General features: G+C 39.0%; 1 protein-coding gene, 1 long non-coding RNA gene and 1 other non-coding gene across 3 annotated transcripts; 1 reads left to right on the top strand and 2 right to left on the bottom strand.

The window, feature by feature from the left end:
- Positions 1–393: 393 nt before the first annotated feature.
- On the bottom strand, positions 394–465 carry TRNAC-GCA. The gene has a single exon. It is a non-coding gene; the product is annotated as a tRNA-Cys (tRNA).
- Positions 466–18,174: 17,709 nt separating this feature from the next.
- Positions 18,175–21,168, bottom strand: LOC122690189. Its single transcript, XR_006340006.1, has 3 exons — positions 21,090–21,168; positions 20,806–20,998; positions 18,175–18,301 (listed from the first exon to the last, which is right to left on the bottom strand). It is a non-coding gene; the product is annotated as an uncharacterized LOC122690189 (long non-coding RNA).
- Positions 21,169–56,667: 35,499 nt separating this feature from the next.
- Positions 56,668–57,556, top strand: DUSP21 (dual specificity phosphatase 21). Its single transcript, XM_043897219.1, has one exon. The coding sequence runs from the start codon at positions 56,789–56,791 to the stop codon at positions 57,377–57,379; it is 591 nt and encodes a 196-aa protein (XP_043753154.1). The 5' UTR covers positions 56,668–56,788; the 3' UTR covers positions 57,380–57,556.
- Positions 57,557–72,089: the final 14,533 nt, after the last annotated feature.

Here is a 72,089-nt window from a genome sequence, read left to right as displayed (position 1 = left end):
TGACTTTTGGGCTTGCCTATCATTTTGGTTTATGCTTTCTGTCTCTTTTTGGCACCCAGAGATTTTTCTTTACTTTCTAGGGAGCTTGTATCTAAGATTTCTAGATGCTTTATTACAGAAAAGTTTATCAGACTATTCCGTCTTTCGTGTTATCTGAAGTAGAAAACCCAGGCTCCTTTAATCTTTACAACAACCTTACAAATTAAGCATTATTATTCTCATTTTATTATTGTGGAAATTGAGGCTCAGAATTGATATGTGACCATGTGAAGCCGCTCAGTCGTGTCTGACTCTTTGCGACCCCATGGACTGTAACCTACCAGGCTCCTCTGTCCATGGGATTTTACAGGCAAGAGTACTGGAATGGTTTGCCATTTCCTTCTCCAGGGTATCTTCCCAACCCAGGGATCGAACCGGGGTCTTCTGCGTTGCAGGCAGAAGCTTTACCATCTGAGCCAGCAGGGAAGCCCAGATTGGGTATAGATTCTATCAAGTAGCAGAGTCTAGATTTGAACCCAGTACTGGCACCAAAGTTCATGGTTGTTTAAATACTAAGGTATATTGCCTCTTACTATACTCTGCTTTTCTGTGTACTTTCTCTTCTTTTAGAAAATGTTAATTTTGTCTATCTTCAGAAAAAATAAAACTTTTAAAGGTACTATAAATTGGAAAAAAAAAAAGATCCCTTGCTTATAACATGTATTTATTTGTTAAACCTGATAAGTTGGGCTATCAAAGCCCTAGAGCTAGGCCTAGGTCATCCATTGTATCTGTCAAGTACGATATGGAGAGAACTGAGTGTTTTCTTCTGCATAAATGATAAATGATACCTGAGCCAGAGTATTATCATACCTTCCCTTCCCTTGATTTTGTTGTGCTTACCTTTTCCCTATGAGCCCATCGTTTTCTCCACCACGCTCTCCCCAGGCTGCTACTAGCTCTAAAGAGTAGTAATAAATAAGATTGCGTCCCTGCTACATTTTTGGCAGGCAGGAAAATCTTCTTGGACACAGTAGATATAGACCTTATCCGTCTAGGTTGTTGATTAGAAAAGCATGCTGAAGGACATGTAAGCCTTAATGAAGTCTGAATAGATTACATCTACTTCTTCCCCAGGATCAGCATGACATGGCATTCCGAGCAGAAAACAGAATCATTCTGGCACACAGGCTCACCATGAGATGATAATGCTCGCCGCACACTGAGGTTTGCTTTCCTAAGTGCTGGAAAATTGATTGGTTTATAATTCATTCTGGTATTTTCCCAAGTATCTAAGTGTCTACAATTACCTGCCTTATACTTTTTTTCCCCCATTTTAAAGCATACATGCACACACACACACACACACACACACACACACACACAGCAGCTATACTGTGTGAACTTTAAGCTGAACTTTAAGTTCCCTGAGATGAATATTATCAAACTTTGATAATTTTATTTATGCTGGTCCTCACTCTAAGTTAACCTATTTACAAGGAAATTGGGAAAGGGTGGGCTCATCTAAGAGGCTGTCCAAATAAATCTAGTCCAGAAAGTACTCATTCATTCATTCATGTGTGCATGCAGGCACTCACTCATTCCACACGTATTTGTTGAATACCTATTGTGTGCCAGGCCCTGATTTAGTTACTGAGGTTGCAGTGGTAACCCTTTTAGACAAGTCTCTGCTCTCATGGAGTAAATGATCTAATGTGGCAATTAAATAAACAAATACACAATTTCAGATGACTATAAATGTTACAAAGAATTTAAAACAGATGATAAACACAGAGGGAATGGATTGAGGGTAGAGTGCCACTTTAGGGTTTTTTAGAGATGTTGGCTAAGAAAGACTTCAGAATCTGCTGTGTCACTTTTTTTTTTTTTTTTTTGGTTGTGCTGGGTCTTTACTGCTGCATGGGTTTTTCTCTAGTTGTGGTTGGTGAGGACTACTCTTTAGTTGCGGTATGTGGGTTTCTTATTGCAGTGGCTTCTCTTTTTGTGGAGCACAGGCTCTAGGGTGCATGGGCTGTCCCCAGTAGTTGTAGTGGACGGGCTTAGTTGCCCTGCGGCATGTGGGATCTTCCCAGACCAGGGATCAAACTCGTGTCTCCTGCGTTGGCAGGCAAATTCTTAACCATTAAGCCACCAGGGAAGCCCTTTCTGCTCCCTTCCGACCTCACTAGCTGCTTTTTCTCACTCTTCTACAAAGATTTCCCTTCATCTTTCCAACCTCCAAATATTGGAATATCCCAGGGATTATTCTTGAGCTTCTTTTTGATCTGCATTCACTCCCTAGATCTCATTCAGTCCCTGGATTTTAAAAATATTCTATATTTTACCCTAAAACAAGCAAAGTTATGTACAGAAGATTAACATTTGTCTAAGAAACGGGTAGGGTAGAATACAAAAATGTAAGTGCTTTCAAGAACTGTGAAAGTCTGAGACTTACCCAACTTGCAAGCTAACAAGTTAAATTACCACAGTTTTGTGTCTGGCAGAAGACACAATATTCATGGATCTTGTAATTCCATCTATTTCTTTCAATAATTTAATTAATTTGACTTTTAACTAATGTCACTCTATTCCTTGGGGGAGGGGATTGAATGACTGTTGAATAAGATTGGAAAGAAGACTTTTCAATGCATTTCTTTTGATATCAGACCTATTGATTAAATTGATAAAATTAAACTTAAAATAATTTTTAAAATACATTAATTTTGTAGTTTGAATTTGGTACATCTAATATCTGAAATTCAGGAGTCTCAAATGCATCCAGAATCAGTCCTCTTGTCATTACCTTCTTGTCCCATCCTTGTTTCCTTTGAACTAGTTTTTCAACAGTCTCCTATTTCCATCCTTGCATACCTGTCATGAGACCATCTACACCACAGCCAGAATGATCCTTTTAAAGTGTGTACGATTATGTACCTATAAGATCAAGGCACTTCTTTGCTCAAAATTCTCTGATCACAAGGGAGAAACAAAAGAGCAATAGCATTTTACTCACAGAAATAGCACTAATCAGAGTGTCAGCATTTGAGCCGGTTCTCCAAACTTCAATTCCAAGACCTGAAAAGGATCATGTGATGCCTGCACATGCAGTGGGTTACATTACAGGAAAGGAACTCTCAGCTTTGGGAACCTGAATATTTTATAATAGGAGTAAACCTGCCAGTCCCATACTCCCAAGGGAGACACTGTTCCTATCTTCCCAAGTCATTAGTGATACAAACATCTTTGAAAAGATAGTCTGGAACAAAAGCTATCAGTGAGTTCACAAGATGTACAGAAACATGAGAATCATGCAGAATTATCTCCCAACATGTTTTTGCTTGCACTTTTTGTAAACAGAAGGATAAACAAAAACCTTTTTTTAATTGAAATATAGTTGATTTACAATATTGTCTTGGTTTCAGGTGTACAACCAAGTGATTCAGTTATCCTTTTTTTTTTTTCAGAATATTTTCCATTATAAGTTATTGCAATGTATTGATAGTTTCCTGTGCTGAATAGTAAATCTTTGTGGCTTATCTGTTTTTTATATAGTGGTTTGTATCTGTTAATCCCATACTCCTAATTTAGGCCTCCCCTCCTTTCCCTTTTGGTAACCATGAGTTTGTTTTATTTAATGTCTGTGTGTTTCTGTTTTGTATATAGATTCATTGTATTTTTTTAGATTCCACATATGATATCGTATAACATTTATTTGTCTTTCTCTGTCTGGCTTACTTCACTTAGTAGAATATTCTCTAAGGCCATCCATGTTCCTGCAAACAGCAATATTTTGTTCTTTATTATACTGAGTAATATTCCACTGTGTATGTGCATATACACAAGATATACATATATATATTTATATTTATACATATATCTCACATCTTCTTTATCCAATCATCTGTTGATGAGCATCTGGGTTGTTTCCATGTCTTGGCCACTGTGAATAGTGTTCCTATGAACATCAGGGTGCTTGTATCTTTTTGAATTAGTGTTTTCAACTTTTCTGGATATATGCCCAGGAGTGGGATTCCCGGATTATAGGGTAGCTCTATTTTTAGTTTTTTGTTTTTTGTTTTTTTTTTTTGAGAAATCTCCATATTGTTCTCCATAGTGGCTGTACCAATTTACATTCCCACCAACAGTGTAGCAGGGTTCCTTTTTCTCCACTCCCACTCCAACATTTATTGTTTCTAGACTTTTTGATGATAGCCATTCTGACTGGTGTGAGGTAATACCAAATTGTAGATTTGATTTGCATTTCTCTGATAATTAGACCATTGAACATCTTTTCCTGTGCCTGTTGGCCATCTGCATGTATTCTTTGGAGAAATGTCTATTTAAGTCTTCTGCCCATTTTTTTGATTTAGCTGTTTGTTTTCTCAATATTGAGTTGTATGTGTTATTTGTATAGCTTGGATATTAACCCCTTGTTGATTGCATTGTTTGCAAATATTTTCTCCCAGTCTGTAGGTTGTCTTTTCATTTTTCTTTTCCTATACAAAAGTTTTAATTTTGATTAGATCCCATTTGTTTATTTTTGCTTTCATTTCTTTTGCCTTGGGAAACTGATCTCAGAAAATATTGGAAAAAAAAGAAAAGAAAATATTGCTACAACTGATGTCTGAGAATGAAAAACATTTTTTAAAGTTACTAAGAAGGAGACAGAGGGAACAGGGTGGGAGGGAAAAGAATGGAAGCTAGACTTCTCTGAATATATCTTGTTTTGTATATTTGATTTTGAAATAATCTCTTTTAACTAGAAAATGAAATCAAATTTTTAAAAAGCAATCCCTAAAAACCAAAAACTGCATGAAACAAATGAACCAAATTGTCTATCAAATAGGTAGAAAAACCACACAGAGAATAATTACTTCAAGTTACTATTTTTAAGTACAGTAATTTGTCTATATCTCTCCAGGGATATTCTCCTAAGGTGAATCCAAAAACACCTTAACTCTTTTCAGCAATTGTATTAGTGGTAGTGTTGGTGTTAGTATTCTGGAGGCTGTTTCATGTAATATGTTGATGAAATTGGGAACCAAAATTTTTAGTATGAGAGTACAGAGATACAGATTGAATATCAAGAGGTTAAATAAAACCCTGTAGCTCTGAATTTGAATTAGAAGTGCTATGTATGAATTCATGATGTATTTTATCTTTATAGAAAAAAAAAATATCTATCCAAGCTCTGTCATTGAAAAGGTCTAGAAACAATGACCTTTATTGGACCCCATGGCAGCTGGACTTTTCCTCTGCCAATGCCTCCCTACTCTCCTTGCCTCCCATGGGTGTTGATCCCAAGGGCACTCCCTAATGAACAGCTTGCATTCTAATAACCAGCCATAGAAAATGCTCAGTCCTTAATATCAAATAGACCTTCCTTTTTTGAAATGTTCCCAAACAGATCCAACCAAAGACTCCCAAATGTAGGTACATATCAGTTAGAAAGCCTCCCTTTTCTTCCAAAACTCCCCTTCTTCCAAAGGAGGTCTTCCAAAACTCCCTCCATAATAGAACATTTACCAATCAGAGACGGTTTCAGAATTTCCTCTTTTTATGTCTCTAATACCCTTGAACCCAGGCTGAAATGAAAGTGGTGGTAGATGGGGTCCCTTGTCCCAGGTTTATGAATGAAGAGCTTGTGTTAATTTTTTCTTGAAGTTAGTTTTTGTCTTTGACACATCTCGGAGTCAGCTTCCCAGGGAAGCCAACAAGTGATAATTTATCTATTTATTTGCTTGTTGTCTGTCTCCCCCGACATTCCCTGGGAGTAGTAGGGCATTGTGGAGTCTCCTAGTTCTCCAACCAGCTAAAACAGTGCCTCACACTGGAAGCTGCTCAATACCAATTATGCTGGATTCAAAAGTGAAATGACATTTAAACTGAGACCTGAAAGACAAAGAGATAGCCAGGCAAAGATCTGTGAAAGAGCATCTGGGGTGTTGGGAACAGCAAGCAAAATTCCAGAGCTCTTTCCTTCCTGTTTTGGTCCCAGCTCTTTACAACTACTATTAAATATTTGGGGGAGTTAAAACATTTTTGTTTGTTTTTCGTGTTGATTTTGTTTCCAATTTCTTCCTCATTCCTGTTTCAGGATTACTAGATTTTTACAAATTTAGCTCCAGGAACATACAGACCAATGTATAACTAATCAATCTTAGATTTCTGTTCATTAGCCCATACCAGACCCAAGGTAATTTCACTCCATTATTTATACAAAACATTTGTTTGTGGGAGGATATGGTAGTTGTTATGAACTTGACTTTGGGGAGTTTAGTATCTATCAGGAATCTCTTATGATTACCCCAAGGAATAGACCAGTGTCAGAGTCCATGAGTCCATGAGTCCATGGCCCCAAGGGCGGAGGGGAGACTCCAGATGAGAACGGTCTGGGAAGAATTTTTTGCTTAAGTGTGTGACAGGCTCCTCCACTCTCCCCTCCAGTCATGCTCATTCTCTGTAGAGCCTGACCACATGTTTTGCTTTCTGCTTTAAAAACAAAATACTTCTAAATTCCATATATATGTGTTAGTATGCTGTAATGTTCTTTATCTTTCTGGCTTACTTCACTCTGTATAATGGCTGATTCATATCAATGTACGACAAAACCCACTGAAATGTTGTGAAGTAATTAGCCTCCAACTAATAAAAAATGAAAAAATAATAATAAAAAAATTAAAAAAATACTTTTTAAATGTCTTTTATTAAAGTAAAATTTGCACATGGTTAAAATATCAAATACTCTAGAAGGGTTTCTCTTACCCTTCCCCCTTATGAAGATAACCCTTTACCTTCTCAGACTTATCACTGTATCTCTAAGTAATCTGCTTCTACCCCTCTTTACTGGCAAATTGGATTAAAGATACTGAGCATGGCCCCACCCATCAGAATAAGACCCAGTTTCCCCCTCAGTCAGTCTCTCCCATCAGGAAGTTTCCATAAGCCTCTTATTCTTCTCCATCAGAGGACAGACAGACTGAAAACCACAATCACATAAAATTAACCAATCTTATCACATGGACCACAGCCTTGTCTAACTCAAAGAAACTATGAGTCATACCCTGTAGTGCCACCCAAGACAGACAGGTCATGGTGGAGAGTTCTGACAAAACGTGGTCCGCTGGAGAAAGGAATGGCAAAGCACTTCAGTATTCTTGCCTTGAGGACCCCATGAACAGTATGATAAGGCAAAAAGATAGGACACTGAAAAATGAACTCCCCAGGTCGGTAGGTACCCAATATGCTACTGGAGATCAGTGGAGAAATAACTCCAGAAAGAATGAGGAGACGGAGCTAAAACAAAAACAACACCCAGTTGTGGATGTGCCGGGTGATGGAAATAAAGTACGATGTAACAAGAAACAATATTGTATAGGAACCTGGAATGTTAGGTTCATGAATCAAGGCAAATTGGAAGTGGTCAAATAGGAGATGGCAAGAGTGAATGTTGACATTCTAGGAATTAGCAAACTAAAATGGACTGGAATGGGTGAATTTAATTCAGATGACCATTATATCTACTACTGTGGGCAGGAATCCCTTAGAGGAAATGGAGTAGCCCTCAGAGTCAACAAAAGAGTCTGAAATGCAGTACTTGGGTGCAATCTCAAAAACGACAGAATGATCTCTGTTCATTTCCAAGGCAAAACATTCAATATCACAGTAATCCAAGTCTGTGCCCCTACCAGTAATGCTGAAGAAGCTGAAGTTGAATGGTTCTATAAAGACCTACAAGACTTTCTAGAACTAACACCCCAAAAGATGTCCTTGTCATTATGGGGGACTGGAATGCAAAAGTGGGAAGTCAAGAAATACCTGGAGTAACAGGCAAATTTGGCCTTGGAGTACAGAATGAAGCAGGGCAAAGGCTAATAGAGTTTTGCCAAGAGAATGCACTGGTCATAGCAAACACCCTCTTCCAACAACACAAGAGAAGACTCTATACATGGACATCACCAGATGGTCAACACCAAAATCAGATTAATTATATTCTTTGCAGCCAAAGATGGAGAAGCTCTATACAGTCAGCAAAAACAAGACTGGGAGCTGACTATGGCTCAGATCAGGAACTCCTTATTGCCAAATTCAGACTTAAATTGAAGAAAGTAGGGAAACCCGTTAGACCATTCAAGTATGACCTAAATCAAATCCCTTACAATTATACAGTACAAGTGAGAAATAGATTCAAGGAACTAGATCTGATAGACAGAATGCCTGATGAACTATGGACGGAAGTTCATAATATTGTACAGGAGGCAGTGATCAAAATCATCCCCAAGAAAAAGAAATGCAAAAAGGCAAAATGGTTGTCTGAGGAGGCCTTACAAAGAGCTATGAAAAGAAGAGAAGTGAAAGGCAAAGGAGAAAAGGAAAGATATACCCATCTGAATGCAGAGTTCCAAAGAATAGCAAGGAGAGATAAGAAAGACTTCCTCAGTGATCAGTGCAAAGAAATAGAGGAAAACAACAGAATGGGAAAGACTAGAGATCTCTTCAAGAAAATTAGAGATACCAAGGGAAAATTTCATGCAAAGATGGGCACAATAAAGCACAGAAACAGTATGCACATAGTAGAAGCAGAAGATATTAAGAAGAGGTGGCAAGAATACACAGAAGAACTGTACAAAAAAGATCTTCACGACCCAGATAACGACAATGGTGTGATCACTCACTTAGAGCCAGGCATCCTGGAATGTGAAGTCAAGTGGACCTGAGGAAGCATCACTTCAAACAAAGTTAGTGGAGGTGATGGAATTCCAGTTGAGCAATTCCAAATCCTAAAAGATGGTGCTATGAAAGTGCTGTGCTCAATATGCCAGTAAATTTGGAAAACTCAGCAGTGGCCTCAGGACTGAAAAGGTCAGTTTTCATTCCAATCACAAAGAAAGGCAATGCCAAAAAATGCTCAAACTACTGCACAATTGCACTCATCTCACACGCTAGTTAAGTAATGCTCAAAATTCTCCAAGCCAGGCTTCAGCAGTATGTGGACTGTGAACTTCCAGATGTTGAAGCTGGTTTTAGAAAAGGCAGAGGAACCAGAGATCAAATAGCCAGCATCCATTGGATCGTTGAAAAAGCAAGAGAGTTTCAGAAAAAACATCTACTTCTACCTTATTGACTATGCCAAAGCCTTTGACTGTGTGGATCACAACAAACTCTGGAAAATTCTGAAAGAGATGGGAATCGCAGACCACCTGACCTGCCTCCTGAGAAATCTGTATGCAGGTTAAGAAGCAATAGTTAGACTGGACATGGAACAACAGACTGGTTCCAAATTGGCAAAGGAGTACGTCAAGGCTGTATGTTGTCACCCTGCTTATTTAATTTATATGCAGAGTACATCATGAGAAACGCTGGGCTGGAGGAAGCACAAGCCGGAATCAAGATTGCCGGGAGAAATATCAATAACCTCAGATATGCAGATGACACCACACTATGGCAGAAAGTGAAGAAGAACTAAAGAGCCTCTTGATGAAGTTGAAAGAGGAGAGTGGATAAACTGGCTTAAAGCTCAACATTCAGAAAACTAAGATCATGGCATCCGGTCCCATCACTTCATGGCAAATAGATGGGGAAACAACGGAAACTGTGACAGACTTTATTTTGGGTGGCTCCAAAATCCCTGCAGATGGTGACTGCAGCCATGAAATTAAAAGACACTTGCTCCTTGGAAAAAAAGCTATGACCAAACTAGACAGCATATTAAAAAGCAGAGAAAGAGAAAGACCAATACAATATACTAACACATATATATGAAATTTAAAAAGATGGTAATGATAACCTTATATGCAAAACAGAAAAAGAGACACAGATGTACAGAACAGACTTTTAGACTCTGTGGGAGAAGGCAAGGGTGGGATGTTCTGAGAGAACAGCATTGGAACAAGTATACTATCAAGGGTGAAACAGATCACCAGCCCAGGTTCAATGCATGAGACAAGTGCTCAGGGCTGGTGCACTGGGAAGACCCAGAGGGATGGGATGGGGAGGGAGGCGGGAGGGGGGATCGGGATGGGGAACACATGTAAATCCATGGCTGATTCATGTCAATGTATGGCAAAAACCACTACAATATTGTAAAGTAATTAGCCTCCAACTAATAAAAATAAATGGAAAAAAAAAAAAGGCAGAGACATTACTTGCCAACAAAGGTCTGTCTAGTCAAATCTATGGTTTTTCCAACAGTCATGTATGCATGTGAGAGTTGGACTGTAAAGAAAGCTGAGCACTGAAGAACTGATGCTTTTGAACTGTGGTGTTGGAGAAGACTCTTGAGAGTCCTTGGACTGGAAATCAGTCCTGAATATTCATTGGAAGGACTGATGTTGAAGCTGAAACTCCAACACTTTGGCCACCTGATGCAAAGAACCGACTCATTAGAAAAGACCCTGAGCTGGGAAAGATTGAAGACGGGAGGAGAAGGGGAAGACAGAGAATGAGATGGTTGGATGGCACCACCGACTCAACGGACATGAGTTAGAATAAATTCCGGGAGTTCGTGATGGACAGGGAGACCTGGTGTGCTGCAGTCCATGGGTCGCAAAGAGTCAGACATGACTGAGCAACTGAATTGAATTGAACTGAACTGAACTGAACCACTCTTTATTTGTCATTTTTAGATAATGTCTGTTCATTTACTGGTAGGACAGTTGAGAATTCAGCTCGGTTACACACACATTCCCCCCAACAACTCTTTCCCTTCATATATGATTAGAGTGTATTTTAAGGTCTTTCATAGATTTTCTTTGTATTTCTTTCCTTTAAATGTTGTAAGCTTTTATGAAAAGACTGATAATCCTTTATTATCATATGTAAGAATGAGGAAAGAAAAACAGATTAAGGACTATGTATACTTGGATAGTTCTATTGACTGGCTGAATTTCATCCACTTTAGGGTGAATAGGTTATTGTCTTAGGGACTCTAAAATGCTAGCAGTCATACCTTTGCACTTTGGAATTAAAGCTTCTCTTGCCCTCACCTGATCGTTTATTACTGACAGAGTGGCTTGTCATTTTTTAATGTTTTGGTGTCTTTCTTATCACTACTGATTACTTTTATTTAAACTTATTATGGACATACTAGCTAATGTAGTTAGGCAAAAGGAACAAAGTAAATGAACAAAATTGGAAATGAGAAGGTAAAATTATTACTTACATTTGCTACAATTATATACCTAGAAAATCAAAATGATCAATTTAAAATCACTATAAAAATAATTCAATAAAATTTATAGATACAAAATTAATAAATAGAAATATATTCAAAGTTAACATATAGCCTTCGTAGACACAAACAGGGCTTCCCTGGAGGCTCGGGTGGTAAAGAATCTGCCTGTAATGAGGGAGACCTGGGTTCGATCCCTGAGTTAGGAAGATCCCCTAGAGAAGGAAATGGCAACCCACTCCAGTATTCTTGCCCGGGAAATTCCATGGACAGAGGAGCCTGGCGGGCGACAGTCCATGGGGTCACAAAGAATCGGACATGACTGAGTGACTAACACTTCCACTTCCACATACACAAACTGAAGAGCTTGGAAGAATACATCTCATTTACAAAAGCCACTAAAAGAAAATAGATAAAATACCTGGGAATATCTTAAGATACTTGCATGATCTATATGAAGAAATCTTTTAAAAATAAAAATACTATGCAAACAGCTCATACAACTCAACATAAAAAAAAACAAATAAAAAAATAAGCAGAAGAGCTAAACAGACATTTATTCAAAGAAGATATATAGATAGCCAATAGGCACATGAAAAGATGCTCAACACTCTAATTATTAGAGAAGTACAAATCAAAACTTGCAATGAAGCATCACCTCACAGTGGTCAGAATGGCTAACATCAAAAACTCTAAAAATAATGAATGCTGGGGAGGATGTGAAGAAAAGGGAACCCTCCTATGCTATAGGTGGGAATGTAAATTGGTGCAGCCACTATGGAGAACAGTATGGAGGTCCCTCAAAAATCTAACAATAGAGCTCCCATATAATCCACCAATCTCACTCCTGGGCTTATATCCAAAATAGTTAAAAACTTTAATTTGAAAACATACACGCACCCCACTGTTCATAGCAACACTATTTACAATAGCCAAGACATGGGAACAAGCTAAATGTCTAGCAACAGAGGATTAAATAAAGAAGATGTGTTACACACACACATACACACACATATAAAACAATCAGATATTATTCAGCCTTAAAAAAGAATGAAATATTGCCATTTGTAGCAACATGGATGGACCTAAAGATATTATATAATATTAAGTGAAGTAAGTCAGACAGAGAAAGACAAATAAATGTTGTATGATATCACTTGTATGTGAAATCTGAATAATAATACAAATGAAGCTTTATAAAAAACAGAAACAGATTCACAGATATAGAAAACAAACTTATGGCTATCAAAGGAGGAGTGCGTGCATTCTAGGTCACTTCAGTCTGTCTGACTCTTTGTGATCCCATGAACCCACCAGGCTGCTCTGTCCATGGGATTCTCCAGGCAAGAATACTGGAGTGGGTTGCCATGCCCTTCTCCAGGGATCTTCCTGACCCAGGGATTGAAACCACACTTCCTGCATCTCTTGCACTGCGGGCTGATTCTTTACTGCTGAGCCACCAGGGAAGCCCCAAGGCGAAGGCCGGGAGGGGGACGGGTTATAAATTAGGAGTGAGGGATTAACAGATGCAAACTGTTATACATAAAATAGATAAGCAACAAAGATTTACTGTAAACGCAGGGAATTATATTCAATATCTTGTAAAAACCTATAATGGAAAAAATCTGAAAAATATATATATATATATATGTGAATCATTTTGCTATACACCTGAAAGTAATTGATTCACTAATATTGTTAATCAACTATACATCAATAAAAAAGTGTAGAATGGCCTAAGTTGATTCAGGACACAGAACTGTAAAAGAAATGATTAATGTCAATGATTAAAAATTAAATATTTCTGTATGGCAAATAGCACCATAAGCAAAGTCAAAAGACAAATAACAGAATAGAACAGATGACTGCAATTCAAATGACATATATATAGGGCTTCTACAAATGAAAAATAAAATACCATCAGCCAGAAAGAAAAATTGTTGGAGTCTATGAGCAAGCAGTTCACAGAGAAAGAAATGCAAATGGCTTCTAACTGTGGGGAAAATGTTCAACCTTGCTCATAATAAAAGAAATAAATAATTAAAACTACCCTGAGAAATTCTTCATTTATCAGATTCACAAGCTCCAAAAATTTGATAATCCAGTAACTGGCAAAGATGTCAGGGAAAGACTCAAACATTGCTGGTTGGGACTGCAAATCAGTAAGACCTCTGGGGAGGGTGAATGACAATGTCTGTCAAAACTACAATAGCACCCAGAAATTCTACTTCAAGGAATTTATCCTACAGATATACTCACATGTGCACAAATAGGCATATGCAGCATTGCTTGTAACAGCAAAAGTTTGGAAGCAACCAAAATGTCCATCACTAGGTCACTAGTGTGTGTATGTTATTCACTCAGTCATGTCTGATTCTTTGCAACCACATGGACTGCAGCAAGCCAGGTTCCTCTGTCCATGGAGTTTTCCAGGCAAGAATACTGGAGTGGGTTGCCATTCTCTCCTTCATGGGATCTTGTCAACCCAGGGATCAAATCCGAGTCTCCCACATTGCAGACAGCAGATTCTTTACCATCTGAGCCACCAAAGAAGCCCTAGATCACTAGTTCAGTTCAGTGCAGTTGCTCAGTCATGTCCAACTCTTTGCAACCCCATGGACTGCAGCACACCACGCTTCCCTGTCCAACACCAACTCCTGGAGTTTACTCTAACCCATGTCCATCGAGTTGGTGATGCCATCCAACCATCTCATCCTCTGTCGTCCCCTTCTCCTCCTACCTTCAATCTTTCCCAGCATCAGGGTCTTATCCAATGAGTAAGTTGTTCACATAAGGTGGCCAAAGTATTGGAGTTTCAGCTGCAGCTTCAGTCCTTCCAATGGACACCCAGGACTGATCTCCTTTAGGATGCACTGGTTGGATCTCCTTGCAGTTCAAGGGACTCTCAAGAGTCTTCTCCAACACCACAGTTCAAAAGCATCAATTCTTCGGCGCTCAGCTTTCTTTATAGTCCAACTCTCACATCCATACGTGACCACTGGAAAAACCACAGCCTTGACTAGATGGACCTTTGCTGACAAAGTAATGTCTCTGCTTTTTAATATGCTGTCTAGGTTGGTCACAGTTTTTCTTCAAGGAGCAAGCGTCTTTTAATTTCATTGACTGCAGTCACCATCTCCAGTGATTTTGGAGACCAAAAAAATGAAGTCTGTCAGTGTTTCCATTGTTTCCCCATCTATTTGCCATGAAGTGATGGAACTGGATGCCATGATCTTAGTTTTCTGAATGTTGAAAAGGCAAAAGAAAATCCAAAAAGCAAGAGAGTTCCAGAAAAAAATCTATTTCTGCTTTATTGACCATGCCAAAGCCTTTGACTATGTGGATCACAAAAAACTGTAAAAAATTCTTAAAGTGATAAGAATACCAGACCACCCGACCTGCCTCCAGAGAAATCTGTATGCAGGTCAAGAAGCAACAGTTAGAACTGGACATGGAACAACAGACTGGTTCCAAATTGGGAAAGGAGTACGTCAAGGCTATATATTGTCACCCTGCTTATTTAACTCATATGCAGAGTACGTCATGTGAAACACTGGGCTGGATGAAGCACAAGCTGGAATCAAGATTGCCAGGAGAAATATCAATAACCTCAGATATGCAGATGACACCACCTTTATGGCAGAAAGCAAAGAAAAACTAAAAAGCCTCTTGATGAAAGTGAAGGAGGAGAGTGAAAAAGTTGGCTTAAAACTCGACATTCACAAAACTAAGACCACTAGAGAAGAGGTCAAATAAATTATGGTACACTCAATAGAATACAATGCAGTCATCAAAATTAGTGTGGGATCTGTTTAGATACTAATATGGAGCTTCAAGATACATTAAGGAAAAAAAACAAGGTACAGAACTCTACATAAAATACAAAATTGTTTGTGGAAATGTATTTGCTTGCATATTAAAAAAAAATCTCTGGAGGAATATGTAAGCAATGGATACAGTTTGTTACTTCCAGGGAGAAGAACTAGGTCATTGGTTAGAAAGGAAATTTTCACTCTATTTACTTTCATACCTTTTGAATTTTGAATCACGTCCTATGTTCTGTCTATCCAAAAAAAAATTGTTTAGACAGATTTTAATAAAATAGATGTGTCTCCAATCTGTCTATTCCTCCCCATCTCCATTGCCACTTCTGTTTTTGTAATGACTTAGTGGCCTAAATGGATTCTCCTACAAAGATTTTCCCCTAACTATTCTTAGGAGTTTCAGGTCTCTCCACTACCGTTCTTTCCCATTGCTATACTCAGTGATAAAGCTATGAAGGTAATGAATACTTTGTAATTACATGCTTCGTTTTGTTTCATTCACTCATCACTGACCACCTGTTTCCCTGCCCCATAAGGGCAGGAAATTCTTAATAACTGATTCATGACTGTAAACCCAGTACTTAGGCGATTGTCTGGCAAAATCAACATTTATCAAATGATTGAAAGTTGACAAAGAGTAAGATTGTCTCACACTGATGTTCTTCCCAGCAAAGGCAGACACTATCACCCTCATTTTCTGGATGAGGAAATTTAAACTCAGAAAGGATCCATTTGAAGCCACACAGCTGGTAAAGTGGCAAAGCTAAAACTTCTGCTCTCAGTCCAGGGTTTTTTACAACAGTGGGTCTATACTTATCACAATCTTAAGGCCACTCTGCTGGAGGCCCACCCTCACCCCCACCCCAAGCAAGGTACTCCAGGCTTTATCCACAAATATAGAGGTTCTTAACAGGGACCACCATGGTAGGTTTTAGCAGGTCTATTGACCTTTCTTCATTACATGGAGAATTTTACATGTAGGTTCATTTCTATAGAGAAAGTCTCCAAGGTTTTCATCAGTTTCTCAAAGAGCTTGTGACACAGCTCCATTAAGTAGGTTCCCATGTCAGAGATTCATCCACCTTCAGTTCACCTTGCTGAACAGGAGGGTTGTAAAAGAATCTGAAGCACTGACTTTGGAATTGAGACAGGAGGGAAGGTGGCAGGGCACAATCATTGAAAGAATGCCATGGCCATTGAGGACACAGCAAAAACTGGTTAGACTCTATGAGGCCCAAGATGGAAGAAAGATTCAACTTCTAGTTGAATTTGAGCCTCATTATACACTCATTGTAATACATTAGTATATACTGAATGATACACCCACAGGTGCCATGACAGTTCCGAGGCCGACCATAAAAGGCCAAAAGGGAGCAGTGATTCAATTCCTGGAAAACCCTGTCCCTTCACTTAACAGCCTATGAAATTACCCAGCCCATAAAAACTAACCATCCTGGCCCCCAGGGGCCACTCTCACCTCCTAAGATGGCCTGCATTCTGCCTAAGGAATGTTATCTCTCTAAATAAACCTGCTTTCATTCTACTACAGGTCGCTCTTGAAATCTTTCCTGTGTGAAGCCAAGGACCCTCCCAGGCCCATCCCGGGAACTCATCCGAGACTTGGGATATGACTGTCCTCTTGTGCCCCATTTTCCTGCCATAGAACCACTAGTGTAAGCCATGAAAATTGGCATTAATGAGAGCAGAAAAGCAGAATTGACAAAATCTGAACCTCTCATCCTCCCGACCACCTCAACATCACCTGCACTCTTATTCATATCTGCCCTCAAGAGAGACTAGGAAACATGTCCCTTTGCTTATTACTCTCTGAAGCAATTAAGCATTAAAAAAAAAAAAATCTGTAAAAACATTTTGTATCTCTTTCCTTCATTGTGATTTAGTCTACCAGGAAGTGCACCACAGGATCTGTAGATCTGTTCAAAATCCAGTTACAAGGCTTATATTGCAGGAAAGGAAACACCCACCAAGGCTCGAGAGTGGGCTCTTGTCTAACAATGAATTGTCCAAGTACACACATGTGCTGACAAAGCAAGAGACTTTATTGGAAAGAGACACCCGGGTGGAGAGCAGTAGGATAAAGGAACCCAGGAGAACCACTCTGCCACGTGGTTCGCAGTCTCAGGTTTTATGGTGATGAGATTAGTTTCTGGGTTGTCTTTGGCCAGTCGTTCTGACTTGGGGTCCTTCTTGGTGTCACATGCATTACTCAGCCAAGATGGATGTGGCAAGAAGAATTCTGGGAGGTTGATAGGACATATGGACTGGCATCTCTTCTCTGCTTTCGACCTTTCCCGAATTCTTCCAGTTAGTGGTAGCTTGTTAGTTCCACATTCCTTACCAGGAGCTCCTGTTGTAAGATAACTCATGCAAGTGGTTACTAACAGGCCTGGCGAGAGTGGGTGGTTTCAGTCAGTGGTTGCTTTAACACTTAGATCTTGTACAGTTGGTAGTCTGTCATATCCCTTGCTTTCACAAGCACAGATTCAACCAGCTTTGATAGAAAATACTCCACACCCTCCCAAACTCCAGAAAGTTCCAAAAAAGCACAAATAGAATTTTCCAGGCCCTGGCAACAATTTACATAGGATTTACATTGTATTTACAACTATTTATAAAACACTTACATTGTATTAGGTATTGTAAATAACCTAGCAATGATTTAAAGTATATGGGAGGAGGTGTGTAGGTTATAAGAAACTTAATTATCCATGGATTTTTGATATGAGGGTATTGGTGGTCCTGGAACCAATTCCTGGAGGACACCTAGGAATGACTGTAATTTACTTCTTTAGGACAATTTCCTTATCTGCTTCAGGCTTTTGTGAGGAACAAATTAACAAGTGTTCAATGTATTGTGAAGCAGGGTCAAAAAGGCAGTCTCTAGCCTTGACAGAAAATCTACAAGACCATAGCTTATCTTCTTTAATATTCCCCCCTCCTGCTCTTCCTCCCCTTTCCTCCCTCCCTCCCTCCTCCAACCCCTGGAAGCGATTCTAGGCTGATTTCTCTCCTGCATTACCAATATCCTCTTCTTTACCCTCAGGGTAAAACTGCTGCTCTGGAAAGAAGATATTCTTGAGCTAGAAATAAACCTAGCTCCAGTGTTTATTTCCTGTGTAGCTTTGGGCAAGTCATATGCTCTGTCTGAGGCCCAGTTTTCTCATCCATAAAATAGAAGTAATACTCAAATTTCAGGGTAGTGCCAGGCCCTTAAGCATTCAGTAATGGTGGATATCATTATAGCTGTGTGCTGTTTCCAACCCAGGCCCTTGGCCAGATTCTCTTCTATGGAGCAGCTTGGAACTGTCTGCACAGAGGAAAAATAAACAGAAGCAGGAACAGTAATGTAAATGGAATCATAACATTATGTAATCTTTTGTGTGAGACTTCTTTTATTCAGTATAATATTTTGAAATTCATCTATGTCTTAGGTACATCAGTAGTAGATATATTTTATTGTATGAATATACCACAGTTTAGCCTTTCTGCTCATACATATCTAAGCTATTTCCAGATTTTTGTCTATTACCAGTACAGGTGTTAATTATATTCTAATATAAGTCTTTGAATGTGTGCTCTTTCTCTTGGGTAAATACCTAGGAGTGGAATTGCTAGGTCATAAGAAAGGTACATTTTTTTTTTCATTTACTTTTGTTAGTTGGAGGCTAGTTACTTTACAATATTGTAGTGGGTTTTGTCATACATTGACATGAATCAGCCATGGATTTACATGTATCCCCCATCCCGATCCCCCCTAGAAAGGTACATTTTTAACTTCACTATTTCCCACTCCTATCAACAATATATGGGAGTTCCAGTTGCTCCACAGCCTCACCAACCAGAAGTGAGTGTTGTAATCCAATCATCATGTAGAAGGAAGGATTTGCTGAAATGAAAACTCTCCTCTTCCTTCTTTATGTCAGCTTCCTCATTAGATTTCTAAGGCCTCATGGGGCTCCCTAAGAACTCTTCAATCTCTTGCAAGTATCAGAAACAAGCAAACTCTACCCAGAGAGGAACTAACCTGAATGAGTTTGGATTTGTTGAAACTAATGCATGTGCACAAAAATTGATCAGCCTCCCAAACATCGTGAGAATTTCTGAGACTTGTTGACTGAAAACAATGCACAACCTACACGTAGAACATTGTGTTTTATTTGGTGGAAGTACTGAGGACTTAACCACAGGAGACAATTTCTCAGATAACTCTGAGGGACTATTCGGAAGAGGTAAGAGCCAAGATACGCAGCAGTTTGCAAAAACAAACCAGGTGGTTGAGCATCAAAAGATTTCTGTTAATTAAAGAAAAAACAAAAGTCTCAAATTACAGAATTTGGTGCTTTTCTGTGTATGGAAAGATGCAAGAGTCTGGGCTCATTGAAATCATTCTTCTGATAAGCATCTAGGGTCAGTATCCTGTTTTTCTCCATCCAGAATCCCCTCAGGGTGCACAGGGATGGTGGGGGTGGGGAGAGCACTGAAGTGACTGATGGCTTGATAGCCACAGCATCCTTTGTTTACTGATATGGCAGGTAACCTCCACAGACTCAAGTTACTTGGTCTATTTTAAATATAATTTCCTGTATAAATATTTAAGTGCTATTCCTTCCAATAATCCAAGATTGACTAGATCTCTGGATAATTAGCTAAACTATCCAAACTTCTCTGTTAACTAAATCTTGCTTGATGAAGCCCTTTTCAGGTTTATTAAATTTATTGCAAGGGAGGAGTAAAACTTTCCATCACCAACAAGCTTAATTTTGGAAAGACCATCCAAGCCTCACAAAATTTTGTAGGAGGAAGGGGCCCTGAGGTTCACCTCACCCAATGGATCTCAAACTCTAGTATGTCTACAAAACAGCTAGAATTGGTGGATTGGTCTGGCTCAGAGACTGACTCTGTAGGTTGGGGGCCCAGGAGTTTTCATTTTCAGCAAGCAAGCATCCACCTGATTCTCATGCCAGTTGTCCGAAGATCTCAGAACACAATTTGGGAAAAACTGATTTGATCTAAACATCTTCCACCCCAGTGAAAAAATAGTTTATGGCAGAACAGTTAAGAGGCACCACAATAAAAAAAAAAAAAAACAAAAACCTGATTTCCTTCATTTTTCTATTCTTATAATCTCTTAGGCCAAGCTGCCTTAGAGAAGAAAAAATTACATTTAAAAGTCTGTTTGTGAAGCTTCTCCCAATTGTAAAGTTTCTCATTCTCAAGTTGTTAAAATTCGCTATTTATTGAATATCATACAGGGTTAATTTCCAAGAGTCAGTGATAGAAGTTCCAGAAATAGGCTCTGGCACTCAGGCCACTGGGACAGCAGGGTCTGGGACCCACACCAGAAGCCTCCTGGAATCTGTCTGGTCCTGCCTCAAGACTGATGCCTTGCATTAACGATCAGACTGCTTTGTCATGTTCTTCATCTCAACAGTGAATTATACTTTAAAATCTTCTTTAAAATTTCTCCTCCAGGAAATACAATGATCTCAAATATGATATAAAGCAAAGGTGAATCTGGTATCTATCTAGGGTAAACTTTTCCTAACACATATTCTTATCCACTGAAAGCTTCCCTCTACAATTAGGTTTCAGCTGAGCAATATATGGCAGGGGAGGGCTCTGCATTTGCCATCCACAATTGCCCAAGGCCTGCTTAACTTAATGCTTCAGTTTTAAAATTATGATTGCTTTTAAATTCATAAGATAGTTACTAAATAGACCAAAGCTCTTTCAGTCATTCTATAGCATTTCTGTAGGAAGAGTTGAAACTTTTTTAACAGCGTTGAATCATATTTGACTTAAAATATTTACCAGAAAGAGCATGTAAATGCCAGTATGTATAGGGGATGTGCTATTGTTTCCTTGTGAAAATTTGGAAGGAGATTCATTCTTGATTGTACCAATGACTGATAGTCTCCAGTAATGTCTGCAGTCACCATGCAGCTGCTCCATTGTGTTAACAATGAAGTTGGCTCCATTCGCTTGCTTTATTCTGCTGCAGAACCTAAAATATATTACATGATTATGCAGGTATCCCTCAAATGAAAGTTCCAAAAGAGTTTGCTGTAAATTTAGATGAAATGAATCTGACTTACCCATTGACTTCTGTTATAGAATCAGAAATACATAGCCCAGGGATGGGAAAATTGGTCCTTGGATGTAATACATTTCTACTTAATAATGCATCAGCCTATAATGAGAGATATTCAAAGAGAAAACAATAACTCTCTAATAAAATATTAACAATAATGCATTTGCACTGAATATGTCACATTATTTTTAAAACCACTGCAAGTAGAACTATAAACACTGCCAAATTCCAGAAGCTTGACTGTCCCCTTCACATGTGGTTTCCAAGATGCAATCAGTTATTAAACTTCCACTGTTTACCAGCCTTGAACTGTGAAATACTTAATAACAAAATTTTATGTCTGAAGTAATTATTTTACCACTTTTGCCCCATTCTGGGATGGAAAGGAATTAGTGTTCTTCTGCCTGGAAGAACAGGAGGTGACTGAGATGCATTCACTCACTCATTCATTCATTCATCTGAGTGCCTACTATGTCTCAAACATTCTGCTGGCAGCTGAGGTTAGAAAAATAAAATATAAAGTTCCTGTTTTGGGGGAGAACAGCAAGAAAGCAGGCAACTGTTCTCCAGAGTTCAGACAGAGTTAAGTACAAGATAGAGTTATCCCAGCCAATTGGAACTGCACTTAATATAGATCTTTGAAAAATGGTGTCACATTTGAATAGTTAATACAAGATCTCAAACTGGTGGCCTTATGGCTCAATCCAGCATGAATGTGAGTTTTATTTGGCCTACTTAGTTTACAAAAGAAAGAGCTAACATTGTAAATTGGAAGATTTCACACGCCAAAAAAAAAAATTCCATTTTCTGGACTGCAGATAGTTCAGTATGGCAGGGGGCGGGGATTGGAAAGTCTACAATGGAAAAGCAAGAGATGACTCAGAAAGAAGTCTAAACCAGTCCTCTCCCAGCACAAAACTGTGTGTGACAGCCTTGAAGAGCTGATTCTACATCAGCCCAAATCTACTTCTTCATTTCAAACACCAAGACAAGCCCTATCGACTTGATTTGAGTTTCAAATAGGATTTCTGGAAAACATACAGGATACCCAGTTAAATTTGAATTCCAGATAAACAATGGATATATTTTGAGTGTAATAGTTAGGACATAATTATACTAAAAAAACTTATTCATAAAAAATTATCTGAAATTCAAGTTTAACTGGATGTCCTCTACTTTTATTTGCTAAATCTGATGACAATTAATCTCTAACTCCTAGCAGGGTGATTATTTCTATTTTTCCTAATTTATTTCTATTTCCTTATTAAAACACAGTTGTCAAATTATTCCTTTACAATAAAGGTGTCCTCTGAGACATCCCAAAATAAACCTTAATGTGCTAATGGAAAATTAACAATTCTCCTTGTATTGATTTGCTTCTCACCATATGCTGCCTTAGCCTTCTTTAGATGTCTTGACTCTCATCCATCTTGCATTCAACTTTGTGACATGTAGAAATTACCAAGGGAGTCTGTAAGCTATTGGTGACCTACATGGAGAAGAAAGAAGTGGACAGGAGAGAACAAGAAATGAAGACACTAAAACAAAAGACCAACTCTCTGAACTAGCCTCACACAGCCAGAGAAAGAATACCAACTCCTGAAGATTTAGGCATCTAAGTAAAAAATTATACCTGTAATTAGCTGATAAATTTGAAGAATTTAATAAGACATTATTTACATATTATTTACCCAAAATATGATTTAAGCTCGAATAATTTTTTCTTACAATTTTTCAAAATCCAATTAATTTAAGAATAGCTCCATATTCCACTATGGGGTTATCTTTAGGATATCTTGTTAAGGAAAAAGCAAGAAGTGATTAAAACAGAGGAATGTTTATTTATAGCTATATGGTTTTATTTTTTAAAAACTATGAAGCATACACCAAAAACTAGTTTTAAGAACTTGTAACCTATAGAGAGAGGAGGGGCAATGATGAAAGCTAGATCTTTCTGAATGTATCTTGTTTCATAGATTAGACTTTGGGAACACAAATTATTTACATTTTTTAAAATTAAATCAAGAAGAAAAAGAGGCACTCCTTAAATATTAAAAAAAAAAAAAAATGAAGCAAATGAACCTGTGTGTGTGTGCTCAGTTGGGTCTGATTCTTTGTGACCTCATGTACTATAGCCTGCCAGGCTCCTCTGTCCATGGAATTTTCCAAGCAAGAATACTGGAATGGGTTGCCAGTTCGTACTCCAGGGGATCTTCCCAACCCAAGGATCGAACCTGCATCTTTTCTGTCTCCTGCATTGGCAGGTGTATTCTTTACCACTGTGCCCCCTGGGAAGCCCTAAATGAACCTGATGAGCCTCAAATTTCTGCCATAATCACTGAAAATTATTTCCAGTGTCTTTAAAACAATATTTTTGAGGTGGGACTTGTGGATTGGCAGAGTAAAGACCTCTATAAATCTATACTTCCAAGGAAGGAAGTATAATTTTTTTTTTAAAAAGCAACAATTGTCAAAAGAAACTTTTTTCAGAACTCTGGAAACTAACCAAAGGCTTACAACAATCTGAAGTGTATTCATTCAAGATAAACTAAACCTCAGTAAATACAGTGAGTTGACAACAATTTAACTTGTCCTGTTTCCATATACCTCATCCCAGCATCTATGGAAAACCCCACCCATCAACAGTAAAATTCATATTCTTCTCAAGTGCACATGGAACTTTCTATAGGGTAGAACTTATGTTAGGCCTTATTATAAGTCTCAGTACATAAAAAGGAGTGAAATCAAGCAAAGCATGTTCTCTAACCACAATGGAATGAAGTTAGAATTCAATAGCAGAAGAAAATTTGGAAATTCACAAATATGTTGTTTATTAACAAATTAAACAATACACTCTTAAATAACCAACGAGTCAAAGAAGAAATCAGAAAAGAAATTAGAAAATACTTTGATTAAAAAATGCTTTGACATGAATGAAAACAAAGACTTTATGTACCAAAAATCACTGGAAGCAGTTAAGCATTGCTTAGGAATAAATCTATAGCAGTAAATAGCCACCTTAGAAAAGAAGAAATATTTCAGATCAATAACTATACCTTCCACCATAAGATACTGAAAAAAGAAGAACAAACTAAACCAAAGCAAGCAGGATGAAAATAGGAAAGGTTGGAGAAGAAATAAATGAAATAGAGAATAGAAAAACACTGGAGAAAAATCAATTATACCAAAAGTTGGTTCTTTGAAAAAATGAGCAAAATTGGTGAACCTTTAACTAGACTGACAGAGAAAAATAAAAATTACTAAAATCAGGAATGAAAGAGGGATCATCACTACCAATCTTATAAAAATAAAATGAATGATAAGAGAATGCTATAATTATATGGCAACAGATTAGATATCTTAGAGGTATTATACAAATTCCTAGAAAAACTCAAACTACCAAGCCTAACATGAGAAGAAACAGAAAATCTGAATAGATCTACAAAAGTGAAGAGACTGAAATTTTAATTTTTAAATTACTCCAAAGAAAAATCCAGAGCCCAGATGGTTGCTCTGATGAATTCTATCAAACTTTTAAAAGAGAATTAATTCCAGTCCTTCACAAACTCTTCCACAAGCTAGAAGAGGAAGGACCCAGCAATTCTGTCCTGAGATATATTCTCAAGAAAATGAAAACATGTCTGCACAAAAACTTGTATAGCGAATGTTCATACCAACATTATTTACAACAATGTTATGAAGAAAGAAAGGTGGAAACATCCCCAAACATTCATCAAATGATGAATAGATAAACAAAATATGGTATATCCATAGAACAGGATCTTATTTGGCCATTAAAAGGGATAACGTATAGAAATTCCCTGGTGGTCCAGTGGTTAGGACTCTGTGCTTCTGCTGCAGGGAGCACAAGTTTGATCCCTGGTTGGGGAGCTAAGATCTCACATGCTGCAATGCAACAAAAAAAAGGAGGGAGATAGAGTACTTTTACATTCTACAACATGGATGAACCTTGAAAACTATACTATACTAAAGAAAACTATGCTATACTAAAGAACTCAGTCACAAAAGACCACATATTTTACAATTTCATTTATATGAAATGTTCACAATAAGCAAATCTATACAAACAGAAATCAAAAATATGGTTGCCTAGGGCTGGTAGCAGGAAGGAGGAGGGTCTGATAATGGGTATAGGGTTTCTTTTGGGGAGGATGATGAATATCTTAAAATTAGACAGTGCTGACTATTATACAATTTTGTGAATATGCCATAATCTTCTGAATTGTACACTTTAAATGGATGAATTATATGTTATGCACAAGATAACAACAGCAAAAAAAAAAAAAAGGCTAGTGGAGGTGACAGAATTTCAACTGAGCTATTTAAAATCCCCAAAAATGATGCTGTTAAAGTGCTGCACTCAATATGTTACCAAATATGGAAAATTCAGCAGTGGCCATAGGACTGGAAAAGGTCAGTTTTCATTCCAATCCCAAAGAAGGGCAATACCAAAGAATGTTCAAGCTACTGCACAATTGTGCTCATTTCACATGCTAGCAAGGTTATGCTCAAAATCCTTCAAGCTAAGCTTCAGCAGTACGTAAGCCGAGAACTTCCAGATGTTCAACTTGGATTTAGAAAAGGCAGAGGAACCAGAGATCAAATTGCCTACGTGCATTGCAAGGAAGCAAGGGAGTTTCAGAAAAACATCTACCCCTGCTTCATTGACTTCACTAAAGCCTTTGACTGTGTGGATCACAACAAACCATGGAAAATTCTTAAAGAGATGGGAGTACTAGACAAGGCTATATAATGTCACCCTGATAATTTAACTTATGTACATAGTGCATCTTGTGTCTCTTTTTATAAGAGCACTAATCCTATTCACCTAATCACCTCCCAAATCATCTCCAAAAACCATCACACTAGAGATCAGGGTTCCAACTTTTGAATTTGGGGATACACAAACATGCAGTCTATAACACAAGGTAATAATTGGTGGGGGAACATTCTTCTTGAAAAAATAATTCTAGACAATAAATGCAAAAGCAATACTAGAATTAAGAAGTTACCATTCTGCAACCACAAATTGATGACCTTCAATAACTGCTAAAGGCATGTAGGTAAAAGATTGGATCAAACTGAACCCTCTGATCCATCTAAATATCACACAAAGTGAAATCCCCGAAGTGATACAATGGGACATACAATAAGACTATCTATGTAGTATTTTTGCCACAAGAACTAAATCTGAATTTAATCAAACTTCCATAGGAATATGTGAAAATATGGTAGAAGATTAAGGCTGGAGGAACACACGAAATGACACCACAAGGATGGAATCAGCCAAATGTGACCATAAGAAATAACTTAGAGCAGTGACCCAGAAAGACAGGTATGTCAATAAAACAAAAGGTGCAGACCAAGTTTGATTATGATTTGAACTATAACATTTTTTTGAAGGACTTCCCTGGTGGGCCAGTGGCTAAGACTTCATACTCCCAATGTAGGCAGCCAGCGTTCCATTCCTGGTCGGGCAACTGGATCTCACATGCCACAACTAAGGGTTCACATGCCACAAATAAAGATCCCACATGCTGAAGCAAAGATCAAAGATCCAGCATGCTACAACTAAGACTCGGTGCAGGCAAATAAAAATAAATACTAAAAAGTTCTTTTTGAAAACTAAAAGTAGAATTGCCATATGATCCAGCAATCCCACTTCTTGGCATATATCCAGAAAAAAACTGTAATTGGAAAACATACATGCACCCCTATGTTTATGGCAACACTATTCACAATAGCCAAGACATTGAAACAACCTAAATACCCATCAACAGATGAAGGGATAAACAAGATGTGGTATGTAAATATTAATATTATGGAATATTAATGTGTGCTCAGTCACTAGTTGTATCTGATTCTTTGCGACCTCATGGACTGTAACTCACAAGGCTCCTCTGTCCATGGAATTTTACAGGCAAAAATACTGGAGTAGGACAGATGAAACAAGAATGGTAAACTGTTGACCATTGTTGAAACTGGATGAAGAGTAGCATTTTTGTGTATGGCTGAAAATTTCCATAATATAACTTTTTTAATGCAAAAAAACCAAACCTTTCAGTCATTATGCAGAACAGATGTTAAAAAAATGGTTACATTTTAAAAAAAAAGTCTACTATGAATTCTGTAACCATTGTCTCCTCTGTTGCCTTAAGTAACTAGAGAGAAAAACCTGACCAAGGGTGATCTCTCCATGAGTCTTGTTCTCAGATCACTCATAATGTGGAGTAAGGAAAGAATTCTTGAACCAGGTACCCAAAACATCAAATATAAAAAAAAATACTTTATAAATTACCAAACTGATTACTCATTGAAAGGACTTATGCTGAAGCTGAAGCTCTAATACTTTGGCCATCTGATGAGAAGAGCTGACTCATTGGAAAAGACCCTGATGCTGGGAAAGATTGAGGGCAGGAGGAGAAGGGGACGACAGAGGTTGGATGGCATCACCGACTCAATGGACATGGGTTTGGGTGGACTCCAGGAGTTGGTGATGATGGACAGGGAGGCCTGGTGTGCTGCAGTTCATGGGGTCGCAAAGAGTCGGACATGACTGAGCGACTGAACTGAACTGAACTGAACTGAGAGTGTATTTAAAGTGAGACTACTTGCCATAATTGTATATTTTTCCCCAGCCACACCCAGCTATGAGGGCAGGCGTAGAGTAGGCAAAGAGTTAGGTTTACCGAGAGTGGGTTTTTGTCCCCTCAAGTACCAGAGAGGACCATGAGCCAGGGATTCCTCTTTTCAATGCATGAGAGTGACTGGAAGGCAACAGATTTTAATTGTTCAGGTTGCAAAGAAACCGGAGTTGTGAGGGCAGAGGAAGAGGCAAAAATGCTCTGTAAGCAGCAAGGAAAGGTGAAGAGAACACCTTGAAACCCAGTGGTGTGAGGAGTAAGGAAGAGGAAGCGCTCACACCCCTTTCCCTAAAGGGCTGCAGAGGAAGCAGTGTGCTACAGTTAGAGCAGGAAAGGGAAGTGCACATTTAGAGAAGAGGTTGAGGTTTTAGAATGTTTACCTGATAACTGACCATGAGTCCTGAGAGCAGAGTGGAAGGTGTATTATTAGTCAGGGTTTGCCAGACAAACAGAACCAATAGGTTATATATAGATATATAGAAAGAGATGTATTATGAAGGGTGCATGCTCAGTCCCTCAGTTGTGTCTGACTCTTTGTGACCCCATGGACCATAGCTTGCCATGGAAGCCATAGCCAGGCTCCTCTGTCCATGGAATTCTCCAGGCAAGAATACTGGAGTGAGTTGCCATTTCCTTCTCCAGGGGATCTTCCTGACCCAGGAATCGAACTGAGGTCTCCCCCACTGCAGGCAGATTCTTTTCCACTGTATGAGAAGTCTCACAATCTGCCATCTGCAAGGAGAGCTGGTGATGTAATTCCATTCCAAACCTGAAGGCTTAAGAACCAGGCAAGTCGCTGGTGTAAGCCCCAGTCTGAATACAAAGGCCAGAGATGTCCGCAGGCAGAAGAAGATGGAAGTCCTAGCTCAATCAGTGGGACAAATTCCCCCTTCCTCCACCATTTTGATCTATTCAGGCCGTCAACTGATAGGGATGATGATGCCCACTGGCCTTGGCAAGGGCAATCTGCTATACTCAGTCTACAGATTCAAATGCTATCTCTTTGAAAGACACCCTTACAGACACACCCAGAAATAATGTTTTAAAAGCTACCTGGGCTCCTCTTAGCCCAGTCACATTGACACATAAAAATAACCGTCACAAAGGCCTTGGGGTTGGCATGCAGCAGGAGAGCAAGTCATACTAGGGGATATACACAGGCATTTTAGTGAAAATAAACATTTATTGGTAACTGAGATACACAAGGATGTGACTCGTCTTGACGATCTCTGAGTAGAAGGTGGGTGATCAAAAGGAGTTATCCCTTCCTCCTTGGCATCAGTCTGATGTAGGGTGATGTAGGGTGATAAAAGCACAAATGAGGTCCATGGCAAAGATGAATAACAGAGTTCCTGTAATGTTAGACCCAGAATGATAGTAAAACAGAGAAAAGTTAATTGTGACTCTGATCTTTCTGGTATGAGTAACTAAAGTCATGGGGCTATTTTAACCAAAAGTAAAAAATTCAGTAGCTACAGCAGGTTTGAAAAAGATAATATTAGGTTGGTGAAATGAAGAATAATTACTGTAGTATTAAATTAACTCAAGAACATAAGATGGTTTCAAACAGTAAAAATGTTTTGATTAAGACTTTCTATGCAGTTGTCTTTTTTTTCTGAAGAATATCTTCTTTATTTTTGGCTGTGTCACACAGCATGGAGGATCTTATTTCCCACACCAGGGATTGAACTCGAGGCCCCTGCATTGGAAGTGTGGTATCTTATCCTCTGGACCAGTGGAAGTCCACTGGGGAATAACTTTTAAGTTTTGATCCTTTCTAGAAAGGACTAGGGAAGTAAGTATTAAAATATTACAGTTCAGTTCAGTTCAGTCACTCTGTCGTGTCCGACTCTTTGTGACCCCATGAATAGCAGCACGCCAGGCCTCCCTGTCCATCACCAACTCCCGGAGTCTACCCAAACCCACGTCCATCGAGTCGGTGATGCCATCCAGCCACCTCATCCTCTGTCATCCCCTTCTTCTCCTGCACCCAATCCTTCCCAGCATTAGGGTCTTTTCCAATGAGTCAGCTCTTCACATGAGGTGGCCAAAGTATTGGAGTTTCAGCTTCAACATCAGTCCTTCCAATGAACACCCAGGACTGATCTTTAGGATGAACTGGTTGGATCTCCTTGCAGTCCAAGGGACTCTCAAGAGTCTTCTCCAACATCACAGTTCAAAAGCATCAATTTTTCGGCGCTCAGCTTTCTTCACAGTCCAACTCTCACATCCACACATGACTACTGGTAAAACCATAGCCTTGACTAGACGGACCTTTCTTGGCAAAGTAATGTCTCTGCTTTTAAATATGCTATCCAGGTTGGTCATAACTTTCCTTCCAAGGAGTAAGTGTCTTTTAATTTCATGGCTGCAATCACCATCTGCAGGGATTTTGGAGCCCAAAAAACAGTCTGACACTGTTTTCACTGTTTCCCCATCTATTTGCCATGAAGTGATGCTTTTAGAAAAGGCAGAGGAACCAGAGATCAAATTGCCAATATCCGCTGGATCATCGAAAAAGCAAGAGAGTTCCAGAAAAACATCTATTTCTGCTTTATTGACTATGCCAAAGCCTTCGACTGTGTGGATCACAATAAACTGCGGAAAATTCTGAAAGAGATGGGAATACCAGACCATCTGACCTGTCTCTTGAGAAACCTGTATGCAGGTCAGGAAGCAACAGTTAGAACTGGACATGGAACAACAGACTGGTTCCAAATAGGAAAAGGAGTACGTCAAGGCTGTATATTGTCACCCTGCTTATTTAACTTATATGCAGAGTACATCATGAGAAACGCTGGGCTGGAGGAAGCACAAGCTGGAATCAAGATTGCCGGGAGAAATATCAATAACCTTAGATATGCAGACGACACCATCCTTATGGCAGAAAGTGAAGAGGAATTAAAAAGCCTCTTGATGAAAGTGAAGGAGGAGAGTGAAAAAGTTGGCTTAAAGCTTAACATTCAGAAAATATTACAAATCAATACCAAAACAGTTCAATGTTCTCAGTGTTTATAGGTGTCGGCCTGTGACATTCCAATTTGTCTATTACAAATAGCCCAAGGCAAATGCAAATAAAAAATGTAACACAATACTTCGACCCCCACTCTAGAAGAAAGACAAAATGAAAAAAGATAATACCAAGTGCTAGCAAGTATATGGAGCATGTGGCTCTCCCATACACCGCTGGCATGCATTTGTACCACAACTTCGGATTAACCATTTGGGAGTGTTTACTAAGAAATGAACATACCCATGAGAGTGTCTCTACTCCTACATACAATACCCACAGATACGTTCATTGTAGGGCTTTCTATAGAAATCTCCAACTGAAAACAATCCAAATGTCCATCAGTGGTGGGTTGGATAAATATATCCATTTAATTAGTTCATACAATGGAGTTGTTGTTTAGTCGTGTCTAACTCTTGGGATTGTCTGTCCATAGGATTTCCCCGGCATGAATACTGGAGTGGGCTGCCATTTCCTTCTCCAGATGATCTTCCCCATCCAGGGATCAAATTGTCTCCTGCATCTTCTGCATTGCAGGCAGATTCTTTACCACTGAGCCACCTGGGAAGTCCATAAAATGGAGCACTATAGAGCAATAAGAATGATGAACTACAACTACATGTGTGTAATAGCACAATTGAACTTCACAAGCATAACATTGAGCAAAAGAAGCCAGACCACAAAAAACAATACAAATACTACTTGTTTCCATTTCTATAAAGCAGGAGTCATCAAATTATAGCCCATGGCCTGGACACATGTTTTTGTAATTAAAGTTTTATTGGGACAAGGTCACACTCATTTGTTTGTGTACTGTCATCAGCTGTTTTAGTGCTACAATTGCAAAGTTGAGCAGTTGTGACAGACCATCTGGCCTGCAAGCCTAAAATAATTATTACCTGGCTCTTTAAGAAAAATGATATAAAGTTCAAAAACAGGCAAAATTAATCTATGGTGTTAGAAATCAGGACCAGAAATCTGTAAATATTATGATGAGTTTGTCCTCTTCTCAAAACTGCTGAAGAAAATTTCACCTAGACTAGAGATGTGGCAACTATTACAAATAAGAATTTCTAGTTTTTATTCATTAGTATTGTCTATATCATTATGCTTTATGAAGAGGAAACCTGTCTTAAAAGGATTGACGTAAAGGTGAAACATTAGTTCAGAAAATATTGTCTCTAATTCAACCAAGGACAGTTTTCATACACACACACACCCCCCACAGGTGACATTTGCCAGTGTCTGGAGATATGGGTTGTCACAAGTTGACATAGAGAGTGCTACTGGTAACTAGTAGGTAGAGGCCAGGGATGCTGCTAAATATTCTGCAATGCACAGGACAGCACCTCCACCCCCCAATAATTACCAAGCCCTAAACATCGGTAGGGTTCAGATTGAGAAATTCTGGTTTGATGAATGTCAAAATAAATTTAGTGCCTTCAGAAATGCCTGATATAAAATGACAATAATAGCAATAATAAGACTAAAGTAGGGGACTTCCCTGCAGTCCAGTGGTTAAGAGTCCACTTGCAAATGCATGGGTCGAGGGTTCGATCCCTGGTCTGGGAACTAAGATCCCACATGCCATGGAGCAACTAAGCCCACATGCCACAGCTTGAGAGTCCTTGATCCAAGAAAGATCCTAAAACTCGATGCTACTAAATAAATAAATTTCAAAAAAATATTTTAAAAAAAGACTAAAGCAGTACCGTCCAATAAATGTTCTGCAATGATGGAATCTTTCTGTATCTGTGAAGCCATTAGCTATATTGGGTATTGGGTTTCCCCGGTGGCTCAGATGGTAAAGAATCTGCCTGCAATGCTGGAGACCTGGGTTCAATCCTTGGGTTGGGAAGATCCCCTGGAAGAGGAAATGATAACCCTCTCCAGTATTCTTGCCTGAAGAATCCCCATGGACAGAGGAGCCAGGTAGGCTACAGTCTATGAGGTCACAAAGAATCAGACACAACTGAGTAACTAAGCACATATTGGGTATTTTTTTTTCCTTTGGTATTTATTTATTTATTTATTTTTACCATTTATTTTTATTAGTTGGAGGCTAATTACTTTACATTATTGCAGTGGTTTTTGCCATACATTGACATGAATCAGCCATGGATTTACATGTATTCCCCCATCCCGATCCCCACTCCCGCCTCCCTTCCCACCCCATATTGGGTATTGAGCTCTTGAAATATGGCTAGTACAACTTAGGAACTGAATGTCTAGTTTATTTAATTTTAACAAATTTAAATTAAATAAGGTTAGTGACTATCATATTGGACAGTACAGTACTAGAACAATGATTCAAAGATGGACTCCTTATATGAGTCCTTGAAGTCAGTTACCAAATATGCGACTTTGGCAAGTTCTCTATGCCTTCATTTTCTCATTTGTAAAAGGGAGCTTAGAGTAGAATCAAGGTCAAAGGATTATTGTGACTATTAAGTGAGTCAGTGTGTGTAAAGCACTTAGAACAGAACCTGGCATATAACATGCTATGTAAGCATGAGCTATATAAATATTATTGCCACTGTTATTATTATTATAATATATCATGCAAACCTTCTCTTTCCCAAACCCTCAGTCACTCTCCATTCCCCAAAGGAAGAAGTCTGATTTTCTTATCATGCTACACAACACGTTTAAAAAGTTTATCCTTTCCTAGCTCTTCAATATTATTTACCGATTTCTTGACTCTAGTTCAAATTATTTATAGACCCAAAGAAATTTTGCTTTGAAGAACACCCGTACTGTTTTTGTGTGTTTTTAATTGTAAAATACTTCAAACATTAAAAATATAGAGACTAATATATTAAATATCTATATATTCATCTGTCATTTTGCCTTATGTACTTCAGATTATTTTTTAACTTTTTGAGCACCTTAAAATGTTTTTATTATGGAAAATTTGAACATACACAAAAGTAGGTAGAATAGTATAGTGAATGTCCCTCACCCAGCTTCAGTAATTATTAACATTTTGCCAATATTGCTGTTCCAGATCTTTTAAGAAAATTAAACTTGACAAATGCAGTTAAAACTAAGATTTTAATCATGAATTAGTTATATAATTTTTAGAATGTCCTTTCTGCATCTATTAAACTATTATATATGTATGTAATATATGTATTTCTCTTTTAGTCTGTTATTGTGGTACATCACTTTGGATTTTCTGATGATGTCTTCTTTGCATTCCTATGGTAAATCCTACTTAGTCATGAAATTACTGTTTTCATATATTGTTGGATTTCTTGTGACTAGTATTTTATTTAGGATACTAACATCACTGTTCATAAATCAAACTTGTTTATACTTTTCTTTTCTCTTCAATCTTTGTCCTATTTGGGTATTAATGTTATACTATTCTCATACAATGAGTTGAATATTGGAAAGAATATATATATATATATATATATATATATATAGTCTTTATTTCTTTAAGCACAAGCATTTACATTAAACACCAGATCAAGCTTGTTAATTGTGTCCTAAACATTTCTGAGTTCTATATTTAACCTCTAGATTCTAAATATTAGCTCTTATATTCTTACTTTTTGGGGTTTGTGCAATTTATCAATATAAATCATAAGAAAGACTTTCATTAAATTCTCACAATATAATTGTTAATTACAAATTTCTCCTTGTAGATCCATCAGTTTGAAATTGTTATTAATTGAATAAAAGTTCAAGAAATTGTTCCATCACCTTATTTTAAAATTTCTTATGTTTCTCACTTAGCTGTGAATTTTATAAACTGTATGTAGCTGGATTTTGCTTTATTTACTCAATGTGACAGTCTCTGCCATTTGTTGAGCTTATCTGTAAACATTTCTGATGATTACTGATATATAAGGATCCATTTTATCTTCTTAACATTTTTCTGTTTTTCTTTTTTCTCTTTTCTTTTCCTGCCTCTGCTAGCTTGAGAATTACAGACTGTATTTCCATGATTTTAGTGGTTACCCTTAATGTTTACATCCATACTTAAGCATAAATTTTTCTAACACTATCTAAAGTTAATCAGTATATTTCCCTTCCTGAATATAGCATAAATTTTAATATGCTTTAACTTTCTATTGAATAACTTCTCCTTCTGTAGTACTTATATTGTTAACTGGAGTTTTTTTACTTTTTTAAATCAAAAAATTGGTTTCCTTTTAAGATAATCATCAGCAGGTAATTAAATTACTGACATATTTTGTCAATTTCTGTTCTCACTGCTACTTCTTATAGCTCACGCCTTCCCTCTGGGCTTACTTTTGTTCTTGTTGAAGAACATTCTCTAATAATTCGTATAGTGTCTGTACAGGATAAATTCTTTCAGCATGTAGGTATGAAGAGGTCCTTGTTTTGCTCCCAGTTTTTTAAAATGATATTTTAACACGAAATAGATGCTCAAATGGCAGTTGTTTCCTGTCAATACCCTGAAAATATTACTCCATTATCTATTGATGTCTTGAGGAATCTGCTATTTAGACTAATTGTTGTACCTTTGAAAGTAATTTTTTACTCTCTGCAATAACCTTTTATGTTTTCTATCATTGATGCTTTGCAATTTTGCTTTCAGTGTATCTAAGCTATAGATTCTTTTATCTTGTTTGGTATTCAGCACTTTTGATCTAAAGACTTATGTCCTCAATTTTAGAAAATTATCATCTTTCATATCTTGAAATAATGCTTCTCTTCCATTTCCCCAATTCTCCTTCTTTAGAATTCCTGTTTTCAACCCTCTGTATCTCTTAACTACCCTTTCATGCCTTTTTTTTTGGCCACACTGTGGGGCGTGCGGAACTTCCCCAACCAAGGATCCTACCCGTGCCCCCTGCAGTGGAAGCATGGAGTCTTAACCACCGGATGGCCAGGGAAGTTCCCTTTCATGTTATTTTTAATCTTTTTTTCTCTTTGTGCTCTGTTTTATGGGAGTTCATTGGAACTACCTTTCAATTCACAAAAGTGTTCCTTTAACTGTGTCTGGTCTAGAGTTTATCCCATCTACTGTGTCTTAATTTTTCAATTATATTTTTAATTTAAAAATGCATAATTGATTTTTCTATATCTACTTATTCTTATTTCTCTTCTGCTTCTTTTTATTCATAATTCCATGCATTTGTGAATGAATAGAAACTATTTTTTCATTATCTTCTTTGAACATCCTTTAAAATCTTTGACAGTTTCATAAGTTATTATCACCTGCAATAAATTTATTATGTTTGTATTTCTTGGCCTTAGATTTTCAGAAGTGGTTTTGGCTGGTAGGGTTCTTTGAATGGCCAGTGGGTGGGTACCCTTCCTCCTCTGTCTTATTCCTATCCCCTCTAGAATTTCTGATGTCATCTTCACTCCATTCCCAGGGAGTTGAATACAAAATCAGGTTTTATGGTGGCATTTCCAAGGTCGTGTCACATAGTGTCCAATGGGTGACTTGAGTTCCAGGTGCCAAGGCTGTGTTTGTATCCTCCCACCTTCCTAGATCTATAGCTTGCTAAAAGTCATAGCCTCTACAAATTTGGCAATAGCATCCCCCCCGCCAACCCCAGGCCTTTTGATTAGAGGAGGAGATGCCATAGCAACCGTTGGCTTTAAGCGGAGCCCCTGATGACTCTCTTCCTTCTTGCATGGGTTTTACTTAACTCCCTTTACCCTGCAGAACTCAACATTCAGAAAACTAAGATCATGGCAACTGGTCCCATCACTTCATGCAAATAGATGAGGAAACAACAGAAACAGCGACAGACTTTATTTTTGGGGGCTCCAAAATCATGGCAGATGGAGATTAAAGCTAATGAAATTAAAAGACACTTGCTCCTTGGAAGAAAAATTATGACCAACCTAGACAGCATATTAAAAAGTGAGAAATTACTTTGCCAACAAAGGTCCTTGTAGTCAAAGCTATGGTTTTTCCAGTAGTCATATATGGATATGAGAGGTGGACTGTAAAGAAAGCTGAGCACTGAAGAATTGATGCTTTTGAACTGTGATGTTGGAGAAGACTCTTGAGAGTCCCTTGAACTGCAAGGATATCCAACCAGTCCATTCTAAAGGAAATCAATCCTGAATATTCTTTGGAAGGACTGATGCTGAAACTGAAACTCCAATACTTTGGCCACCTGATGCGAAGAACTGACTTATTGGAAAAGACGCTGAAGCTGTGAAAGATTGAGGGTGGGAGGAGAAGGGGACGACAGAGGATGAGACAGTTGGTTCACATCACTGACTGGATGGACTTGAGTTGGAGTAAGCTCCGGGAGTTGATGATGGACAGGGAAGCCTGGCATGCTGCAGTCCATAGGGTCACAAAGAGTTGGACACGACTGAGTGACTGAACTGAATTGAAATAAACTGACCCTGCAGAACTACTATCGGCTTCAAGACTCGGAACTTCCCAAACCTAAGGCTTTATGACACCATCGTTTTCTTTCTTTCTTTCTTTCTTTTGGCCCCACCTTGGGACTTGTGGAATCTTAGTTCCTCAACCAGGTGTTGAACCCAGACCCTCAGCAGTGAAAGCACCAAGTCCTAACCACTGGACCTCCAGGGAATTCCCTACACCATCATTTTCTATCTCTGTTCATTTCCTGTCCAAGCAGTTGTTTATCTTGCTTTTAAGTCTGGCTTTGTGTTTTGCCTTTTTCACTTTTTTGTCATGTTTGTTGATGTTACAAATTTAAACTAGAGGGGATATATTATGTGCATCTTACCAGGAAGCCAATTCTAGAATTTTTCACAGGTTGTTCCCCTGTCTACAACTTTCTGGCACTGGTCTGCCTAGTAATCACCAAAACTGTTCTGAAGCCACTTCCTTGTAAACTGTCTCTAGATATATTACGTCTATACAAAGGACACTTTTCTGCTCTGCTTTTAACTGTATTGTAATTATTTGTCTTGGTATCTGTCCTCTTAAGGGCTTGTACCATGTTTCATAATCATCTTTGTACCCTCCAGAATCTAGCAGGTTATCTAGCACAGAGTAGATGCTCAGTAAAAGTTTCTTTTATTAACTTGAATAGAATGGAGCAAAGGCCCCAAGCAAATTCAAGATAACTGTATTTTATTCATTTTTTAATTTAATCTTTATTTTATATTGGATTATAGTTGATTTATGATGTTGTGCTAGTTCAGGTTTACAGCAAAGTGACTCAGTGTTACATATACATATATCCATTTTTTTCAGATTCTTTTCTATTAGAGGTTATTACAAGATATTGAATATAGTTCCCTGTGCTGTACAGTAGGTCCTTCTTGTTTATCTATTTTATATGTAGCAATATGTATCTGAAGAAGGAAATGGCAACCTGCTCCAGTATTCTTGCCTGGAAAATTCCATGAACAGAAGAGCCTGGCAGGCTATAGTCCATGGGTTGCAAAGAGTCAGACACAGCTGAGAGTGCATGCACACACAGTATGTACATGTTAATCCCAAACTCCTAATTTATCTCTCCCTGACCTTTCTTCTTTGGTAACTGTAAATTGGTTTCCTAAGTCTGTGAGTCTGTTTCTGTTTTGAAAATAAGATCATTTGCACCATTTCTTAAGATTCTGCATATGTGATATCATATGATATTTGTCTTTCTCTGTCTGATTTACTTCACTTAGAATTGTAATCTCTAGGTCCATCCGTGTTGCTACAAATAGCATTATTTCATTCTTTTTGATGGCCGAGTAGTATTCCATTGTGCATGTGTATATATACACATCACATTTTCTTTATTCATCTGTTGATGGACATTTAGGTTGTTTCCATATTTTGGCTATTCTGAATAGTGTTGCTATGAACATGTATCTTTTTGAGTTATAGTTTTGTCTCGATATATGCCCAAAAGTGGGATTGCTAAATCATATGGTAGTTCTTTTTTTTTGTTTGTTTTTTTAAGGAACTTCCATACTGTTCTTCATAGTGGTAAGAGAACTATATTTTAAACACTTGTACCTAGTCTTTTAGTTGTATTGGTAATTCTCTGGTGCTCCAATGGTTAGGATTCTGCACTTCCACTGCAAGGGGGCATGAGTTCAATACCTGGTCAGGGAACTAAGGTCCTACAAGCCAACTTGTGTGGCTCAAATAAATATATAAATAAATAACATTGTTGTAACTGCTGTGACATCATCCAGTGAATGCACCTCTGTCAGTATGAGTTGCTCTAAGAAGAGAACCTCCAAATTTAATCAAGGCTTTAAGCTCAAGTAATTAAAAATGAAAAGTAATTGCACAAGCAGTTGATCACCTACCAAAGGACATGATTAACAAGGCAACCTTTCCTTTCCCTCAAGAGATTTTGCAAAATTCCCTTTATCCTTCAGCTTGCTTACATATCACAAATTTAGGAAGCTTAAGGCAGCATACAGAAAAACAAAACAAAAAAAGGCCACAAACATTCCTTCTCTTTTTAAGTAAATAAAATAACAGCAGCAAACAAAAATAAAGAAATAAATGAAATAAAAATGGTGCTGTGCAGCATTTAAAAAATAAAAATGAAAAATAAATGTGAGGAAAGATAAAAATTTTTGAATTAAAAAGAATAAGACTATTATATTGTTTTACTGCTGCCCGAATATGAACTTCAACTAGAAAGGAAATGGAGAAGATGGATTCAGGAAATATTTCGCAGAAAGAGTCAACAGGACTTGTTGACATATTAGATATGGTAGTGGAAGAAAGGTCTAGAATGATTTGCAAGATTTTAATTCAAGTAAATAGGCACATAATCATAGTGTTAGCCAATGCAATGAACACTGAAGAGAAAGCAGATATGTAGGAAACGTGAGTTTACAATATATTAAGTTTGACAAACTTTTCATACTTCGCATGTATGCCTAAGACTGACAGAGGGGTCTTACATTTATAACACATTTGAGAAAAGTCTCTGATCACAAAATTTCATCTGGAATGTAAATGGTGTGATATTTTGATAAAGTTATTGGAAATTATCCACAACAATTTAGGAAATGTAATAAATAAAAACATCTTGTGTAAAATTGTCATTCTTCCTAGAGTTTGCATAATTTCTCTTGATGAGGCATATAACTGTTGAAGCATTTGCTTAATTGATAATTTGTGCATAATTTTCTAAACTTTGGAACATAATTATCATCACTTGTCTGAGTTAACACTGAAATGAAACACTTTCGTGAAATGTTTTAGACACCAACAAAAGTTTTAAAGACAAGGAAGAAGAGAAAATTTTCCATTAGCATAAGAACAGCAGGCTTCTGTCAAGCTCCATACAATTTAGCATGTCTCAGGGTAAAATAAATTTGGACATAATCAGGGCATTAATCTAAAACAAAATTAAGTGCAATTTTAATGAGTTAAACCAAGATCAGAAGATACTAGTTTTAATTCTGATTTTCCATTACCTATTTGAATGTAGACAAGTCATTTAAAATCTCCACACCTCAATCTCCCTATCTTTCAAAGGAATTATCCATTCAGGATCCTTTCAATTCTGCCAGTCTGTTATTCAAGCATCCGATATATAGGAATCCTTCCTGTTTTTCAACTTCTCACTTTTTAATATTCACCTTGCTTATCTCAAAGGTTCATTGGGAGAATTAAATGAAACAATGCACACATAGGAGATTTGAAAAATTAAAAATGCTTTGCAAATATAAAGTCTAACTGATTTAGGATTTAAAAATCATGGCGATGAATTTTTTGAAAAATTGAACAAGACTCAGTTGGCTACGAGCAGAACTTTGCTTCAGAAATAGTCAAAATGAGGCACAAATTGGATATAATAAAAGAGAATGTTAGCACTGCAAGGAACCTTAGATATCACTCAGATTAAGAAACTGAGTTCCAGACATGGAGCTGCCAAAACGCCCCAGAGAAAACGAGTAACACCCTGTGCTCTGGTTTCTATTGTTGATACTAGCATATCACCCCAAACTTGGAGGCTTAAAACAAGAACATTCATTTTTACCTCACATGGTTTCCATGGGTCAGGGCTTATTTGGGAGGTTCTGGTCTTAAGTCTGCCATTGAGTTTCAATCAGATGGTGACTGCCTCTGGAACAGCTGCACCGCCCATGTTGTCTCTTTGGAACCGAGCAGAACATTGCAGTAAACGCCCATCCCCAAGTACAAAACCAAGCAGTTAACAGTGAGGATGATAGAGTCACAGACTCAGTGTCTGATGTCCACTCTTGAGTTGTTTTACAGACACTGTAACTGCCACCAGAGGAAATGCACACCTAGCCATGACTGTAGCCTTGAGTTGTACTGACTCTGTGGCTAGCACAATTCCAAGAACTTGTCTCAAGAGAATGGGATTAATTAACTTGTCTCAAGAGAATAGGGAGATGCTGAGTTCACCATCTCCCCAAATTGCCAGCGTTCTGATTTTTTCCCCCTTGGCCATGCCACGCAGCATGTGGGATTTTGTTCTCCAACCAGGGATCAACCCCATGCCCCATGTAGTGAAAGCGTGAAGTCAACGACTGGACCGCCAGAGAAGTCCCACCAGCATTCTAATGAAAGACACATTTTCTTTCTACCAACATTTGTGAGTATGGAGTATGTGAGTGGCAAACAGTGGGACGCTATTCATTCAATGACATCTTCATGTTTTCTCAGTGTCTCTCTGTGTTGGCTTCTTTGTTAGTCTCAGGGCAGTCAGAATGCTTATGTAGCTGCTAACCAAGTTCAAGAATCTTCCAACAAAGAAGGTGGGAGCTGCATTGCCAGCCTTGGAAGTCTCATGGTGTCATTGACACTGTAACTATTGGTCGAAACAGTCCTAAAAGCCAGTTACTTTCAAGGGGAGAAGACATGGACCCACCTCTTGATGGGAAAAGTGTCAAGATCATGTTATCAAATCACACTGAACATTAAAATGTTTTTCAGTTCTATTTTACTATAGAAAGAAATAAATTATCAAGTAATTTAAATGTAAGATTTTGATTACAGAACCAAAAAGGAAACCTAAATGCATGCCTTTGATTTTTTCCTTCCAACTTCTCTGTCCTCCTTTGTGAAAAGAGTTGTTTACACCTAAAAATGAAAAATAAAGAAGTAGTGATTTTTAAAACTAGGTTATCCAGAACAGTAGCCACTAACCACTCACAGTTATTGAGCACTTGAAATATAGAAACAAGAGACAGACTTTTTTTTTAGGGGCTGACTGCCCCACCTCTAAAGAGCTCCCTCGGTGTTCTTAGCACCTCCAGGTCCATTTATTTTATTGCATCGTATTTATTTTGGGCAGCATGTAGGATCTTATTTCTTGTGTCCAGGGATCCAACCGTGTCCCCTGCCATGGAAGCATGGCGCCTTAACCACTGGACCACTAGGGAATTTCTGAGACTGATTTTTTTTTAATGTTAATTTAACTTAACTTAGCCCAATTCAAATTTAAAAATTGCCACTCAGTCCAGTTATGGGAAATTTTTAAGAATGTTTGGAACAACTTGAATATGTGAAGCTACTTTGTCAGCTGTAAACTTCACGACATCTAAAAACAGAAATCAAGTATTTCCAATGAAAATTTAACATCTGACTTGAAATAAGCTGCAAGTTTAAAATGCATACTAGATTTCAAAGATTTAGTAAACGTAAGATATCTCAATGATTTCTTACATTAATTACATGCTAAAATAATAATGTTTTGGATATATTGTAAAGTGAAAGTCGCTCAGTCATGTCCGACTCTTTGCGACCCCATGGACTATACAGTCCACGGAATTCTCCCAGCCAGAATACTGGAGTAGGTAGCTGTTCCCTTCTCCAGGGGATCTTCCCAACCCAGGGATCAAACCTAGGTCTCCCACCTTGCAGGCGGATTCTTTACCAGCTGAGCTATTATTCATCTAAGGATTACACATTTTGGAGAAAAGTAAAACGTTTTCCTTTGATATGAAACCAAGGGGATCATCAGATACTATTTATTAGCTTGCTTAAGAAATGATATCCTATAACCTGCCTTCGGTTTATTTACGATGGCTCAGTGGGTAAAGAATCTACCTGCAATGCATGAGAGACACAGGAGATGCAGGTTCAATCCCTGGGTCAGGAAGATCCATCCCCTGGAGAAGGAAATGGCAACCCACTCCAGTATTCTTGCCGAGAATCCCACGGACAGAGGAGCCTGGCAGGCTACAGTCCATGGGGTCTCAAGAGTCAGACATGACTTAGTGACTAAGCCACCAACCACCACCACATCAATGAAAAATTAATCAGTAGATCAGAGAAAGAAATGGAAAATTTTATTCGAGCCAAATTTGAGCATTATAACACAGGAAGAGCACCTCAGAAAGCTCTGAAAAATGTTCTGCACTTTAGAAGTCAAGGCCCAGTTATACAAGTTTTTTGAGACAGAGGGCTGTACATCAAATGATGTGTTCTTGACAGTTTACATAATCCAGATCTAAGCATCATCATTGTGATGAGTCATGTGACCCCTTATGAGATCAAGAAGGAATGTTATCTTTTAGGGAGTTGTCTTATTGATGCTAGAAGAATGTTGCTCTTCATGGTTCAGCAGGTATTCCTGCCCATGAGGGAGGTTTGGTTGACACAAAATGCAGATAAACAATGCACCGTCTGGGGAAAGAAGAGGTCAAAGGCAGAGAAGAATTTCTTAAAAAAAAAAATTTTTTTTGTCTTGCCATAAAATATGAATTTTATTTCACACCTCTAATTTTGGAAAAATGCATGTGTATAAATGTCTGGCAAAGATCTAAAAGGAAACTTATCAACACTCATCTCTGAGTAAGTTAATGAGATTGGTATGAGGGAGCTGCAGAGAGAATTTCCAAAATCACAAGTCCAGGTTGTCTCCTGTATTTCTGACGATCTGACTATAAATCAGAGATTCCCACCACCCACTCCTTGGGTTCAATTAATTCACCAGTGCGGCTCACAGAAATCAGAGAAACATTTGAGTTACTTAACCTATTACAAGTTATTACAAAAAGGTTATAACTTAAGAGCAACCAGATGGAAGAGAAGCATAGGGCAAGGTATGGGGAAAGATGCTCTCTCTGAGCTCACCACTAACCCTGAATCTCCACGTGTTCACCAACCTGGAACCCATCCTTTTGGATTTTTACAGAGGCTTGATTACATAAGAACAGTTCATTAAATCAATGGCCACGGGTAATTAGTTTCACCTCCAACCCGTCTCCCCTCCCCAGAGGTGATGATGGGGAGGCCAAAAATTACAACCCTCTAATCTTTAGCTTGGCTTCCCCGGTAGCTCAGATGATAAAGAATCTGCCTGCAATGCGAGAGACCCTGATTCGATCACTGGGTCAGGAAGATTCCCCTGGAGAAGGGAATGGCAACCCACTCCAGTATTCTTGCCTGGAGAATTCCATGGACAGAGGACCCTAGTGGGTTCCATGGGGTCACAAAGAGTAGGACATGACTGAATTACTAACACTTTCACTTTCAATCTTTAGGTTGGTTCCCCTGGCAACCAGCTCCCCTCCTTAGGTTACCAAGGGGCTTTCCAAAAGCCAAGTCATTAACATAAACTCAGGTGTGCTTATATGAATAACAAAAGTCACCCATTACACCTTTATCACTCTTACTATTTAGGAAATTCCAAGGATTTTAAGAGCTCACTGCCAGAAACAGAGATGAAGACCAAATATATATTTCTTATTGTCAGTCATAAAATCACAGAATTTTCAGATTTTCCCTTTAAAGGAAAAAAATTTAATACAAAAAACAAAACTATGAAATACTGGAAGTAAATAAAAGAGAACGTTTGTTTAAATCTTGGTGTTTAAAGTCTTCCCAAGGCAAGCAAAACCCCAGAAGCTTCAAAGGGAAAGATTCACATTAAACAACGTAACAATTTTAAGTTTACACATGGCAAAAGCTCCTAAAAACAAAGTTGAAAAACAGGAACAAAAGATCAGGAGAATTTTTAACAGACAAAAAACTAAAACCCTTATTAAGAGTTTTTGTAGGTTGTCAATAGAATACTAGAAAAAAATACAAGGGATATTAACTAACAAGTAAGAGTAATACAACGGTGAAGTAGAAACCAGGTTTGTTTATATAGTCTTTTGCCTTAAATTCCCTATCTCTGGTGATAGGGATAAGGATGCTCTCTACCCTCCTAGTACAAGGAGGGTATTTTTCACATGGGAGATTTATCTCCTGCTGTCTGAGGGACAAAGGAAGGTCAGAGAGTTCTTGTACCAGCTGTTTCTTGTGCTTGTGCTTAGTCGCTCAATTGTGTCTGATTCTTTGCGACCCCATTGTCTATAGCCTGCCAGACCCCTCTGTCCTTGGGGATTCTCCAGGTAAGAATACTGGAGTGGGTTGCCATGCCCTCCTCCAGGGGATCTTCCCAACCCAGGGATTGAACCCACGTCTCCCGCATTGCAGGCAGATTCTTTACCATCTGAGCCACCAGGGAAACCCTGCTTCTTCAGTTCAGTTCAGTTGCTCAGTCGTGTCCAACTCTCTGCAACCCCATGGACTGCAGCACGCCAGGCTTCCTTGTCCATCACCAACTCCCGGAGCTTACTCAAACTCATGTCCATCGAGTCAGTGATGCCATCCAACCATCTCATCCTCTGTCGTCCCCTTCTCCTCCTGCCTTCAATCTTTCCCAGCATCAGGGTCTTTTCAAATGAGTCAGATGGCCGAAGTATTGGAGTTTCAGCTTCAGCATCAGTCCTTCCAATGAATATTCAGGACTGATTTCCTTTAGGACGGACTGGTTGGATATCCTTGCAGTCCAAGGGAGTCTCAAGAGTCTTCTCCAACATCACAGTTCAAAAGCATCAATTCTTCAGCACTCAGCTTTCTTTACAGTCCAACTCTTACATCCATACATGACTACTGGAAAAACTAAAGCTTTGACTAGGTGGACCTTTACTGGCAAGGTAATGTCTCTGCTTTTTAATATGCTGTCTAGGTTGGTCATAACTTTTCTTCCAAGGAGCTTTCAATTTCATGGCTGCAGTCACGATCTGCAGTGATTTTGGAGCCCAACCTTTAATTCAAAATAATCAATATGCCAAAGTGTCATACTTGAGGTGACATATTATGAACATCTTCACATTTCAAACATCTATCAAGGTGGTAATGGTTAAATAGTATATGATGTAACCATACTGTGGAATACCACACAGCCTTTAAAAAGTGTGAATGAAAAATGTTGCCTGTCTGGAATTTCCTGGTGGTCCAGTGATTAGGACTCTGTTATTTAAAAAAAAAAAAAAAAGTGGAAAAAAAGAAAAATGTTGCCTGCCACATCAGTAAACAAAGGATGTTACAGCTATCAAGCTATCACATTATAGCCACTACCACTACCTCCATCGTGAGCACTGAGGGAACTCAGGATGGAGGCAGGATGCCCTCCATCAAGCAATCAGCCACTGCATCCACTCCCCTGTGATACACCCTGAGGAGACTCAGAATAGGAAAACACAGGATACTGGCCCCAGATAGCTGAGGTACATATCAAAGGAACAATTTCAATGGGCCCAGACTTTTGCCTCTTCCTACATAGAAAAGCACTGTATCCATTAATTTGAGATGTTTGGTTTTCTTTAATTACAGTAATCTTTTGATATTCTGACTACCTGGTTTTTGTTATAAAACTCCTATATATCCTCGCTTCTCCCTTACCTCTTTAGAGCAGTTTTTTCTAGAGCTATCTGAGAGGCTGTCTCCTAGACTTGAAGTCCTCAGAAATCCATTGAGTAAAACATAATTTTCAACTTTTAGGTTGTGCATTTTTTTTCAGTTGACAAAAGAATAAGGTCAACAAAAAAAGATACCCAAGATATATTGTCAAGTGAAAAAAATTGTGGACTAATACATATAGTGTGAGTATATAAATAAGTTACTCCTTAATTGCCCTGGCATTACTCCTATATTGTTGTTATTGTTGTTGTTCAGTTGCCCAGTCGTGTCCAACTCTCTGTGACCCCATGGTCTGCAGCACGCCAGGCTTTCCTGTCCCTCACCATCTTCCAAAGTTTGCCCAAGTTCATGTCCATTGCATTGGTGATGCCATCCAGGCTTCTCATCCTCTGATGCCCTCTTCTCCTTCTGCCCTCCATCCTTCCCAGCATCAGGGACTTTTCCAATGAGTCGGCTGTTAACTGCAGATGAACAAAATACCGGAACTTCAGTTTCAGCATCAGTTCTTCCAACCAGTATTCAGGGTTGATTTCCCTTAAGACTGACTAGTCCGATCTCCTTGCTGTCCTATATTACTCCTATTATTACTCATCCTTAAACAAATAAATTTCTGGTACTACAACCCACCCTGAAGAATCCTGGAGGATGCTCCAAAACAACTCATCTCAGAGCATGCTGCATTGAATTGCCCACATGAGAAGTCTCTTTCTCAGAAATCAATGCCTGAAAGTGAAAGTCGCTCAATTGTGTCTGACTCTTTGTGACCCCATGGACTATACAGTCCATGGAATTCTCCAGGCCAGAATACTGGAGTGGGTAGCCTTTCCCTTCTCCAGAGGATCTTCCCAACCCAGGGATCGAACCCAGGTTTCCTGCATTGCAGGCGGATTCTTTACCAGCTGAGCCACAAGGGAAGCCCGCAATACTTGAAAATTGAAGTCTAATGTCAAGACTTCTAATTTGAAGTGTTTTTGTTTTCTCTGAACACACCATCTCAATCCATAAGTCTGTATTTTTTGCCCAGCATTTCCACAGGCCAGTTGACATCTTATTTCCTCTCATCTGGAAGATGACTGCCTTGTCTCTTTGTATAACCAGAGCAATTACACGTGTGACTCAAGGCTTTTGTTTTACCTTAGACCATCTTGAATACTCCTTCTAATTTTGGTAAAAATCTGTGTTCGGTAAAAAGTGTTAGTTGCTCAGTTGTGTCCGACTCTTTGAGACCTCATGGACTGGAGCCTGTCAGGCTCCTCTGTCCATGGAATTCTCCAGGCAGGAATACTGGAGTGGGTTGCCATTCCCTTCTCCAGGGGATCTTCCCAACCCGGGGATCGAACCTGGATCTCCTGCATTGCAGGCAGATTCTTTACTGTCTGACCCAATAAAAGATCTGAAAGGAAACTCATTATACTGAAACTGAGCAGGAACCTGTGGGGTTTCCTGGCTACAAATTCTTTTTATGTCCTCTGTTTCTTGTTTGTAGGAAATAGGCTTCATTCAACCTCCAGAACTCCCCAGAGTTCCAAAGTGCAGATTCAAACAGTTGCTCATCAGGAAAGTAAGAGGATGCAGAAACAAAGGAGGAGCAGTCAGGAAACAATCTTCTTCTTGAAGTCGTTCAGTCGTGTCCGACTCTTTGTGACCCCGTGGACTATAGCCTACCAGGCTCCTCCGTCCATGGGATTCTCCAGGCAAGAATACTGGAGTGGGTTGCCATTTCCTTCTCCAATAGTGCAACTTTAAAGCAGCATCCTGGTTCCTGCTCAAGAAATATATATCAGAGTATCTTTGAATTCTTCTGCAGGAACTAAGGTCCCCACCCAGGTGGACGATGGTAAGTTCAGGCTGAGAACAAGATTTCTGGAGCACCACCCTGTTAACCTCATTACCCACCAATCAGAAGAAAGTCAAATATCCTGCAGCCCTCACCCCAAATTTTGCCTATAAAAACTTCTCCCCCCAAACCATCAGGAAGTTCACGGTTTCTGAGCATGAGCCACTCATTCTCTTTGCTTGGCCTTGCAATAACTCTTCCTCTGCTCCAAACTCCCACATTTAGGTTTATTTGGCCTCACTGTCTGTAGGCACATGAACTTGTGTTCAGTAACTATTATTCTCAGCAGTTACCTCTGAATAAAGGAATAGGTTTGGTGAGTGAGTAGAAGGGAGAGTTTCACTTTTCACTTTATAAACTTCTATATTATTATATTTAAAATAAAATAACTCTGGATTTATATAAATGAAGTATAGCTCATATAATATTTTATGCTACACTTACAATTTCAACACAATTTAAATCAACCAAATAACTTGCCTGAGGTTTTCAGTAGTATCCAGATTCTTCCACTGAGAACCTCAGGCAAGTTTTCCCTCTCAAAAGCTTTTGCCCTACTCATGGACACCTCCACCATATTATCTATATTATTTTAGATGAATACTGTGAGTGACAGAAAATTCTGACTCAAAATGCATCTTCTGGATGCTGCCTTTGCCCTCAGGCTGCTTTCCCCACAAGGCTGTAAGATAACTGCTGAGATCTGGGTATGACATCTAGAAATGAGCCATCCTAAGGAAGAAAAGCCATCTCTAGTACTATTGTCTCTTTCTTAGGGGCCGGGAAACCTTTCCAGTAGGCTTCCCCTAATTGGTGGCTCAGATGCTAAATAATCTGCCTGCAGTTACAGGAGACCCAAGTTTGATCCTGAGGTCGGGAAGCTCCCCTGGAGGAGGAGCTTGGCAACCCACTCCAGTTTTCTTGTCTGGGACAAGAAAAGAAAAGACAGAGAAGCCTGGTGGGCTACAGTCCATTGGGTGGAGCCTGGCTATAGTGCATGAATCAGACAAGACTTAGCACTCAACAACAACAACCACGCTTAACCATAAAGTCAGCAATTAAAGCACAAGATATGGCCCAGGCCATTAAGTGAAAAAATGAGAACTGCATTCTACTGGTCAAGTTCAGCAAGATAATGATCCTTAAAACCAAGGACAGGAATATAAGTGAAAGGTGACAATTCAAAGTAGGAGACCCTCATTTTACTCGAACCTGAAATAATTTAAAATATTTTACCATTTGTTACCACCCTTCTGCTAATTTGAATAAGCACCATAACAGTTCTAGTTTGACCTTACAGGGTCAAACACTCTCCTGCCTGATGCCAAGGAGGAGCTAGTGATGTAAGCCTGATGTCTACGCAAAGAATAAGGAAGAAGGTGGTCTTCTCCCCCACTCTTCACCTTTCTTTGATTATAAAACTGTAGCCACTTAATTCTTGGGGCAGAGCCCCCTTGCCAGCCTGCTTGTATCCCTCACAAGTGTCCTATATTAGTAAATCTACTTCTTGCCTCTCACTGAATTCCTTCAGCACTGAAACACAAAGAACCTGAGCCTCTGTAAGTCCAGACACCAGGCGAATGATTCTAATTAAAAGGCCATAAGTTCAAATCTCAATCAGAGTTTTGGTCGGGTTCAAGTCCTGGCCTTGTGGGTTCAAGTCCCAAACTGAAGTGCTTGGTTCTACTAGTTTATCATTTGCCAGATTTTGGTAAGTTGCCCATCCCTAAAACAGCCACTGACAAGAGGAATGGATTTGCATGACTGGCTTAGAATGATCAGAGTCCATTCCTTGCCACTCTAGAAACTGGAAAAGGGGGCAGTTTCCCCTGAAGCATATGGTTATGTACAAAGGGGCAAGTACGTGAACATGATAGCTTTTGTTTGAGGAGTAGACAGGAAAGAAGGAATCCAGGATAGGAGTTCCCCACTGTGAATGCTCATCCTGCAGCCTGTCAATCTCATCCTGTTCCAAACTGAACTCCTTGCTCATCTTTCAGGCAAAATCTGATCTTTTTGAAACATTTCCTACTTCAGGGAATGATCTCTTTCGCTGCTCGGCTGCCCAAGTCAGAAAGCAGCAGGTCACCATGATGTTCCTCCCTTCCCCCACTTCCTTCTTAATCTGCTAGAAAATTTTGTCATTTATACCTTGTAAATCACTCTTGATTTTGTCTGTTCATCCTGCAGCTGCTGCCTTTTTTGTCCCATTCCATATTACGTCTCATCAAAACCATTTTATTAGTCTCTTTCTAAACTATATAATTTTTCAAATTATAAAACTATTACATATCTATCATACAAATATTTGGGATATCCAAAAAAATAAAAAGCATCTGTAATAGCACTGCTCAGGGGTAATGATTGTAGACATTTTGGTGTATATCTTATTTGCTTTTCTCTATTTATGAATCCATATATAGAGATAAAAAGTATTACTTAGCTTTATTGAGATCAAACCGTTTTGTAGCATTTTCTATTAACAAGATAGTATGAAATTTCTCCAAGACAATAAATATTCTCCCAGGTAGTCATTTTAAGAACCACACTATATTTTACCTTACCAAGATTTCATAATCTAGTTACACAAGCCCTTATTCCTAGATTAGGTTTTCTCCAGCTTTTTATATTGTAAATAATACTTACAATGAACATATTGGTAGGTAAATCTCTGCACATATTTGTGAGGACTTCCTTAGAAGACATAAGTAAATTGCCAGCAGGGAAATTGCTAGTTCCAAGCACATGTGCACTTTCCCCCGTTCATTTTTATTATGAAATACTTCAAGCAATCCTAAAGTCTGCTGGATATGATGATAAATACCTGCATACCCAACATCCAGTTTGTCAGACCTTAACATTTTGTCATGTTTGCTTCAGATCTATTATCTTAAGAAAATAAAATATTAAGACATATTGAAACACCCTATCTCACACACCCAGATCCAATTCTTTCCCTGGAGGAATCACTATTCTCAACTTGGTGTTTCTCAGTTGCTTGCGGGCTTTTAACATATATATATGTGTGTGTGTGTGTGTGTGTGTGTATGTATGTATGTATGTATATGTATATGCATGTATAGGTATAGGCAAGTGTAAACAATGTATGGTACTATTCTACTTGCTTTTAAATTTCCTGTTGCACGTTTTTTCCTGCCTCTTGCTCTTTCTGTACAACATTATACTTTCGAGACTTATCCAGGTTTATACATGTAGCTGTAGTTCATTTGTTTTCATAGCTGTTTGTACGGTATTCATTATATGACTGTGCCCTCAAATTTTCATTTGCTTGTTGGTAGACATTTACATTGTCTCCATTTCTTCACTACTATAAACAACATTGCAATAAATATTCTTGTAAACATCTTCTAGAATTTATGAGCAAGAGTCTTTACCCGGGCTGGAATTGCTGGGGCATAGGCTATCTGCATCTTCAACTTTACTGGACTGGTCTTCAAACTGGTGGAACCACCTTTCCCTGCCACCAGTAGTGTCAGAGTTTTCTTTGCTCTACATCCTCCCCACCACGTGGTTTGGCCATTGTCTGTCCCTCATCTCCAACCCTGGCGATGTAGGAGAGCGCTCATTTCTCTGAAATCTGTCACCATGAAGTATTACTAGTTTTTCAACTTTGCTAAATTCTTAGGCAAAAAAAAGGATATCTGTTGATGATGTCTAAATACATCTTGGTTAATTTTTTTTCTAATTATAAAGATATCACAAATTATTTTAGAAAATTTGAAAATATAGACATACACAAAAAGAAAAGAATTACCTTTAATCCCACCACTCAAATATAGCACCATGTCTGACATTTGTGAAATTCTTACTCCATATGTACCTAGGGCAGCGTTTGATACCTAATATTTCCACAAACAGTACTCATTAATAGCTATTTAATATACATGTGATATATATCTCTCTGTATAAAAATACATATATATGATGAATATACATATGTATATATTTCACCTTTACAAAAAAGTACAACATTTTTATAAACTAGTTTTTTTTACCTAACAAATAAGTCACAATCTTTTTCTCATAATAGCTGTATTCTGGACTGGAGAGTGTTATTTGAAGAATTCCACATTCATATCCATCTGTCTCCCTTCACCATCCAGAAACTAAGGACCAGACTGAGCCCAGCAACGAGTCCTAGGAAGCTGGCTTGCTGTTGGGCTGTATACAGTGGTATAACTGACTCCGCCCCACAGGGAAATGGAATTAATATACAACTCTTGGTACTCAGGGAAGCCAACTCCCACCTCTGCCTTAGAGTCTTCTGTTCAAGACTACCTATCCTATCTGTCCATTGGATAACATAACATGCAACTCCTTTTAGCTACTACCTCTCCCGTGCCCTCATCCCATATTCTTTTAGGTTTTCTTACCACCACCACCCATCAGGGCTTCCCTGGTAGATCAATCAGTAAGGAATCCGACTGCAATGCAAGAGACCACCTGCAAAGTGGGAGACCTGGGTTTGATCCCTGGGTTGGAAGATCCCCTGGAGAAGGAAATGGCAACCCTGGGAAAATCCCATGGACAGAGGAGTCTGGCGGGTTACAGCCCATGGGGTCACAGAGAGTCAGACACAACTTAACAACTAAATCACCACCACTCTTCAATATAAATATATTACCTACATTCTCAGCCTCTTGCCTTCGCTGTCTATCCCACTCCCAAACTCTCCAGACACTGACCCACAGAAAGTTTGATATTCCATTCTCTTATGTGGCCTGGGCCATGTGTACATCTGAGGAGGTAAATTCTATTTGGGTTTGATCCAGCTTCCATGGTGGAAAAGAGTCTGCAATGGATGTGCCATTGCTCATCTAGACTATTGCAATAGCTCTCACTCCCTCAAGTGCTGTCTTTCTCCCCACTGTACCTTCTGATCCACAGATTCACCTACATAGCTGAAGTGATTATCCTAAAATTAATTCTGTTATGCCATTTCTCTGCATAAAATACTCCAAAGTGCCACCAGGATGAAGCCCAAGTGATGAAGCACAAGGCCCTCTGTGATCTCTGTTGCCACTCCTATAGCCATTCCACCTATCACTTCCGCCTCACTCTGTCTGTTCTAGTAATCCTGAGCTGTTCTCTGCCTTCCTGACATCATTTCATACCCTTCTGCCTTTGCTTGTACTTCCTTTTCCCCCTTCTTGTCTGCCTGGGAAACTTCTACTCATCCTTCAAGTCCTATTCCAAAGAAATTCCCAGAAACTCAAAGTACCACCCTTACTTATTCTTTATTAATTACAAAAAGGACAAGCTACCTTTACAATGTAGAATGGATGGCATCATCGACTCAATGGGTGTGAGTTTGAGCAAGCTCCAGGAGACAGTGAAGGACAAGGAAGCCTGGTGGGCTGCAGTCCATGGGGTTGCAAAGAGTCAGACAAGACTTAGCAATTGAACAACAACAACAGTGTAGAAACCTAACTAATGCCATCTTAACCCGGTGATTGAATTTATCATCATCATTAATGGGACAAGCAGACATCATATTGCTCCCAATGAGATGTACTGAGAATGACACAATCTGGTACTATTCTTGTCAAAAACAGTTCCCTTGCATCTAATCCTGAAGGAATGATCAAACACTTCCAAATGGAAAGATATTCTGCAAAACTGGCCTGAACTCTTGAAAAACATCAGCGGCCAGGAAAAACCAAAGCAAAACAAAAGGCTCAGAAACAGTTCCAAATCAAATAGTGCTCAAGAAGTATGACAACTAAATGCAATGTGGTCCTTGTTTCCATTCTGAATCAAAGGGAAAACAAAACAGTTCCAAATCACATTATTGGGAGGACTGGTGAATTTTGAATATGGGTTATATTTTAGATAAAAATGTTGGGTCAGTGTTAAATTTCCTGAATATAGTCATTGTATTCTGGTTGTGGAGGAGAGTGTCCTTGTTCTTAGGACGTGCTGAAAGGGCTGAAGTGTTGCTCTATCTGCAGTTAGCAATGGCTCAGCAAAAAGAAAGCAAGCAAACAGATAAATATGTGTTTGGAAATGTGATGGCAGAGTGTTAACAATAGAGAAATTATAGGTGAAGGGTGAACGGGCGCTCATATTCTATTCTGCACCCTTGCTGTAGGTTTGAAATTTTTCAAAACAAAAACGTGAACAGAATAAACAATAAATAAGAAAAGCAAACAAATGAACAAAAAAGCTTTGTTCCAGGTCATGTTTTCTGTGAAGCCTTTCGTGATATCCACCCCCCTCACCGACCACCCCCTAGCCCCCAAGCAGACACACACATAAAACAATGAATCATCCTCTCTTCTAGACTCCTTCATGATTATGTATCTCTCGGACTAAACTATAAGTTCTTTGATATCCGAGCCTGGGTGTGCTGTGTTGGATCTACACAATGCTAGAACTGTACCTGACACAGATTGGATGCTCAGCTGATTATTTTTTTAATTAATCAAGCTCATTCTTTTTTTTTTTTTTTTAATCAAGCTCATTCTTGAGGCCTGGAAAGGATTCAGTAAACAGGCAGGAGTGAGAACGTTTTCTCAAGCAAGAGGAATGGCATGAGCAAAAGTAAGAGAACAGGAATGTGCATATTGCAATTACCAAGAACATTTGATTTGTTTGGTCAGAACTGAAGATTTATAAAAGTGAAAATGCCTAGCACACAATAGATTCTTAAGAAAAGTTTAGTGAGTAAATGAATGAATGAGATTAGAAAGGCAGGCTTAGATCAAAAAGGAAGGGGCCTCAACTACTGAATAGAGAAATTGGAATGTTACCTGATTCTTGACACTTAGGGTCTTTTTCCAGTGTCAGGTAGAGAGTATGTTCTTGAGCGAGTCCCTCGTACATTTTTTTCCCCCTAAATAATAAGAAAAAGTAAAGGTAAGTGGAAATTTGAAAGTGATCAGTTTCCAAACTCAAGAGGAGGAAACATCATCTCCTCATCCATCCAAGAAAAGATCTACAGTGGAGTTTGAAGACATTCAACAACCCTCAGACAAAAGGGCATCACAGAATATTGGCTGGAAAAATACATGAATCTAATATGAGCCACACTTGTCTTTAAGAATAGTGTATGGAATTCTTTTGGTTAATTTTACTACATTAAAAAAAAATATCTTTTGGCTACGCTGCATGTGGAATCTTATTTCCCTTACCAGTGATCAAACCCGAGCCTTCCGCATTGGAAAGGCAGGGTCTTGACCACTGGACCACCAGGGAAGTGGTGGTCCACTAATTTTGTTGTTGCTGTTTAGTTGCTAAGTCGATTCTTTTGCAACTCCCATGGACTGTAGCCTGCCAGGCTCCCCTGTCCATGGAATTCTCCAGGCAAGAATACTGGAGTGGGTTGCCATTTCCTTCTCCAGGGGATCTTCCCAACCCTGAGATCAAACCCAGGTCTCCTGTAGGAAGATTCTTTACTATTGAGCCACCAGGGAAGCACCCCCCCCCCAATAATTTTATAAAATTTTTAAAGTTTAAGGACCAAACTTTGCACATAACCCAAAATGATAAGGAATGATGGGGAAGTAATGGATCTCAGAGCTGCTCTATGAAAGAATTTGTTAGTTTTAGGTTATAGTTTTTCAAATCTTCAAATCCTCCAAAAATCTTAGCTGAGAGGAAATGCAAATCTCAGGGAGCATTTTAAAAATCTATTTTTGGCCCAGTTATGACATAGCATTGACTCCTTACAGAATTTTTAACATTGCGGGAAGAGACCATCAGTAGTGGTCAAAATGATGTGCTATTTACAAAGCAGGTGGGTATTTTGGGATAATGTAGACAAGATAATTTGAGCTGTTGTTTCAGATGAAAAAGCAGAATCAGGTGATAAATCATTCGGGCCGTATGCACAAATGGACAGCAACATAGCTAAATTAGTCACAACTGTTCACCATGGGCCAACTTCACCATAAAGGGCTCTGTATCAGCAATGTTCCCTTATAATAAACAGTCCTGATGTGTGTGAGAGCAGGAGCATAATTCTATGGCTACAATCAACAAAGAAGTATCAGGCCAGGTCACCAGGGCCAGTGGAAACCCCTACCTCACTGCAGTTTTATAGAGATTAGCATATCGCAGGAGCCAAATGCTGTGCCCCAAGGTAAAATATGATACTGTTACTTTGCAGAACAAGGGTAAGCCCTGTTCTTCAACCCTAATAAAATAGACACTGTGTACAGAGTGGTCTAATAATTGAAACATAAAAGAGATATCTGGTAACAGAACATTAAAACATCCAGACATAAGAATTTCGGCTCTGAAAATAAGTAACTATGAAGAAAGATAAAAAGAGAGATCTGGGGTTTCTCTGAAGATCTGGCTTTGCCGCCAAGTCCTCCCTGTTGTAAGCTGCCATTGCCATGGGAACCAATGGGAAGGGCCGTGGGGAATTGTGACGCCCTGGAGGGACGGGAAGTGGGGTGGGGAAGGGGAATCGGGGGGCGGAGTGAAGAAGGAGGGTGACCGGTGGGTGACCAGCATACCGTCGCCCAGAGCCTCTCCAGGGACATCACGGAGCTGCTGCTTCCTGAGCTCGCGCCCGGGACACCGCAGAGACCGCTGTGCCACCGCCTCGATGACAACGCCTCTGTGTCCGTTTCCGATTCAGGCTGTCCGGCAGCCCGCGGCCCATGGCCTCTCCCAGATAACCAAGAGTCTCTACCTCAGCAACGCTGTGGCAGCCAAGGACAGATTCATGCTGTCTACCAACCACATCACCACGGTCATCAATGTGTCGGTGGAGGCGACCGACACGTTCTTCGAAGACATCCAGTACTTAAAAGTGCCGCTGGCGGATGCTCCCAATTCGCGCCTCTACGACTTCTTTGACTTTATTGCAGATCACATCCACAGCGTGGAGATGATGCAAGGCCGAACGCTGCTGCACTGCGCTGCCGGGGTGAGCCGCTCTGCCACGTTCTGCCTCGCCTACCTAATGAAGTACCACTCCATGTCGCTGCTGGACGCCCACACGTGGACCAAGTCCTGCCGCTCCACCATCCGGCCCAACAACGGCTTTTGGGAGCAGCTTATCCATTATGAATTCAAGCTGTTTGGCAAGAACACCGTTCACATGATCAGTTCCTCACTGGGGATGATTCCCGACATCTATGAGAAAGAAATCTGTTTGATGAAGCTGATGGGAGTCATTCCGGCCAGCCGCTAACTTCTGCTTCAGATCCTGCACCAACCTTGACTGAGGTGAACATTAAACTTTTATTGATAAAGAAACTAGAAACTCCTTTTTAGATAGGCAGGCAAAAAGAGGGGAAGGAGGAGGCTGGAGTTCTTAACTTAGTGTGCTTATCTTTAAAGAATAAAATTCATTAAATAGAAAATGGTGACAATGCTTCTTATCCTGTGAGTGGCCGGGCATGACTGCTGGGGCCTGGCCAGAGAGGAAGGTGGGCAAGCTGGTGTCCAGCTTAGATGAACCCGTAGCCTGGCTAACTCATGGCCAACCCATGGGTGAGTGTCCCCTCCCCACCTCCACCCCCAACCCCACCTGGTTCTTCCCAACCCAAAGCCAGAGCCTCAGACATGGTACATGCTTCTTACAGTAAGTGCCAACCTACTGGATAAATGGCCTTCTTGGGGTTCTCTGGGAGTCCTGGGGGAGCCCCAGGGTACTCCTGCCCCCACCTTCGACCACAGTGACCCAACTCTGGCTTTCTAAATTCAATTTGCATATAAAATAATAAAAAAAAAAATTCCACCATGTCCTCAGTCGCTCAGTTGTGTCCAAATCTTTACGACCCCGTGTACCATAGCCAGCCAGGCTCCTCTGTCTGTAGGATTCTCAAGGCAAGAATACTTGAGTGTGTAGCCATTTCCTTCTCCAGGGGATCTTCCCAACCCAGGGATTGAACCTGAGTCTCTTGCATTGCCAGGGAGATTCTTTACCACTGAGCCCCCAGGGAAGCCCCAATGCCACTATATAAAGCTTATAAAAATATTTTTTTTCCAGTGATCTACTATATGGCAAGGTCCCAAAGTGCCCTCAACAACCCCCATCAGCCTTTTTGAGAAACATTAATCCCTTTCTCTAAGTGAAAGTGTTAGTAGCTCAGTCGTGTTCAACTTTTTGAGATCCCATGGCCTGCAGCCCGCCAGGTTCCTCTGTCCATGGAATTCTTCAGGAAAGAATACTGGAGTGGATTGCCATTTCCTTCTTCAGGGGATCTTCCCCACCCAGGGACTGAACCCCTGTCTCTTGCGTCTTCTGCATTAGCAGGAAGATTCTTTACCCTCTGAGCCACCAGGGAAGCCCCCTTTCTCCAAGGCACTTGCTAAAACAGAGAGAGTCCGTCTGACACCAGGCCTCCGTTGCTCTCATGGGCTGTTGTGTAGAGGTTGGAGTTGCTGGCCAGGACTCGACTGTGTCACCCCACCCCATGTGACTGGGGCCTCTCAGAGCCTCCATTTCCTCACCTATCAAAGCAGTGACAGCCTGTCTCTCCCAGGGTTGTTGTGAGGATTAGATTCCTTAGCGTGAGACCTAGCAAGCAGATGGTTTCCTGCTTAGAGGAAAAGGCTGCTCTTGTTATTAAGGTTACTTGTTGGCCCTGCCAGTTGGAGGTCAGCACACCCATCCTCATAAGGGCCTTTCCCCCATCTGTGTATGGCCCCATTTTGTCTACAGAGTACTCTTTCTAAAAGTTATCTTGCCTTTAAAACAAATGGGGTAAGTTTCTTTCAGACCCTATCTCACAGGAGGCCTAGTTTCAGAACCCTTTCAGCATTCCCATTGTATCACTGTATTTAATTCGTGTGAAAGCAAGAGGCACCATTCCAGGGCCCCCTGTTCCCCACCCAAAGGCCTTATTTAGAATCACTGACCACTAGAGCCAGAACCCTGGGATCAACTAGGATCTGTGGGGACACTTGCCAAAGGGACAATTGAGTGGGCCCCAGAAGTAGGCCCTGAAATCTAGGATTGTTTAAATTCCCTAGGTATCTGACTCTGGCTTGGGAGCAGCTATTCTAATCCTGAATTACTCTACATAAAAATATATATGAGTCAGAAAGCACAACTACTCTGGTGGATGCAGACCTGTGGGTTCATACCACATGGAGTCCAAATGCCGTTTCTCTCCAAACCAAACCTCACTCCCACTTCCACAAAAGGAGTGCCCAGGGATGCAATTTGGGGGAGTGGAGGGGGGTTGCTATGAAAACCCCTGCTCTAGTTAGATCCTCTCCTTCTACAGATGGAAAGACTGGCTCCCAGAAGACCAGGATTAGTGTGGCAGAACTCCCCCAAAGCAGCCTTTGTGGCAGAAACCCAGAAGAAAAATCTCTTTTCAAGTATTTTGAAAAGCAATTTGTTTGAGTGTATGTGTGTTTTCATTTTTTAAAAAATGTATTTATTTATTAATTTGGCTGTGCCGAGTCTTAGTTGCAGCATAAGAACTCTTAGTTGTAGCATGTGGGATCTAGTTCCCTGATGAGGGATCAACCCTGGGCCCCCTGCATTGGGAGCTTGGAGTCATAGCCACTGGACCACCAGGGAAGGCCCATTTTCATTTTTTTTTAATACCTAATTTAACACACCATGGCTTCCATGGTGGCTCAGATGGTAAAAAAAAATCCTCCTGCAATTTCGGAGACCTGGGTTTGATCCCTGGGTCAGGAAGGTGTCCTGGAGAAGGGAATGACAACCCACTCCAATATTCTTGCCTGGAGAATTCCATGAACAGAGGAACCTGGGAGTCTACAGTCCAAGGGGTCGTACAGAGTTGGACACGACTGAGCGACTAACACTTTCACTAACACACTGTGAAATTAACTCTCTTTGAACATACAGTTCTATCAGTGTTAACAATGCACATTTTTTAATAACCTCTGTCACAATCAGGACACAGAGCAGTTCCATGATTCTAGAAATTTTCCTCACGTCTCCCTTGTAGTCAAACTCTGGCCCCACTCAGCCTCTGACAAACACTGATTGGTTCTCCATCCTACTGACTTGCTTTTAAGAGAATTTCACATAAATGGAATCATACAGGATACAACCTCCATTGACACCACCCCTCCCTCCATTGACTGGCTTCTCTCAATCTTTGAGATTTACCCATGTTGTAGTCCATTGTATGGATGTATCACAGTTTGTTTTGCATTCACCTGCGAAGAATATTTAGGTTTGTATTACTTTCCTAAGGGCTGCTGTAACAAAATACTGATAACTAGGTGGCTTAAAACCACAGAAATTAATTTTCTCACAGTTCTGGAAGCCAGAGTTCTAAATGAAAGTCTCTTCAGGGCCATGATACCTCTGAGACCTGTCGGGGGTGCAGGATGGGAGGTGGAGAGATTTCTTCCTTGTCTCTTCCTAGCTTCTGGTTGTTGCCAGTGACCCTTAACATTCCTTGACTTGTAGATGCATCACTCCAGTATCTGCTTCTGTGATCACATGGCTATGTGTCTGTCTTCCCTCTGGGCATACCTGTGTCCAAATTTCCCTCTTCTTATAGGACATTAGTCATATTGGGGCTCATTCTACTCCAGTACGACTGCAACAACATTATTTCCAAATCAGGTCACATTCTCGGGTTTGGGGGGGCTAGTTTAGGATTTCAATGTATTTTAGGGGGAGGATACAATTCAGTCTTCAGGATGCAATTCAGTCTTCAGGATACAATTCAGCAAGGTTGTCTCTAGTATGGGGGGGAGTATGCATAAAGTGCTCTAACACAGAGAGACACACACAGAGAAGAAAAGGATCATGTCACTTGGAAAAAAACTGTGACTGTGTAAAAGTAGACTGTGAGTTATAGTGAAAGAAAATAATAACAACTGTTTATTAGGAAGCTATTATATGCCATGCACAGTACTGGGCACTTTATGACAATATCTCAAGTCTTTTCAACAGCCCTTCATGGTAATTATTATCTACATCCTACAAATGAGAAATCTGAGGTTCTAAGGGGTTAAAGACTTTGCCCAAAGCAGCACACAGCTCAGGAGTCAAGAGATGACAGGCAGGTGGGGTTCTCTTTTCCTGCGTTTCTTTTGAGACTAAGGTAAGTAGATTGAGATGTTGCAAAACTGAGAGAGTCAATTCCTAGGCAGGTTGATAAGAAGTCCAGGGTCCCCGAGGAGGAAAAAGGGGTCTGGGGCTCTCAAAGAGGAGGAAAGGACAAACATTTTTTTCTACATTCCTTAGTAAGCATTATATAACAATAATGTATCCTGCTTGAGGACATGTTTCTCCTTCCTGAAAACCTTCTGACTAAGCCTGTTATCTTAAAATGTATATTATGGGAGTGGGTCTAGTAAGATCTTTACAACCTTGAGACATTCTTTTGATTTATGGTAATAACCAATTAAAAAGTATGTAATTCCCTTGCTAGGACTAGGGATTGGGGCACTCTCCGTCCCCCTTCTGATGTCTGTGTCAGAAGCTTTCTCTGTCCCTTTTCATACTTTAATAAAACTCTGCTACACAAAAGCTCTTGAGTAATCAAGCCTGGTTCCTGATCCTGAAGCTAAATCTTCGGAGATCACAAATCCTACATCATTCACCTTAAGCTATCAAAACGACCATAAATATTTGTGTCTGCTTTTGTTCCTTCTGGTTTGTTACATTGTCTATCTCTTCCTGTGCCAGTATCACATTCCTTAAAATTGGTGCAGCTTCATAAGAGGCTGTAACATTTGATAGAGCAATGACATTCCCCCCTCCACCTCAACCCCACAGTGACGGTTCTTCTTCAGAGGCTTTTTGCTGTTGTTATTGTTAGATTCTTTCTTTTTCTCTTCTGAAGGAATCATTTTAATAGTTATGGTAGTTTTAATTGGAATTGCTGTTTCCTTGGGTATTGGTCAAGGTTGAATCAGGAGAACAGAAACCATAATAGTTATTTCATCAGAGAAAATCTAATATAAAGAACTGTTTAGGGGTGGGATGGGAAAGTGGGAGGAAGGCTCAAGAAGGAAGGGAATAGGAAATGGCAACCCACTCCAATATTCTTGCCTGGAGAATCCCATGGACAGAGGAGCCTGGTTGGCTACAGACCACGGGGTCGCAAAGAGTCGGATACAACTGAGCGACTTCACTTATAGCTGAGTCACACTGATGTACAGCAGAAACCAACACAATATTGTAAAACAATTTTCCTCCAATTAAAAAAAAGAACAGCTTAACCAGGTATTAGAGGACTGAAAAGCAAAAATAGAATACATTGTATGTGTTTCTAAACATATAAACGTTTAAATAAAAGATCATCTACACAGAATGTGATCAGTAAAGTATTGATCTTATTACTGGAATTTGTGTATCTTAATTCCAACTTCTCATGCTATTAGAAAATTGTAATTTAGTATACTAACATACGGGCTTCCCTGGTAGCTCAGATGGTGAAGAATCTGCCTGCAATACAGAAGACTAGGGTTTGATCCCTGGGTTGGGGAGATCCGCAGGAGAAGGGAATGGCAACCCACTCTTGTATTCTTGCCTGGAGAATCCCAAGGACAGAGGAGCCCAGTAGTCTATGGGGCTATAGTCTATGGGGTCACAAAGAGTTGGACACAACTGAGCAACTGAGACACACATACTAACACACCCTCATTCGACTCTTTACCATTCAAATTTTTAACAGTTTTTGCTTGCTACAGCATTTACCATCATATCTGTCACATTACCAAAGAGACATCTATGACATCAGATGACTATCCGTTCTGACTATGCTATTGAGGTAAAGAAGTAAAGATATACAATAAGAGGGTTATGTTTACCTATGGGTCCTTGAGAGTCCATCTTCAGCTACCTCTGTGTCTCCTTCTGGTACACCTTCACTATTTCCCTGTTCCCGAGATTGAGGCATTTGGAGAAGTGACCTCTTGATCACCTTTTGAGAAATGCCTAGTTAAGGGGAAAGAAGGCAGTGGAAACATGAATTTTAGGGTAACCTTTTGGTGCTTGGGCCAGATTCCCTGCCAGGTCCTCTTCATTTGGAGAGATGTATCAAGGTCTCAGTCAGGTATCTGTGTTCAGAAAGTGTATTTAATAAGACTTTCTGAAATAGGGCTTGACAGTGTTAGAATTTGGACTCACAGTTGACTTCTTTCTTCAATAGCCTCTATGATGAAGGAATAAAAAATGAGCATGGAACTTGACCAAGTTAGAAGGCATATGTGATAAATTTGATTGAACCCTTGAGGCTCCAAGTTTAGGCATGTCTGTGCTGGGGACAGTGAGAGTTTGCATTCATATCCAGCTTTATTGCATGGTGGTCACAGAAGATGGCCTGTATAATTTTTGTTTTTAGAGCACTGAGATTTTCTTATTAGCTGTCTTATGAATAGTGAGTGTATTATTTATGGGTAGAATTCTAATACATGTTTTTATCATTTAAAAATTTTAATGTTTAAATAGGTAACATACTTGTGGTTCAGCATTCAAATGGTACCTAAGGGCATATAGAGTGAAAAGTCTCATCCCTGTCCTCTAACCAACTAGTTCTGTTTCCCAAAGGCACTTAATGTCATAAGTTTTTCCTGTATCCTTCTACAGCTCCTCTGTCCATGGGATTCTCCGGGCAAGAACACTGGAGTGGGTAGCCATTTCCTCCTCCAGGGGATCTTCCCAACCCAGAGATCAAACCCAGGTCACCTGCATTGCAGGCAAATTCTTTACTGTCTGAGCCATGCTACTAGTATCAGTATTTTATTACATTGTTAGTCTTTTCTTATTGATTTGTAAGAACTCAGAGAAATTAAAGCATCTGTGATAAGAATTTCAAATATTATCTCCAGTTTTTCACTTGTCTTTTGACTTTACTTAGAAGGGCTTCCCTGTTGGCTCAGTCGGTAAAGAGTCTGCCTGCAATGTGAGAAAGCCGTGTTCTATCCCTGGGTCGGGAAGATCCCCTGGAGAAGGGCGTGGCAACCCACTCCAGTATTTTTGCCTGGAGAATTCTATGGACAGAGGAGCCTGGTATGCTACAGTCCTTGGGGTCACAAAGAGTCAGACACAACTGAGTGACTTACAGAATGGATTTGCCTAAGCATTCCCTGGTGGTCCAGTGGTGCTTTAACTGCTGAGGGTGCCAGGTTCAATCCCTGGTTAGGGAACTAAGATCCCATAGGCCAAATGGGAATACAGAACAATGCTTACAGCTCAGTAAGGACTCAAATTAAAATAAAAGAACTCAATTAAAAAAGAATGGATTTGCCAGGCAGAGATAACTTTTTAATTCAAATTTATTTATTTATTTGTATGACTCGGGTTCTGTGTCACTCCCTGAAAGGCTTTCCAAACTTCAAAATTACATTAAAAAGTCTATCATGGCTCTCCAAGTAACATGTAAATATTTATCTCTGTGGGATATATTCTAGTACAAAGTGTGAGACATGGATCCAACATTACATTTTTTTCAGATTGCTACCACTATTCTATCTATTTATAGAATTTATAATATAAAAAGTATATGTTATATTCATATATGGATTATCTATAACTCATAGTATATTATATACTTTGTTAGTAGTATGCATAATCCTTATATTTACATTTAATTTTTGGTCTGCTTGATATGTCCAATAACTAAGAGGTATGTTAGTCTTATACTGCTATTGTCTGTATGTCAATTTCTCCCGATATTGGATGGTTAATTTTACACATTAACTTGGCAGGCTATGGTGCACATCTGTCTGGTCAAACACTAGTCTAGATATTGCTATAAGGTATTTGTGGATGAATTAATGTTAGTAGTCAGCTGACTTTGACTAAAGCAAATTACCTCCATTATGTGGGTGGGCCACATCCAATCAGTTGAAGGCCTTAAGAGCAAAGGCTGAGGTTTCCCAAAGAAGCAGCAATTTTGTCACAAGACTGCAACACAGAAACTCTGCCTGAGTTTTCAGGCTGCTGGCCTGCCCTGTAGATCTTGGAGTCAAGCCTGCAGCATCAACTCTTATCTGAGTTTCTAGCCTGTTGGCCCTCCCCTACAGACATACAGACTTTGGACTTGTCAGTCCCCATGATAACATGAGCAAATTCCTTCAAATAAATCTCTCTCTGTTTTGTTTGTCTGGAGAACCTTGACTAATACAATTTTGATTATATATTTTGATACTATGATAATCTGGCATTGAACGTCAAGACAATGAGAATTCTATTTATACCCTTTTACCAATATAAAGCTCTCTTTGCCTCATTAATGCTTTTTATCTTGATTCAATAATATTGCCAATTCCTTTCCCTCTCATTTATTTTTGGTCTGTATTTATTGAATATATCTTTGTCTATTTTTTACTTTGTAGCAAACTATGTCATTTTTAAATTTTTAATTATTATTTATTTACATTTTGTTTAAATTAAAAAAAATCTTTATTGGCATATAATTGTTTTACAACTATGTCATTTTTAAAATACTATGTCTTTTGTAACTAGATTATACTTAAATTTCTTCTACTCAACAAGTCTTTTAATAGAGGGTTTACATTTTATTTTTTTTGTTTTTTTTTTTTTTTTGGCAGCTATTAATTTTTAAAATTTTTAAATTATTTTTTTATTGAAGTATAATTGCTTTACAGAATTTTGTTACTTTCTGTCAAACCTCATTCCTGAAAACTTTCATTTTATGCCATTTTGTTCTGTGACATTTATTAACATTTCTGTGCCATTTTCTTTATTTTCAGTTTTGTTTTTATCTTCTCCATTGTTTTAGAAAGCCTTTTATTCTATTAGTTGAAAGCAGTTACCTGGAGGAAGGGGAAACTTGTACTTTTTACTATACCTTTCTATTTGCTGAGTTGATATAGTATATATATTATATGGCATGGATGTTTAAGTTTTTCAAAAGCTTTTCTAAACTTATTTTTATCTAATTGCTGGGTCCAGAGTGAAACAGCATGTTTTGAAGCATGCTTTTGAGATACAAAATTTAACACATTTGATCTTTACCTCCTTCTACAATCTAACTCATGAAAATGTTAATACAGGTTTTAAGATTCACATAGATTTTTCTTATTTAAAAAATTCAGAACACAATCTGAGAAAACATAGTGAGATTTATATGATGCAGTTATTTGGATGCACTTCTATTTTGGCTTGACAAGACTCCCTTCCATGACTTCCCCATTCTTGAGTGTTTTTTAAAAAAATTATTTATTTATTAATTTATTTTTGGTTGCACTGGGTCTTCATTGCTGCAAGGGGCTGCCCTCTGGTTGTGCCTCACAGACTTCTCATTACGGTGGCTTCTCGTGGTGTGGAGCATGGGCTCCAGTGCGTGTGGGCTTCAATAGTTGTGGCCCAAGGACTTAATTGCCCCCAAGGAATGCGGAATCTTCCCAGACCAGAGATCAGACTCATGTCTCCTGCATTGGCAGGCAGATTCCATTTTTTTGGATTATATTCATCTTTATTCCAATGCAGTAGTAAAATCACAATATTTAAGATTTTTTTCACACAAAGGCAAACGTGCCCAAAGCCTGCAAACTCATAAGGCAACCCTGGTCCCGTAGTCCACTTCCCTGGATGTGAACTCTATCAGGCCCTCATTCTTAAATCAATCTACAGAATTTTGACACCTCACCTAGATGCATCCCTCATGCCTGTGCATTTCCTTGGCTCTTCAGGTATATATTTTTAAAATTAATTTATTTTTTTACTGAAGGATAATTGCTTTACAGAATTTTACTGTTTTCTGTCAAACCTCAACATGCATCAGCCATAGGTATACACATATTCCCTCCTTTTGAACCTCCCTCCCATCTCCCTCCCCATCCCACCCCTCCAGGCTGACACAGAGCCCCTGTTTGAGTTTCCTGAGCCATACAGCAAATTCCCGTTGGCTATCTATTTTACATATGGTAATGTAAATTTCCATGTTACTCTTTCCATACATCTCACCCTCTCCTCCCCTCTCCCCATGTCCATAAGTCTATTCTCTATGTCTGTTTCTCCATTGCTACCCTGTAAATAAATTCTTCAGTACCATTTTTCTAGATTCCATATATGCGTTAGAATATGATAATTTATCTTTTTCTGACTTACTTCATTCTGTATAATAGATTGTAGGTTCATCCACCTCATTAGAACTGACTGAAATGTGTTCCTTTTCATGGTTGAGTAATATTCCATTGTGTATATGTACCACAATGTCTTTATCTGTTCATTCGTCTATGGACATCTAGGTTGCTTCCATGTTCTGGCTATTGCAAATAGCAATGAACAATGAACAATGGGATACATGTGTCTTTTTAAATTTTAGTTTCCTCAGGGTATATGCCTAGGAGTGGGATTGTTGGGTCATATGGTGATTTTATTCCTGTTTTTTTAAGGAATCTCCATACCATCTTCTATAGTGGCTGTGTCAATTTATATTCCCACCAACAGTGCAAGAGCGTTCCCTTTTCTCCACATCCTCTCCAGCATTTATTGTTTGTAGACTTTTTGATGATGGCCATTCTGACTGGTGTGAGGTGATATCTCACTGTAGTTTTGATTTGCATTTCTCTAATATGAGCAATGTTGAGCATCTTTTCATGTGTTTGTTAGCCATCTGTATGTCTTCTTTGGAGAAATGTCTGTTTAGGTCTTTTCCCCACTTTTTGTTTGGGTTGTTTGTTTTTTTGGTATTGAGTTGTATGAGCTGCTTGTATATTTTGGAAATTAATCCTTTGTCAGTTGTTTCATTTGCTATTATTTTCACCCATCCTGAGGGTTGTCTTTTCACCTTGCTTATAGTTTCCTTTGCTGTGTAAAAGCTTTTAAGTTTAATCAGGTCCCATCTGTTTAGTTTTGTTTTTATTTCTGTTACTCTAGGAGGTGGGTCATAGAGGGTCTTGCTTTGATTTATGTCATCGAGTGTTCTGCCTATGTTTTCCTGTAAGAGTTTTATAGTTTCTGGTATTATATTTAGGTCTTTAATCCATTTTGAGTTTATCTTTGTGTATGGTGTTAGGAAGTGTTCTAATTTCATTCTTTTACATGTAGCTGTCTTATTTTCCCAGCACCATTTATTGAAGAGGCTGTCTTTGCCCCACTGTATATTCTTGCCTCTTTGTCAAAAATAAGGGTTTATTTCTGGGCTTTCTATCTTGTTCCATTGGTCTATGTTTCTGTTTTTATGCCAGTACCATACTGTCTTGATGACTGTAGCTTTGCAGTATAATCTGAAGTCAGGAAGGTTGATTCCTCCAGCTCCATTCTTCTTTCTCAAGACTGCTTTGGCTATTCAGGGTCTTTTGTGTTTCCATATGAATTGTGAAATTTTTTTGTTCTAGTTCTGTGAAAAATGCCATTGGTAATTTGATAGGGATCACACTGAACCTGTAGATTACATTTGGTAGTATAGTCATTTTCACAATATTGATTCTTCCTACCCAGGAACATGGAATATCTCTCCATCTGTTTCTGTCGTCTTTGATTTCTTTCATTAGTATCATATAATTTTCTGTGTACAGTTTTTTGTCTCCTTAGGTAAGTTTATTCCTATTTAATTCTTTTTGTTGCAGTGGTGAATGGGATTGATTCCTTAATTGCTCTGATTTTTCATTGTTAGTATATAGACATGCAAGTGATTTCTGTGTAATGATTTTGTATCTTGCAACTTTGCTAAATTCACTGATTAGCTCTACTAATTTTCAGATATTATCTTTAGGGTTTTCTATGTACAGTATCATGTCACCTGCAAACAGTGAGAGCTTTACTTCTTCTTTTCCAATCTGGATTCCTTTTATTTCCTTTTCTTCTCTGATTGCTGTAGCTAGGACTTCCAGAACTATGTTGAATAATAGTGGTGAAAGTGGACACCCTTGTCTTGTTCCTGATCTTAGGGGGAATGCTTTCAGTTTTTCACCATTGAGAACAATGTTTGCTGTAGGCTTATCATGTATGGCCTTTACTATGTTAAGGTAGGTTCCTTCTATGCTGGCAGGCAGATTCTTAACTGCTGCACCACCAGGGAAGTCTGAGCTTTTTATTTTATTTTTTTAATTTCATCTCTTTGTTGGTTGAAAAATACTGTAAACCTATTTTTTCAAGAAGGTGATCTATTTTATGATCCCTTAGATGGCAGAGAAGCAGCTTCCCAGGTGGTGCCATTCCTGCTAATGCAGGAGACATAGGTTTGATACCTGGGTTGGGAAGCTCCCCTGGAGGAGGGCATGGAAACTCACTCCAGTATTCTTGCCTGGAAAATCCCATGGACAGAGGAGCCTGGAAGGCTACAGTCCATGGGGACCACAGACACGACTGAGTGATTGAGTACATGTACACACACACACACAGCTAGCAGAGAGTGTTTTTCTGACATCTTTACACCTGAAAAGCAACTCAGATGAATATTACTCTAGATATGAGAAGTCAGATAGACTGACATTTGTTTCTATCTGGGCAATATGATCTCATTTTTTTGCTTGAACAATTATAGATACTTTAATATTGTAGCTTAAAACATTTGCCATGATGTGTCCAATGGTGAGTCCTGTTTTACTGACTTTGCTTGGAATATAGCAGGCTCTTTCAATCAACATACATTGTGCTTTAACAGAGAAAATTTCTGCTTTTATTTTTTATTATGTCTCTTCCATTTGCCTTTTTTTCTCTTTTAAGAACTCAAATTATCCATAAGTTCTTCTCCATTTTCTCCATTCTTTCTCCACAGCTATCTTTGTTCTTTCACTGTTTTCATCTCTTTTTCCACTCCATTCTATAACTTAGCACCAGCTTTGTTCTTGACACCAATTTCTGTCTTCTCTTGGATGAATTTTCCTTGTTACTGTCTCCTGTGTGTACTTTAATTTTGTTCCTGCTTGTCTTAGAGTAGTTGCTCATTTTCCTTACCCTATTCGTTTCATTTTTCATTTTATCTTGTTAGATTTTCATATCAGTCCCACCTCTTCATTCTTTTGTTTCTATTTTGCAGAAACTTTAAGGATGTTAACAGGTTTCTAAAATTTTCTCCTGGATCATCCTGGTGAGGAAGAGTTCTCACTTTGTCCTTTTTTTTCTAGATGCTGTGTACTTCCTCTAGCTCTGGGTTGATTATTCTCCTTATCTTCAAATAAGACAAGGCTTTCTGTGGGCTCAATATCCATCTACAAGTGATTGAGATGTTTACCTTGGAACCTACCATTTGTCTATGGAAGCGGTGGCAGGATCTCCATCTCAAGTCTGTAGCTAGAGGGCACGCAGTCTGACTTTACCTTTTGTATCTCTTCTTTACTAATGCGATACACAGCACAATACACTTTCCAGCACAGACTTCTCTTGGGAACCTTTAAGATGCTGGCCTTTCCTTAAAGTTTTGAGCAGGACAGGCTACATAACCTTTAGGAAAGTTACATGCAAAATGAAAATGTTGGGCTCCTTGTTCAAAAATTAATAATTTCAATGCAGTGACCACAGAGCATTAAACAAGTACAAGTACAAGGCCCTTCTTATCATCACAGGGCCCTGTGCAGCTGTATAGGTTGCACACTCATGAAGCTGCCCATGGTTATGGGAACTGCACTTTCTTAAATGTAAGTCTCCTCCCTTTTCCTCCCAATCTCCCTGCTGTTTTCCTGCCTGCTTGTTTTGTCGATCTGCCTAAATAAATAGGAAATAGAGGGGTCTAGAGGATATAGAGTGGAGGTGGGGGTGAGGATCAGTTTTCTGGTGAGCACACTTGAAAGGTTGAGAAATTGACATCTCATGTTGATTTAGACACCAACTCTAAGTTGGGAGGCAGATGGTGGGTCATCAGGGGATAGAGTGTGGGCCTTAAATAAGTGGCTTACTACCTTTTTCAGTGTGTTTGAGGAAATGAAGCCAGGGTAATTCATGAGTGGGATTTTCTTTTAATCCAGCCATTCAGGGCCAATCTGCCTCATAATTAACATCAGTTTCACCCAGATCCAAGCCTTAGGTTACCTGTCAGTCTTTGGTATTGTGAAATCTTGTCTCTTTTTCTAGATTCGAGGGAATGTTTGGAGAAGTTAGGCCAGTATGTATTTGGGGGCAAAGGGCAATGTGTCATTTTGAATTGAATGTGTGCATGGAACCATGCAGATAGGTCAGGGGTTAGCAAACTTTTTTATGTGGGACTAGGTAGTAAATATTGTAAATTTTGCAGTTCAAGGGGCAAAATTAAAGATATTATGTAGGTACTAATATAACAAGAGGAAACAAATTTCGACAAATATTTTATCAATGATGTTTAAAACATAATAGTAATAACTGAGTGCAGTTTTTGGCAATACATGTCTACTAATTAGAAGAATAGGAGTCTTTGTTTTTAGAATACATTTTGCTTAATTAGGGTTCAAAATTAGTATTCCCTATCATCAGATTAGTTTGCAAATGTTCATCTGTTAATGCTGATCTGTAATGTGATTTTATGTATTTCATTTTTGAAAATGTCTTTCCATGTTCTGGAAAAAAAAATGCACTGCCAAACAATGACATCAATCCATGAGCATATGATTTTGAGTATGTTCATTGCATAGAAGGCATTTAGAAAGAATTCTATTAGATTCTTCTCTTGATATTTGTATTTTAGTATGTTATTACATTGCAGATTAATCACTTTTAACTGATTGTTAGGTAGAAACTCCTCAAGTGCACAGTTAAATTAATTTTTAAATATAGAAATTTCCTTTGCATTTGCATTGAGGTCTAAAAAATGCTGCTTGGAACTGCAGTTTGAGCTTGGAAAATATATCTACTGCAAATTTCTATAGGAATGGATAATATGTTTCTTATTTTAACTTTTGATAGCATGGAAATGTATAAAGTAGCTTGACATTACTTGGAATTCACACAACGCTACTCATCATCAAAATGATTGTACTAAAGTGTAAGTTTCATGTATAAGTGTGTTTTACCTTGTAATTGGTGAAATTCATTAAGATATATTATCAAGTCTCCCACAAATGCTAAT

This window comes from Cervus elaphus, chromosome X (assembly GCF_910594005.1).
Source record: "Cervus elaphus chromosome X, mCerEla1.1, whole genome shotgun sequence".
NCBI classification, from domain to species: domain Eukaryota; kingdom Metazoa; phylum Chordata; class Mammalia; order Artiodactyla; family Cervidae; genus Cervus; species Cervus elaphus.
The sequence above is the reverse complement of the archived record's forward strand: the minus strand, read 5'-3'. Positions and strand labels throughout refer to the sequence as shown.

Coding starts and splice junctions, on each gene's coding strand:
- DUSP21 (XM_043897219.1), top strand. CDS start 56,789: ATGACAACGCCTCTGTGTCCGTTTCCGATTCAGGCTGTCCGGCAGCCC.